General features: G+C 43.4%; 1 protein-coding gene across 1 annotated transcript; it reads right to left on the bottom strand.

The window, feature by feature from the left end:
• Positions 1–12268: 12268 nt before the first annotated feature.
• Positions 12269–38463, bottom strand: LOC147666759 (myosin-4-like). Its single transcript, XM_086948899.1, has 40 exons — positions 38389–38463; positions 32278–32496; positions 32048–32191; positions 30695–30851; positions 30570–30597; positions 30343–30463; positions 30145–30237; positions 29989–30052; positions 29721–29819; positions 28273–28376; positions 28029–28167; positions 26649–26767; positions 26385–26534; positions 26118–26288; positions 25727–26033; positions 25551–25633; positions 25311–25398; positions 25102–25219; positions 24742–24865; positions 23948–24084; positions 23604–23859; positions 23283–23525; positions 23002–23178; positions 22248–22393; positions 21594–21684; positions 21106–21495; positions 20893–21019; positions 19309–19427; positions 18022–18218; positions 17748–17931; positions 17498–17663; positions 17240–17364; positions 16834–17142; positions 16538–16741; positions 16320–16445; positions 15970–16140; positions 15777–15881; positions 15446–15541; positions 12839–12973; positions 12269–12395 (listed from the first exon to the last, which is right to left on the bottom strand). The coding sequence occupies exons 2-40, from the start codon at positions 32479–32481 to the stop codon at positions 12375–12377; spliced, it is 5838 nt and encodes a 1945-aa protein (XP_086805025.1). The 5' UTR covers positions 32482–32496; positions 38389–38463; the 3' UTR covers positions 12269–12374.
• Between the last annotated feature and the right edge of the window lie 31075 nt (positions 38464–69538).

Genomic DNA, 69538 nt, shown 5'->3' with positions numbered 1-69538 from the left:
AACAGCAGATCAGCACGGGAGAAGAGAACAGGGTTTTGGAGAAGGGGGCGGGGTGGAAGAGAGCAGCAGATCAGGATGGGAGAACAGAACAGGGAGTTAAAGAAGGAGGCGGGTGGAAGAGAGCAACAGATCAGCACAGGAGAAGAGAAGAGACAGGGAGTTAGAGAAGTAGACGGTGGAAGGGAACAGCAGATCAGCATGGGAGAAGAGAACAGGGTTTTGGAGAAGGGGGCGGGGTGGAAGAGAGCAGCAGATCAGGATGGGAGAACAGAACAGGTAGTTAAAGAAGGAGGCGGGTGGAAGAGAGCAGCAGATCAGCTCAGGTGAAGAGAACATGGAGTTAAATAAGGAAGCGGGTGGAACAGAGCAGCAGATCAGCACAGGAGAAGAGAACATGAAGTTAAAGAAGGAGGCAGGTTTTAGAGAGCAGCAGATCAGCATGGGAGAAGAGAAGAGAACAGGGAGTTAGAGAAGGAGGTGGGTGGAAGAGAGGAGCAAATCAGCACAGCAGAAGAGAACATGGAGCTAAAGAAGGAGGTGGGGTGGAAGAGAGCAGCAGATTAGCACAGGGGAAGAGAACAGTGAGTTAGAGAAGGATGCGATGTGGAAGAGAGCAGCAGGTCAGCAGAGGGCTAAAAGAAGAGAACAGGGAGTTAGAGAAGGAGGTGGGTGGAAGAGAGCAGCAGATCAGCACAGCAGAGGAGAACAGGGAGTTACAGAAGGAGGTGGGTGGAAGAGAGCATCAGATCAGCACAGCATAAGAGAACAGGGAAATACAGAAGGAGGTGGGTGGAAGAGAGCAGCAGATTAGCACAGGCGAAGAGAACATGGTGTTAAAGAAGGAGGTGGGGTGGAAGAGAGCAGCAGATCATCACAGCAGAAGAGAACAGGGAGTTAGAGAAGGAGGTGGGTGGAAGAGAGCAGCAGATCAGCACAGCAGAAGAGAACAGGGAGTTACAGAAGGAGGTGGGTGGAAGAGAGCAGCAGATTAGCACAGGCGAAGAGAACATGGAGATAAAGAAGGAGGTGTTGTTGAAGAGAGCAGCAGAACAGGACGGGAGAAGAGAACAGGGAGGTAGAGAAGGAGGCGGGTTGAAGAGAGCTACAGATCAGCTCTGGAGAAGAGAAGTGAACAGGGAGTTAGAGAAGTAGGAGGGTGGAAGAGAGCAGCAGATCGGCACAAGAGAAGAGAACAGGGAGTTAGTGAAAGAGGCGGGTGGAAGAGAACAGCAGATTAGCACAGGAGAAGAAAACAAGGAGTTAAAGAAGGAGGCGGGGTGGAAGAGAGCAGCAGTTCCGCACAGGAGAAGAGAAGATAACAGGGAGTTAGAGAAGGAGTTTGTTGGAAGAGAGGAACAGATCAGCACAGCAGAAGAGAACAGGGAGTTAAAGAAGGAGGTGGGGTGGAAGAGAGCAGCAGATCAGCACAGGAGAAGAAAATAGAATAGGGAGTTAGAGAAGGAGACGTGGTGAAAGAGAGCATCAGATCCGCAGAAGTTAACAGGGTGTTAAAATGCAATATGTTTCTTATTTGCAAAGTTTGAGCTATTGCTATTGTAAAAGACCATTTTTTAAAAATGTTTTGTTGTGGAAAATAGTGAAAATAATTGCTTTGTCATTTACAACGCTAATAGTTATAACTTTTGCAAATGTGACACCTATAGCATTTGTAATGCAATATGTGTTGTATTTATGTGACTTACATGAATTGATATTACAAACAACATTGGTTTGGATTTGGAGGGTGGAGTTGGATTTGGAGGGTGGAGTTGGAGTGGGAGGGTGGAGTTGGAGGGTGGAGTTGACTTTTGATTTGGAGGGTGGAGTTGGCTTTTGATTTGGAGGGTGGATTTGGAGGGTGGAGTTGGAGGGATGATTTGAAGGGTGGAGTTGGAGGGTGGATATGGGGGTGGAGTTGGATTTGGAGTGTGGATTTAGAGGGTAGAGTTGGATGGTGGATTTGGATTTGGATGTAGGATTTTGATTTGGATGGTGTAGTTGGATGGTGTAGTTGGAGGGTGGAGTTGGAGGGTGGAGTTGGCTTTTGATTTGGAGGGTGGAGTTGGCTTTTGATTTGGAGGGTGGAGTTGGAGGTTGGATTTGGAGGGTGGAGTTGGAGGGTGGATTTGGAGGGTGGAGTCGGAGGGCTGATTTGGAGGGTGGAGTTGGAGGGCTGATTTGGAGGGTAGAGTTGGAGGGATGATTTGGAGGGTAGAGTTGGAGGGATGATTTGGAGGGTGGAGTTGGGGGTTGGAGTTGGATTTGGATGGTAGAGTTGGATGGTGGAGTTGGAGGGTGGATTTGTACGGTGGAGTTGGAGGGTGGAGTTGGAGTTTGGATTTGGAGGGTGGAGTTGGAGGGTGGAGCTGGAGGGTGGAGTTGGATGGTGGATTTGGAGGGTGCAGTTGGAGGGTTGTTTTTGCAGGTGGAGTTGGAGTTGGAGGGTGGAGTTGGAGGGTTGTTTTTGCAGTTGGAGTTGGAGGGTGGAGTTGGAGGGTGGAGTTGGAGGGTGGAGGATGGAGTTGGATGGTGGAGTTGGATGGTGTAGTTGGAGGGTGGAGGTGGAGGGTGGAGTTGGATGGTGGAGTTGGAGGGTAGAGTTGAAGGGTGGATTTGTATTTGGATGTAGGATTTGGAGTTGGATGGTGTTTTTGGATGGTGGAGTTGTATGGTGGAGTTTGAGGGTGGATTTGGATTTGGAGGGTGGAGTTGGATTTTGAGGGTGTATTTGGATTCGGTATTTGAGGTTGGATTTGGATGGTGGAGTTTGAGGGTGGATTTGGAGGGTAGATTTGGAGGGTGGATTTGGAGGGTGGAGTTGGTGGCTGGAGTTGGAGGCTGGAGTTGGAGGCTGGAGTTGGATTTGGAGGGTGGAGTTGGATTTGAAGGGTGGATTTGGATATGGAGGGTAGAGTTGGATGGTGGATTTGGATGTAGGATTTGGATTTGGATTTGGATGGTGGAGTTGGATGGTGTAGTTGGAGGGTGGAGTTGGAGAGTGGCGTTGTAGGGTGGAGTTGGCTTTTGATTTGGATGGTGGAGTTGGAGGGTGGAGTTGGCTTTTGATTTGGAGGTTGGAGTTAGAGGGTGGAGTTGGAGGGTGGATTTGGAGGGTGGATTTGGTGGGATGATTTGGAGGGTGGAGTTGGAGGGATGATTTGGAGGGTGGAGTTAGAGGGATGATTTGGAGGGTGGAGTTGGAGGGTGGAGTTGGGGGGTGAAGTTGGATTTGGAGGGTGGATTTGGAGGGTAGAGTTGGATGGTGGATTTGGATGTAGGATTTTGATTTTGGAGTTGGAGGGTGGAGTTGGAGAGTGGAGTTGGAGGGTGGAGTTGCATTTTGAGTTTGAGGGTGGAGTTGGAGTTGGAGTGTGGAGTTGGAGGCTGGATTTGAAGGGTGGAGTTAGATGGTGGATTTGGAGGGTGGAGTTGCAGGGTGGAGTTGCATTTTGAGTTTGAGGCTTAAGTTGGAGTTGGAGGGTGGAGTTGGAGTTGGAGTGTGGAGTTGGAGGCTGGATTTGGATTTGGAGGGTGGAGTTGGATGGTGGATTCGGATGGTGGACTTGGAGGGTGGATTTGGAGGGTTGATTTTGCAGTTGGAGTTGGAGGGTGGAGTTGGAGGGTGGAGTTGGAGGGTTGATTTTGGAGGGTTGATTTTGCAGGTGGAGTTGGAGTTGTAGGGTGGAGTTGGAGGGTGGAGGATGGAGTTGGATGGTGGAGTTGGAGTTTGGAGGGTGGAGTTGGATGGTGGAGTTGGAGTTTGGAGGGTGGAGTTGGATGGTGGAGTTGGAGGGTAGAGTTGGATAGTGGATTTGTATTTGGATGTAGGATTTGGAGTTGCATGGTGTTTTTGGATGGTGGAGTTGGAGTGGGATGGTGGATTTGGAGGGTGGTGTTGTATGGTGAAGTTTGAGGTTGGATTTGGATTTGGAGGGTGGAGTTGGATTTTGAGGGTGTATTTGTAGTTGGAGGGTGGAGTTGGATTTAGAGGGTGGAGTTGGGAATGGATTTGGGGGGAGGATTTTGAGGGTGGATTTGGAGGGTGGATTTGCATGGAGTGTGGATTTTGAGGGTATAGTTAGAGTGTGGATTTTGAGGGTGGATTTAGAGGGTGGAGTTGGAGGGTGGAGTTGGAGGGTGGATTTGGATTTGGAGTTGGAGGATGGAGTTGGATTTGGAGGATGGAGTTGGATTTGGAGGGTGGAGTTGGAGTTGGAGGGTGGAGTTTGAGGCTGGAGTTGTAGTTGGAGGCTGGAGTTGGAGGGTGGAGTTGGAGGGTGGAGTTGGAGGGTGGAGTTGGAGGGTAGAGTGGGAGGGTGGAGTTGGAGGGTGGAGTGGGAGGGTGGAGTGGGAGTCTGTAGTTGTAGTTTGCAGGTGGATTTTGAGAGTGGATTTGTAAGGTGGATTTGGAGGCTGGAGTTGTAGTTGAAGGGTGGATTTGTAGGGTATATTTAGATGATGGAGTTGGAGGGTGGAGTTGGAGGGTGGAGTTGGATGGTGTTTTTGGAGGGTGGAGTTGGAGGGTGGATTTGGAGTGTTGAGTTGGAGGGTGTAGTTGGATGGTGGAGTTTGGGAGTGGAGTTGGATTTGGAGGGTGGATTAGGAAGGTAGAGTTGGATGGTGGATTTGTATTTGGATGTAAGATTTTGATTGTGGAGTTGGATGGTGGAGTTGGATGGTGGAGTTGGAGGGTGGAGTTGGAGGGTGGAGTTGGCAGGTGGATTTGTAGGGTGGAGTTTGAGAGTGAAGTTGTAGGGTGGATTTGGAGGGTGGAGTTGCATTTTGAGTTTGAGGGTGGAGTTGGAGGGTGGATTTGGATTTGAAGGGTGGAGTTGGATGGTGGATTTGGATGGTGGATTTGGAGGGTGGATTTGGAGGGTGGAGTTGGAGGGTGGAGTTGGAGGGTGGAGTTGGAGAGTGGATTTGGAGGGTGGGGTTGGAGGGTGGAGTTGGGGGGTGGATTTGGAGGGTTGTTTTTGCAGGTTGAGTTGGAGTTGGAGGGTGGAGTTGGAGGGTGGATTTGGAGGGTTGATTTTGCAGGTGGGGTTGGAGTTGGAGGGTGGAGTTGGAGGGTGGAGGATGGAGTTGGATGGTGGAGTTGGAGGGTGGAGTTGGAGGGTGGAGTTGGAGGGTGGAGTTGGATGGTAGAGTTGGAGGGTAGAGTTGGATGGTAGATTTGTATTTGGATGTAGGATTTGGAGTTGGATGGTGTTTTTGGATGGTGGAGTTTGATGGTGGAGTTGGAGTTGGATGGTGGATTTGGAGGGTGGAGTTGTATGGTGGAGTTTGAGGGTGGATTTGGATTTGGATGGTGGAGTTGGATTTTGAGGGTGGAGTTGGAGGCTGGAGTTGGATTTGGAGGGTGGAGTTGGGAATGGATTTGGAGGGTGGATTTGGAGGGTGGATTTGCATGGTGGAGTTAAAGTGTAGATTTTGCGGGTGGATTTTGAGGGTGTAGTTAGAGTATGGATTTTGAGGGTGGATTTAGAGGGTGGAGTTGGAGGGTGGAGTTGGAGGGTGGATTTGGATTTGGAGTTAGAGGGTGGAGTTGGAGGGTGGATTTGGATTTGGAGGGTGGTGTTGGATTTGGAGGGTGTAGTTGAAGTTGGAGGGTGGAGTTGGATTTGGAGGGTGGAGTTGGAGTTGGAGGGTGTAGTTTGAGGCTGGAGTTGTAGTTGGAGGGTGGAGTTGGAGGGTGGAGTTGGAGGGTGGAGTGGGAGGGTGGAGTTGGAGGGTGGCGTGTGAGGGTAGAGTGGGAGTCTGTAGTTGTAGTTTGCAGGTGGATTTTGAGGGTGGATTTGTAAGGTGGATTTGGAAGCTGGAGTTGTAGTTGGAGGGTGGATTTGTAGGGTATATTTGGATGTTGGAGTTGGAGGGTGGAGTTGGACGGTGGCGTTGGATTGTGGAGTTGGATGGTGTTTTTGGAGGGTGGTGTTGGAGGGTGGATTTGTAACTGGAGGGTGGAATTGGAGGGTTAATTTGGAGTGTTGAGTTGGAGGGTGTAGTTGGATGGTGGAGTTAGAGGGTGTAGTTGGAGGGTGGATTTGGAGGGTGTAGTAATAGTTGGATTTTGGATTTGGAGTGTGGATTTTGAGGGTGGAGTTGGAGTGTGGAGTTGGAGGGTCGTTTTGGAGGGTGGAGTTGGAGGGTGGAGTTGGAGGGTGGATTAGGAGGGATGGTTTGGAGGGTGAAGTTGTAGGGTGGTGTTGGAGGGTTGTTTGGAGTTGGAGGGTAGAGTTTGATAGAGTTGTGGCGGATCGAGTGGTGGCGGATCGAGTGGTGGCGGATCGAGTGGTGGTGGATCAAGTGGTGGCGGATCGATTGGTGGTGGATCGAGTGGTGGGCGGGTAGAGTGGTGGGCTGGTAGAGTGGTGGGTGGGTAGAGTGGTGGCGCTAGAGTGGTGGCACTAGAATGGTGGCACTAGAGTGTGGGCACTAGAGTGTGGGCACTAGAGTGTGGGCGCTAGAGTGGTGGTGCATAGAGTGGTGGTGCATAGGTTGGTGGCGGATAGAGTGGTGGCGGATAGAGTGGTAGAGTGTTGGTGGAGAGAGTGGTAGAGTGGTGGCGGTAGACGGCTGTACTGTGTGTGAGAGAGAGAGTGTGTGTGTGTGAGAGAGAGAGTGTGTGTGTGAGAGAGAGAGAGTGTGTGTGTGAGAGAGGGAGAATGTGTGTGTGTGAGAGAGAGTGTGTGTGTGAGAGAGAGAGTGTGTGTGTGTGAGAGAGAGAGTGTGTGTGTGTGTGTGTGTGTGTGTGTGTGTGTGTGTGTGTGAGAGAGGGTTTGTGTTACTATCCTTGTGGGGACTTGAGTATGATAACACACTCACGCTGTGGGGACTTGATTGCACTGTGGGGACCTGAACCCAAGTCCCCACACGGTAAAGTCTTCTAAATGATTGGAAATGACTTCAGAAACATCTGTGCCAATTTTTACAACTTTTTAAAAAACTGCCTTATGGGGACCTGTGTTTCACCATGTGTGTTTATTTTTTTGCTCGCTCTGCCCCCATAGACAGGCGGTGGTACTGCAGCCTTAAACACACTTAGCATATTAACACACTACAGTGATTGAATCCTATCTAGCAACAGAGGATAGTGATTTTGAAGGAGCACACCCATCAGAAAACATAATACCTGAATGCAATGGCCTTTTTAATTTCATGGAATCTTTTTTTAGAAGCAAAACATTGATCAAATGAGGCTACTGACTTTGCACTTTTATTTTTTAGTAGCTATTTTCTTTACATTTCCAACACATGACAGAGTCCCTATTTAAGAAATGGTGCACTTCATCATCTTATCAGTACTCATGGATGTGACAACAATACAAATATCATTTTTATAAAAGGCATATCAATGTCCAAAAATGTGGAAAAGTATGGTCATTTTCTTTAATCCTTAACCAGAATTCCCCTTTAATATATACTTTGGAATAAACTCATCAGTTTTTAAAAGTATATGTTAGACATTAGGATCCGTCTAAATTCCAAGCACCTTATTGAAATAATGACTGCGTTTACAACACAATATTTTAAACAGCCCCTGCTTTGCTGGTAGTGCATGTGATATAAAAATGAAAGCCCATTAAAATAAAAGAATGTTGTACCAAAATATGAAATCACGCAACACCCTGTTTGAATCACATTCGAATTTGCTGCAATGTGTTTTGCTGCAAGAAAAGAAAATCCCTTGTTGCATTACATCACTTAGAGATGTCAGAATCTGCCTTAAGAGGAAACTCAAAACAGAACTTTAGAATGGGCAGCCGCCAGAGGCGCAACTAAAGCCAAATTTCGGGGAGGGCTAAAAAAAATTTCGGGGGGGGCTGAACCTTTAATCAGTAGTCAGAGTGGAGTTACAGGGGCTCTTAAAAGGGGGTGAAACAACTGCAAGGCCTAATTAACATTCAAATGGTCTTTTAAAGACCTGTGAAACGTTCGGGTGCAGCTCTGTGTGTGCCCGGGATCTGTCTCATCCCGGGCTGCCGCACACGACGGGGGGGCTGAAGCCCGGTGAGTTCAATGGGTGTTGCGCGCCTGGCAGCCGCAGACATGTAAACGCACACTTGTACTTGACCAAAAACACATTAGCAGGGCTGCAGATCAGGGTGCTGAAAGCTCTTGGAGTTGATTAGTCTGTCTGAGTTGAGGGTGGGCGCTGCTGCCAATGCACCTTCAAACAGAGCTGTAGTTCAGCATGGGACTGACAGCAGCCACGAAGGGAGTCAGGTGCCCGAGCAAAAGCTGCTGCTGATTTCACGCCTGCTATTAAAATGCAAAATGCATCACTTTCGAGTCAAGATGATATAGCACACATCCTTGAAAAATTACTTTATAATTATGCAATGTATTCTTTGTAAGCAGTCTGCAGATTATCGAGTTTGAGCTCAATACAGAAATCGAGGCCTTCCAAGCTGAAATACTTGGGGTTAGTTTATTGTTTGTCCTTAACCTGTTAGTAGGCAGTGTACTGCACATTAAAAATGCCTAATGTGTTTCATACACAAGGGTTCCTTCAGGAAATAGCATCAGTAAACACTGTAGCAGGTAGGTGAATTATGTGGACTATTTCTTTCCTAAAGCAAAGTGCATATGGCTTCTTTCTGTAAACTTCCGAGTAGGCCTGGGTGAAATTTAAATTATAGGGGCGAACTTGTACAATTCTATGGTATAGAAATAAAAAGTAAATCTCTGAAACCAGATAATTACTACGACTGTGAAGCATAGAGATAGCAAACAGTATACATATCTGTTGTGAATAGATCTTTTTTTTTCAAATCAAAAAATATTTACTGAGCCAAGTTGTGTTTGTACTCAGTTAAGCTAAACCTTAAGCAGAATATTTCATTTTACATTTAAAAAAGAAATGCTTCAAATATCTAACTGCCAGACCTCTGAAAATGAAAACAATCTAATTGCATCCGTTCTAGCTTTATTTTATATTTTATCATCTAATGCCAACATGTACATTTGGCCATGTTGTTCGGTATACTTATTTCTTAAAACATTCACTATTTCATTTCTTAGATGTGCAGGAGGTTTAACTTAAAATTAACTGTTTCTTTAGAGTCTTGTTACAAGAAGGCAAGTATTCTCCGCAGTTTGTTTTCATGCAGAGAAGGAAAGGTAGCCAGGGCGTTGCCAAGGTCAGCCAAAGAAGTGCAAATGCACTTTCGTGCATAACAAAGGACCAGTTAACTAGCAGAGCTGAGAACACCTAATGTCAGTGACTGTTGCAGACTGGGGATGGGCACAGTTGCAACAGATTTCAAACACCATGTTAGGCGAGTAGAGACACCAGCAAAAAGCACTAGATTTGCTTGGCCTGAAACTTCAGCAGCACCACTCAAAATGAGGCTGAGCACCTGACACTTTTTATCTTTTTTTGCACTTCCAATAATAAAAAAATACAACGTAAAAAAGTGCCTTTCAAGAGAAACCCATGCAGTGGGACATTTATTCCTATGTATTACTGACAAATATTGTAAAGAAAAAAAGAGAAAGGCCAGGGCATCCGCAGTCATGCAGACTAAGCATAGATATCTATTCTAGCTGCACACCTAATTCACCTGCACAAATGTAGAAAGTTTAATGGCAACATTTCCAACTTTTAGATTTACATTTTGGGCGTCTCCATTTTAATTTTTCTTTGAATATTTCAAAATCATTTATATCACATTGTATCACATAATGTGGGTGGGTTGATGAGAAAAGACAAATTAAACAGCATAACACGGGCACACTTGCGATAGTATACTTCCTCATGTTGTCATGCTTTTCAAACAGGTTAACACTGTTTGGGAAAATATTTCATCTCATTAGTACCATTTAAACCCCAAATGCAGCAATATGCCACCAAAAAGAAGACCAGAGAACCTTTGCCAAGGGCATTCGACTGCTGGGCAAAGTGTGTCACTTCGGGTTTAGTCTTTTTTGTCCATTTAAAGTAGAAACATATTTTCTTGTTAAAATCTGCAGGTTATGCAGCACATGATCGATTATGTGGCAAAAGCATAACTATACTGAAAATGCCAGGGCTGTAAAATTACATAATTCAAGTGGCCCCACGCATAGAGAGCAAAAATAATGTGTCTTGGTGGCTTAAGACGTTCTCAGCAGCCAAATTAAGCAGGGCAGACAGGCTGACTATTTTGATTTTATGCCATCTACAACTAAAACAGCAGAATATGCTATGTTAGAAATGTAATGCACAATGTTGGAAATGGTACCAAACATATGAAAAGTGCATTAGAATTCACGTGGAATCCTCATACACCCATGATGAGCACAGCCTGTTGGTTTGTGATATATTAAGAGCTGCTCTTCGAATGAAAAGAAAAGGCTTAGGCTGAATTACTAGTTTGAAGCTACAGTTTTTACATTTGCAGTTTTGGTTTATTTTTTCTTTTTCTTGTAATATTTCAACAAAATAAGAAAGGGCACTACCTTATTTCTTAAGAAGAGAAGTATGGACCAGATTCACAAAATGACATGCATAGCAAAGCTGTGCTGCATTGAATGAATGGCAAAATAATATGCAGTACCATATGTGGAAGGAGTCAAACATTGACGTCCTCACGCATTTGTGATAAAAAGTCATTTTAGTCAGAGGCTAAACTTCATGCAATAGCACAAAAGTGAGGTAGGACTACCAATGAGTGAAACCATGACCCTGCTCCAGTGGGAAACGTCCAGCCGGAACTGCCCAGGCAGGTCCTCCCTAGTTTTACTGAAACCAAGCTATACCAGACTAAAGAGATCTAAAACCAGTCTTGGATTCCTTGTATTCCGGTTCAGGGAGGACCTGGTCTGGAAGTTCGGGCTGGACTGTTCCCGTTGGAGCAGGGTCAAGACTAAATTGCAAATGGCTGGGTCCAAATTGAGGTAGCATGGTATGCAAAATAGCAATGGGCTACGATGTGGCCAGAGTAATTACCAGTGGCTGGTATTAGTTCAAGCATTCTATCCATAATTTTTTTGTATACCTCAGTGTGATGTTGTAAAAGGAATGGATATGCTCAGAAGTGGCTCCTTGCCCACTGAGCCGCTGGAACCAAGTTATATCCAGTTGAGTCCTACTAGGGCAACACCCATATGGGACGTTGAGTATTTACCAGCTGCTAAGATTAATTAGAGTTTATCTTCCTTCACTTTGCTGTATACTTCAGTTTTTCTTGTTGTGAGCAAGCAATTTTAGATGGAAGCTCCCAGACAGAGCAAGCTGCCTGATTGCATAAGACCAAGCATCTCATTTACAAGAGGCATGCGCTGCGTCAATGTTATTGATGCTTTGTTGCCGCAGGCCTCTGAATCATATCCACAAGGCCACAGAAAGCTACCGTGCACAGCTTTTCATGGCCTTGTAGATACAGCGTTGCCTCACACTGCCTCGGGGAGACGTGCCATGTGTTTTGCTGTAGGTGTTCCGACTCAAAGCCCCTGGTTTTTGACACATTTCCAGATTTACAACAAAGCATAAATATGGGAGTGCATCAAATGTCCTGCACCTCCCCAGGGGTGGCATGAGGCTTGTTTCTGTGAAGAAAGGTTTCCCTTCCTCCACAAAAACAAGCTGATTTCTACGCAGACATCCTTGCACCATGGTGTAAGGGTGTCTGCATTGTCACATGGAAGCCATTTGTGTGCCACTGTTGTGAAAGAGGACAAGAATGCACCATATCTCAGAGATACTGTGATTGCCCAGAGGACTAAATGAACTTTATTTCCTGAACGGAATACACAGAAGACAGGGGGCCTGATGTGGCTGTTGCTGGGTTTCATATTGCTGTTTTAGATTTTCCGTTTTACTCATGGACTGTGAAAACTTTCCTTTGGGGACGCTTCAAGAAAAGAGTAATCTATGATCTGTAGAGTTCTATTTATGCCATCTGGGGCTGATTGTATTTTTTGTAATTTCCTGTTTTCTTTTAGTAAGGGTAATAGTAGCACACTCAGCAGGCTCATGCATACATCACAAGGGACTCCTGCAGGTATTCTTGCGGACAGGTCATGAGGATATGTTACTAAGACATTTAAGGGTCGGTTGACGCGTGGGAGCTTTGTCCCTACTCAATACACTTTTATGTGCCTTATTTTCTGCTCGTTTTTTTTAGTTTTCTCTTCTAGGGAGCATAACTGATTCAGATAACAACAAACTGATTTGTAGGTAGCATTTCAGTTGGGACCACCTTGTCATGACTTGCCCCCCAAAAAGTACTTGATGTGCAGATGAAATACAGAGAACAGCGAAAAACAGTCATTGAGACAATAATGTTGTAAAAATAGGTTTATTGTTACAGAGGTAAACAAAATATTACAGGGAAGTTTTCCATTCACATTTTGCAAATTTCGGAGTCCTCCCTGGAGCGTACTCTTGTTCATTCCTCACTTTCGGTTTTCTAGAGAAAGAAATAGGTTGTTTTAATTCAGAGAGAAGGATAACATTTCACCCCCCAACACCCCAGCGAACAGACAACTGGCTATGCGACCTAACAGTGCCTAGGTCGCCACCCATACTGCGTTTACATGCAGACACTAGCTGGCGTGCAAAGTGTACATCCCTAGATTGTGAGCAGGATTCATGGATTTGACCCCGCCCCCTTCTGGGAACATCTCCAGGCTTTTTACACAAGTGGTTCCAACTTATACAACAGGAACAATTGTTGGCGTTGCCACCTCTATACCTAGTGATACATTTGTGTGGCACTCATTATCACTCAGTTCTTAGGTGCCACACGTTTTATTGTGGAAATCTTGATCTGGATTAAATGTTAATGAGGAGAAGAGACAAATATGTGGACATGGATGGAAACCACGACCATTTCTAACGGATTTATCTCACCTTGCCTCCAACGTCACGGCTCTTGGTCCTGAGTTTATTCACTTGGGATTCAGCAATGTCGGCCCTTTCTTCGGCTTCCTCGAGCTCGTGCTGCACCTTCCTGAATCGAGTCAGATGCGCGTTTACTTGCTCTTCCTAAAGTTAGTGGGAAAACGTATTAGGATATTTTGAATGAACTGAAATAGCTAAAAAAAAAAAAATCTTCATTTTTTATATGTAAATCCTTGAAATGTGAACTGGATATTATTCAATTTTTTACTATTCTAGCATCGGGCGAATTAAAACAAACCGAGACATCTCCACCCACTGTCTAATAAAGGGGTTAGGAAAGCATGCAGAAAACCCTCCAGACCATTTTTTGCTTATTTTTTCAAGTTTGCCATTCAATGCAGCACTTGCAAATGCCACAGCGAGACACACTTTCACTGTCCACTTGTGCTGTCTTAAATATATCACTTTGGTCCACAATCTTTGGACGCCATCCAAGGTGAAGTACAGAGGTATAAACATGGCCTGGGTCAGACACTGACCTGTGATCTCTTGGTAGTCAACATCTGCACCATTACTAGCATTCATCCTCTCCCTGCCCCGGTTTGACAATTGCCGACAATCGCTGGGATCTGGGTTCCCTTTCCCCACTGCATTTACCTCGTTGCGCTACAGGTCTCCTTACTCATCACCGTGGTCTGGTTCTGATCACTCACGAGGGGCTATCATTGGATTTCTTAGTGAATGGAAATCTCTCCAAACTTAAAAGCAAATTGGTTGAATAGTTCTTCCATTTAACGTTTAGGGACTGACGTCTGCATAGGCCAGGGATGGGACTGATGTGCATCTAAAGTCCTACAGACAGGGGCATGCCTATGTACTTAAAAGCTATTACCAAGCAATCTCACCAGTTTGTTCTCACTAGGTTGAGATTAGGCATTGTTCACAATCTGGTGGCTTTCCCACAGATGAAAATTTATAGCCAAACCCCCTGCCCCTGTGATGGCCTAACCAAGCAAAGCACATTGCACTTTATGCTTATCTGCCCTTTTTATTTGCACCTTCGTCTCCACTACCTCAAACCTGTTTTTAAGAAATATTCTGTGTTTACTACTGCCCAAGCGCTGAAACTGTTATTTGCACTTGATACGTTGGACATCTGTTTTTTTACCGCTACCTTTTTACTAAAAGCTGTCTCTCATAGGAAAAGCCTGGTGTTTTAACCTTGTTACCAATTGAGCTGTTTCACCTACTGTAATATCTGTTGCATGTCTTGTATTTTATTTTGTATCTCAACACTGTATGCTTTTATGATTGTTTTTAATAATCAAATAAAGCTTTGAAATTGAATTGAATTGCATCTAAAGTCCTACAGACCATGTGTTTAGCCAAATGACTGAAATAGCTGTGGGCAAACACATGAGCAAATTCTCAGGTAGGTGGTTGGAGGCAGAGAGGGCTTCAAATGCAAACGTCCCTCACAGGAGAGATCATTACAATTTAAATGTGGTGTTGTTTTACGCATGTGTGGTTATCAATTAGTGACAGGATCTCCTCTTCTCGAAGTAGATTGATGCCATACACAAGACCGATTGATCTATTACTAATGCCAATAATTTACAACCGAGAATCACCAACCCTTCAGTCAATTGTTGAATGACCAATACCAGATAACTGTTGTTTTAACTATAACTCAAAATGTGGATAGAGTTGGGTCTTACTCTCCATGCCGTAGCACTCTCTCTGTATCACACTTTTGAGCAAATACACAGACAACACTATGATACTGCTCATTGTGTAAAGCACCCCCACCTACAGTTTTTGGTATTATTAAGGAAAGAGAGGATTAACTCTGTCTAGGTCTTATTCTATTGCGCAATTTTAGAAAATAACTTCCCCAACCTACACAAACGAAAATGCAGGACAACTTGCGAATGCCTTATATTCTATTTCAATACATCTGTGTAAAAATTTGCTCAATAATGGTTTGCCTAGGGTGCCTTTTGCAAAGGATGTTCTTGTTTCTCTATCCAGTGATGACATTAAGCAGAAACTTCTCTATTTGAAAGATTCTCAGAGGCATACCTCATGAGTTTCCGCCTGCAGGTACTACATTTTAGGGCAGCTGCCAGCTTTGTAAAACACGAGATTCAATTCCCTTGTGTTTCAGACATTAAAGGACCTGTGTTCAATTAGGCTTATTTAAGAGGTTGGAGCTAGGCCATTTCCTGCCAGATTCCAGAGTCCTTCAAGAATCACACCTGTGCCCCTTAAAATTTGTTGTATGCCGCCCTTCCTGAAGACATCAAATACTTGCCTGTCCATTAAAGAATAGTAGATGGGCCATGAGCTTTGAGGTCCTGGAGGCTCCAAAACATAAATACTGTAACTCAGCTCTAAAACCACTTGGATGTATTTTGTTTAAAGTCTCTTACATCAAAGGTATAGCAGGGTTTTTCTAATTGAATGTCTCTTAAAACTAAAAGAAAGGGTGCTGTAGTTTGGACAGTGTGTCACAAGATGCCTGTCTCATTGCGTTCTTTCAAACCTGGGCATAAATTCTACAGAATGTTCTCAATATAAAGATACATGTTAAGGAAAGTATTATGTGCTACTCACAGACTCTTCTGCCTGCCTCTTGTAGGCTTTAACCTTTAATTGCAGTTTGTCGGCCAGATCCTGAAGTCTCAGAACATTTTTCTTATCTTCTTCAGACTAAAAGTAAAAACACAGAAATATGAAAAAATACTTTTAAGATGCTATTGACATATTTACAAGCAAGTGTATACAAAATTGAAAAGTTTAGAAATATTTAATTTAGTCCACTGTATACCTTACACACACACACACACACACACACACACACACTCACACACCTCATTGTTTGCCTCTGTATGCTCCTGTTAATTGCTCAATAATCCATGCATACTATGTGAAATTAAACACATACCTGGTATGTTAGTTCCTTAACTCGCCTCTCGTACTTGCGGACGCCCTTAATGGCTTCTACCCCGCGTTTCTGTTCAGCTTCCAGCTCGTTCTCCAGTTCGTGGACCTGAAGGTGGAATTGATATGGTTATTTTATTCCCTCACTGACCCCTACCTCCAGACCCTAACAATTTGAGCTCAGCTGTGTAACTCACTCTGCTCTCCAGTTTCTGGAGCTGCTTCTTCCCACCCTTCATCGCGAGCTGCTCAGCCTCATCCAGGCGATGCTGCAGGTCCTTTACGGTCTGCTCCAGGTTCTTCTTCATCCTCTCAAGATGGGCGCTTGTGTCTTGCTCCTTCTTGAGCTCCTCGGCCATTAAAGCAGCCTACATGAAAGAATGCATTTTAAAGAATTGTTATCTCAAATGGCATGCGCTTACATTAAGTGTTAAAATGAAATATACGTTTTATACTTAATTTATATAAATGTCTCTTTTACATTTAATTAAGGGTACTTAAAATGCACTAAATATTTAGACTTCTGCAATTTTAACAAGAGCCTTACATCGGTGATGGCCTTCTTGGCTTTTTCCTCAGCATTCCTGGCTTCCTGGATGGCTTCCTCTACTTCGTTCTGAATTTGGGTGTTATCACTCTCAAGCTTCTTCTTGGTGTTGATTAGGCTTGTGTTCTTAAGTAGAGATAGAAATAGATTCTAGAATGTAACAAGTGCATTGTCTTGCATTCATATATAATGAATGAACTCCCAACAGATAATAGTACCTGAGAATGCAGAAGCTGCAGACGTTCGCTGGCATCAAGGAGTTCCTGTTCAGCAACTTTGCGAGATCTTTCAGTCTGTTCCAGTGCAGCCCTCATCTCTTCAATTTCCGCCTGCTGTAGGTTGTTTCTACGTTCAGTGACAGCCACCTGTTCTTTCAAGTCGTCCTGTCCTCTAGTAGCATCATCAAGATGAAGCTGGGCATCCTATTGGGCACATAGCATTTTTTGTGATACAATGTAAATGTTTTGTATAAAGAGACATAGAAGTGCAGTGGGGCTTTGGTTAAATATAATACCTTCAGTTGCGCTTGAACATTCCTCAGCTGCTTCTGTGCTTCTGCAGCCTGGCGGTTGGCGTGGCTGAGCTGAATCTCAATTTCATTCAGATCTCCTTCCATTTTCTTCTTCAGCCTCAGAGCATCATTCCTGCTTCTGATCTCAGAATCCAGTGTGCTTTGCAGAGAATCTACAGATCTCTGGTTGTTCCTCTTCAGCTGTTCAATCTCCTCATCTTTCTCTGCAATCTTCCTGTCGACCTCACCCTTGACCTGGTTGAGCTCAAGCTGGATGCGCAGGATCTTGGCCTCTTCATGTTCCAGAGATCCCTATTATAGCAGAAGGGTAACATCATAAACATTGTATTAAAACTAACCAAACGCAGTACCTCAGTGGAACATATTTAACATTGGCTTGTTTACATACTTCAGCTTCCTCCAAGGCAGCATGGAATTCGCTCTTTTCTTGCTCAACCTGCTTCTTAGCTTTTTCCAACTCATGGACGGCCTTTCCGGTTTCCCCAATCTGTTCAGTAAGATCTGAGATCTCCTCTGTTAAAGATATATAAATGATGGCATCAAATTTCTAAAATCTGACACTAGGTTGTGGCAATCATTCTATGTATATATTATGCTACATTAATATGGATACTCTTTGCATGAACTACCTTGGACAGACACTTACGTTGCAGGTTCTTGTTTTCACGTTTTAAGGTTTCAAGATGATCCAGAGATTCTTCGTAAGCGTTCTTCATCTTGAAGATTTCGGTGCTCATGGAGCGGGCATCCTTTTGAGATGCTTCTAATTCTGCCTGAGCTTCCTCAAACTTCTGTTTCCAGTCTGCCAGGACCTGTCAAAGAGAGTTATATTTTCAACATAAAACATAATTCCAGGAAACACGGGTAGTTTGGTAAGAAGATTTGTGTCAATTTACCTTATCAAAGTTCCTCTGTTTCTTGTCAAGGGATGCAGCAGCACCATTGGCTCTCTCCACATCAACCATGAGGTCCTCCACTTCAGACTGTAGTCTCTGCTTGGTCTTTTCCAGAGATGCACACTTGGAATTCACTGCTTCAACCTGTTCCTCAGCATCCTGAAGTCTCTGAGCCAGCTTCTTCCTGTAATTGGGTAAGAAAGCAGGAGTATTATGAATGAGAAAAATCCATAAATTTCACAACCCCAAGTACCTCTTGTCTAACACAACATACTTGGCCTCTTCCAGTTCTTCTGTGCGCTGGATGGCATCTGTTTCATATTTGGTCCTCCATTGGGCAACTTCCCCGTTGGCTTTGGACATTGCCCGCTGGAGCTCAGCCTTCGCTTCCTGTTCCTCCTCATATTGTTCACGGAGCAGGTCACAGTCATGTCGAGCAGATTGCAAGGCATGTGCCAGGGCATTCTTGGCCTGTAAGCAGATTAATTTTGTCAGTGCCTCATCATTATTTATTTTGTGTTTTATCAATAACTTCACTGAATAGGTACTCTGTGGTCAAACTGTGACTCGGTTAGTTTGTTACCATCCTTTAATGTTCAGTTAGATCAAGAGCCCCATGTGTGTTGTTGAACAAACATGAGTGAAACAGTTCTATGTTTAATATCCTGTCTAACCAATGAGGTAGTTGCTACCTAGAAAAGAAAGCGTAAGGCCTATACTGGGAGTCTATTGAGTTTATTTTTTACAAAATGCTATATAGAGGATCGAATAGAAAAGTTTTACAAATTTAGCAAATGAGGAAAACAATGAGTGGTGTAATAGGTACACGAGTTGGCAAGTTGGGCACTTTAGAATAATTCTTGTCTGTGTCTCGTTCACCTGTATAGTTTCACAGCAACTGGAAATGTAATTGTACCCTTTCAGTGAAGTAATAATCCGGAGGAAGTGACACAATGTCAAGGACTTTAAGAAAGCTTCAGACAAGTATTAAAGATGTGATCATTAAGATTCAATTAATCCACAAAGTTTTGCATTTGTATCTCCGAATTTGTGAGGGAAAGCATAGGGTGAAAGAGAGGTGTTTATTGTGACCAAGTGGAAAATAATTCTTTTGATCACTGATTTGTTGAAGAGTGTGACAAATTGACGTATATGTGTATGTAGGATGGACAGAGCTAGACTGAAGAGCAGATACTCTGTTGGAATGTATTCTACTGATCAATGTTGATCAATAAATTGCTTGGTATCTCTGATTTGACTTTGCTCAAGCTCCTGCATAATCGTCTTTCTTTGCAATATTGTTGAGTTACAAGTTAGAATTTTTATGGAACTGATCAATGTGCTGTGGTATAGCCTATTTGCATAACAGCTCATCTTGAAGCTGGTCAAGCAACTTTGAGGAACATATTATGTACTTTGCTTTCAGTCTTTATTTGTTGACAATCCCAGAATGTGGGATGCTACGGACACCTTTGGTATTCTGATACCACTCTCAGCCTTAGAACATGATGATTCACCCAGCAAAGTGCAGAGAACATTTCAATGTGACAACGCAAGATACCTTGGTTTCTTCTTCCAGCTGTCTCTTCAGTTCCTCAGTCTGTTGGGTGAAGGCTTGTTTGCCTCTTGTCAGTTGAGAAATCAAAGACTCTTTTTCTTCCAGCTGACGAGAGAGTTCACCTGATCGGAAACAAAGTGCAATGTTCTGTAACTGTCATGAACGTAGAATAATAGTGAGCCAAGGCTGTGAAATTATGAAGAATGTGAAGTGCATTTTGACACAGAAAGTGAAAATGCCATTGAAAGCGATGCATTTATTGTTTTCTTTTTTTTAAAAACAATAGTGTTAGTATTGGGTTAGTCTTGGTTTCGCATTTATTTGCTATTTATTGTATGAACAAGACAACACACAATTATGTGAGTTTGATTGCGTTTGTCTGGTAAACGCAGTTAGAAGGCTGGCTGAATGGGTCAGGCAGTCTTTATCTGCAGTGAAGTTCTGTATTTCATTGTTAAACAGCTAATTATGCTGTGGCTTTGATTGAAATGTGTATGATATGAAGGTGGACTTTCTGAATATTTTTTACATTTTGTCATAAATGTAGCTCATCACCATTTCATTGAATGTTCTCAGCATGACAAGAGCATGTTTATTATCTACAATTCTTCATTAAGGGCCATATGTACTAACATTAGTAATAGAGATCCCAAATAGCAATTTTTTTGCAAATCACTATAACTAAAGTACTAAAGTTATATCTGGCCCTTATTTCCTAAGTATTGACTCAGAGTGGGTCGCAAATAGACCTACTTCAGGAATATTAATGAGGTAGATCGCAATTAGTGACTCGCTAGGGTTTGCCCCCATCACAGGAATGGTGCCTGCTTGAGTCAGCAGACTACCATGTATGTGATTGCTTTTAAATCAAGCAATTTTTTTTATGCAGCCCATTTTCGTTAATGGAAAACAAGATGTGTTTAAAAAAATGTAAACCTTTCATGTTTTTTTTTTAACATTCTCAAAGGGGAAGTACTCCCAAGGGGATCCCTTCCCATTTGCGAATCGTTCACCACCAACCAGTTAGATTCCCTGTTTGGAAGGGTTGCCCCGAACACGCCCCTTCCAGACGTTGATTTTGTTTCTGGTTGCAAACCCAAACTGTGATTAGCTAAGCCTATTTTCACAGTTTGGTGTATATTTGAAGAACCAATTTTTCGGTTGTATACTGCCCTTTTCTGCAAATCAGGCCTGTTTGCGACCAAACAAATGATTTGTACATGTGGCACTTCGTCCATTAATTACCATTTAAAAGTCAATAAAACCATTTTTACCATTTTAAAGGAGTTAAACATGCACTGTGAGTAATTTATGATTACATCATGGGTATTGTCCATATATTTCGGGTCTCTTTTATTTTCTGATTAATTAACATAACTGAATGTATAATAAAATTGGATCAATACTTGTGTGAAAGTCTAATTTAAATTAAAGGAGACTTTTAAGAATCTAAATATAGGTGTTCATGAAAGTAACACTGTATTATGCAGAATTCTCATTCACATACTGTCTTTCTGTCTTTTTTTACTTTAAATGTTTCCAGAAATTGCAGCTTCCTCGTTCAAACTTTTCAAATGAAATTCATACCATTTTCTGTCTGGAAGCGTGCCTTCTGGGTAGTGAGGTCATTAATTATGCGCTGATGTTCATCATCTTTTGTTTTAACTTCGCTGAGTTGGTCTTCCAATAGGCGGCTCAACTTTTCAAGGTTTGCCTGGGGAAAAAAGATGCAATTAGTGGTAGAGTAGGTAATCAACTTGTTGCACTACATGTTGCGTCTTACTGACTTAAATAGGTTACCTTGGACTTGGAAACATTCTCCATGTTGCTGGCAAGGTCATCGACTTCCATCTTGTATTCACTCTTTTCTTTCTCCAGCTTTTGCTTGACCCGCTGCAGATTGTCGATCTGTTCCCCAAGTTCTGCAACACTGTCTGCATGCTTCTTACGAAGGGCAGCAGCAGTAGCTTCATGCTGTAGAGTGGACTCTTCCAGGTCTCGCCTCATTTTCTGGAACTCTGCTTCCCGCTTCTTGTTCATTTCAATCTGGGCTGAAGTGGCTCCACCAGCTTCTTCCAGTCTTTCACTGATTTCTTCAAGTTCCCTGGAGAGATCGGACCTCTGTTTCTCAACCTTTGCCCGAGCTGCCCGCTCTGCTTCAATTTCCTCCTCAAGTTCTTCAATACGAGCCTGCAAGTTCATATAGTTTCATTTGTTATTTGACATATTTAAACACAACTGGTCGCTGCAACAGCAAGTAAAATGCTACTTTCAACAAAAGTGTGTACCTGAAGCTCTTTGATTTTTTTCTGCAGCTGGGCACCCAAAGATTGTTCATCCTCAATCTTACCCAGCAGTTGGCTCAAATCGAAGTCTTTCCTATTGTTTTATAAAAATATGTTTAGTAGAATTTTTAGTGGGGTAATTCTTCTATCAGGTTAACATTTACAGCACATTTGTTTATCCTTCTGAGGTTAATATGCTATTCTAACACAACTAGGCACAGAAACAAATCAGCTGATCCATTATCTAAACTGTCGTTTTTCTTGTAAACCTTTTTACATACACTTAAATATAACACCATGCCTCTTTTTTTACACCATATTTCGTCAAATAGGTATCATAAATTCGAACTTCTTTAGTTTTTCTTTGCTTTGCTGTTTTATAAACACATGTTTATTAGGATTTCAAGCAGTGCAATTCCTTTGTCATGTTCACACTCATAGCCCATGTGATTAGCCTTCAGAGCTGAATATGATCTTTTAACAGAACAGAGCAGAGAAGCGAGTGAGCTTATACATTATTTACAGCTGTTTCTTTCCCCTTTAACATTTTCAAATGTACCTAAATATTACTCATAAAAAATATTATAGCTACATAGAGCATACACCATGCCTCCTTCTCTTTACATATTTCAGTAAATTGGTCTCCTAAATACCTACTTCTTCAGTTTTTCATCGCTTTGTTGTTTATCATTCTCAAGATCCATCACCGTTTCCTGGGACAGCTTCAGATCACCTTCAAGCTTCCTCTTGGCCCTCTCAAGGTCCATGCGAAGTTTCTTCTCTTGTTCCAAAGATCCTTCAAGCTGAGGATTTCAAAACAAAGGATATATCATACAATTTTGACGCACACTGACTAGGAAAATGTTCCCCAGATTACACAATCCACAGCAATAATAATTTATTGAGTGATGTTGTTTCACAGGAACCCTTATTTGAATGCATGTTTTTAACACTGCCTGTTTGTTAAGTGGATTCCACTTGAAATATGCAATTGTAATAGAAAGTCAGTGTTTTGCCAACTTCTTTGTGAAGCTGTGCCGTTTTAACATAAATCAGTGTCGGTTTCATGTAGCTTAGTCACAGCACACTAAAACTTAAGCTTGATCAGATTCTAACAATTCAGTATTTTGTAGGATCCCAAGAATTCGGCTTGACCATACTTTTAATTGCTAAACTAAGTCTGTATAGGTGTTTCTTCATGAATAATTAAATTGTTTGTGGAAAGCCAATATTTTAACCTTCCAGCGTTAAAAGGTAGAACTAACTCTATGGTTTTGTGAATTAGGTCTCTGATGTTCACTTTCTTTCTTAGTAATTTCACCAAAACCATTCATATAGTTTGGCGCTATGTAGCCAAGGATGAGTTACAATTTCCTCACAGACAAGCTCAATAATCTTTGTTAATACTTACATCATCCACTTGCTGTTCCAGCTTAGTTTTGGATTTGGTCAGTGAGCTGACTTTGTCTTCTTCTGCCTGTAGGTCATCCAGGGTCTGCTGATGGGCCTCCTGGAGTGCTTTCTTCTCCTTGGAAACCTTTGAGATGTTTTCATCAAGAGCTGCCATTTCCTCTGTGAGGTTTTTAACCTGGAAACAATTAGATAAATAGTTGTTATCAAGACGGACCTAAAATATTCTTCTGGATTTATACACTTGTAACATATATATTTCATTGAATTGTCACAAAGTACCTTATTCTCTGTAGCATGCTTTTCCTTCTCTACTTTGGCGAGAGTCAGCTCAAGGTCATCGATGTCTTTCTTCAGCTCAGAGCATTCGTCCTCCAGTTTCCTCTTCTTGGCGGTCAGCTCAGCATTACTTTCCTCCTCATCTTCAAGTCTTTCTGTCAGCTCTTTCACTTTAGCTTCCAGTTGGATTTTATTTTTAATCAGACCTTCGCATCTTTCCTCTGCATCGGCCATGTTTTCGCTTTCCTGAATATTTATGGAAAAGATTTAGTTTCATATATTGTGCTGAAATGTAAGGATTTGTAAGTATTGGATTTTACATACCGACTGAACTTGTAATGCCAGATCGTTCTTCTCCTGCAGAAGGGAAACCATTTTCTCCTCCAGTTCTTTCTTTCTTGCTTCAGATTTGACCAGAGCTTCTTTAGTCTTTTCAAACTCTTCTTTCATGTTGGCCATCTCCTTTTCAGTCTCAGCGCTCTGCAGAAGTGGCTTAATCTTAAAGTAAAGCTTCATCCATGGCCAGGTTTTGACATTCATGAATGATCGGACGTTGTATTGGATGATTATTATGGCTTCTCTGTTAGAGGCAAATAAATGATATTGTAAGGCACAGTGAAACTCACAAACCTGTCTTTTATTTATTCACAAAGACTATTTATTAATACCTTCTTTCCATCATTTTCTTGAATTCAACTCTCATGAGGTACCCTCTGCAGGCCGCCTGTGTTCGGGTGATGAGGTCGGCCAGCTTTTCATCTCTCATTTCCTCTAGGGTACCCAGGAGGCCGGCTTTGAAGAACACCTTAAAGTAACGAGTATTATTGACAACTGACCAATGGGAGAAAATGTTGTGATTTCTTTTCCAGCTGACTTGTTTAATGGAGATATCTAATCACTTATTGTACCATTTGGAAAGAACCCTTAAAGTTACATGATTATAGTAGGAGAATTGACATCCCTGGCGGGTGGTATTTTTTCAGTTATAAATCCCTGACAGAAGGCACATTCCATAAAATAAGAATGTCTTTCCTGTACAGATTCAAATTCTGGTCTTTCCCTCACCTGCAACTTGGGTGCCAGAAGAAATAGTCTCTCCTTGAGAAAGGAGACTCTCAATGTACACAACTCAAAAGCAGACCTTCAAAATGCTGTTCTAAGTCTGTGTTTTTGGCTCAATCCACCACTAGCTTGATAATACCAAGTTAGTTTGTTGGCTGTTGCCCCACCCAAATACAAAAAGTTCCAGCCGATCTGATGGAGCCAATTTTCATATCTGATAGGTTTTCAGCTGAATAAGATTACTCTTTTCCCCTGAGCACTGTAATGACTGATGTCTACTGCGTTATGCTAGTAACGCCTTCTCTCTGACAGCAGGCACCACCTACGTAATAAATATTAGCTCTTAAAGTATTTTGGAGTACGTTTTGCATTTTTATTTAATGAATAGATCATTTTGTACCTTGGTGTGTCCAAATCTGTACTGTGTATGGTCAATATCGATGGAACCCAACAGATTCTCACATCCCTTCTTGCTGTCAATAAATGCACCATCGGGAATAGCACTTGCATTGAGGACTTTGTACCTTAGAAAGAAAACAGTGAAGCTCAAGTATTTTATAGAGCATGCAATACTTCAAAGTAGCATTGAGAAAATAAATACCATTATTGTCTTGAGTAATCATTGGTCAGAATGAGATACAAAATTCCTCTAGCTAGCCTTGCAGATTTACATTGCTTGCACTTTCCAATTAGATAAAACCGCAGTTTGTGTACTTATATTTCATGGATGTGTTAACACTTATTGTAACATTCTAATTACCTCTGTTTGAAATCACCATAGAGGATTCTGCTTGGAAATCCCTTTCGGCAAATCCTAATACCTTCCAAGACACCGTTACATCTCAGCTGGTGGATTAGGAGATGGTTGTCCATAACACCTAGAGGGAAAGACTCAATACATTAGTTGATCAAGTTCTCACTAGATCAACAGATGTTCCTGAGTTCAATAATAATGTTGGAGCTTTGTACCTGGAGTTTTTGTTTCATTTGGAATCAGGCAACGCACAAAGTGTGGGTGAGTGCTTCTTAGGTTGGTCATCAGCTTGCCTAAATTCTCCTATTGTAGCAAAAATATAAATATCTTTTATATCATAGTTTACATAGGATTGAATACCTGAAAATATGGCGAATAACAATAGTGATGATGTGGGTTAATATAACATGAACACAATAAGTTTATATTTAAGTAGATTCATTATGCTCACTTACTCTGAACAAAGCAGACACTGTCTGGAAAGACCCTCCCTTCTTCTTCTTTCCACCCTTTCCACTAGCAGCAGCAGCTGCAGCTTCTAGGATTTGAAAAAAAAGAATCCATGAATCAGAAACACCTTAAGTTTTGTGGAATTGTTTACTATTTGCATGCATTGAAGCAGGATACTTACCAGCCTCTGCTGCAGTAGCGCTATAAAGCATGGACAGCACTTTAAGGGCAGACTTCTGGTACAGCTGGATAACAGATTCATTCAATGGATCCTTGTTCTTCTCCAGCCAGCCGCTAATGTTGTAATCCACAGTACCAGCATAATGCACCAGGGAGAAGTGAGCTTCAGCCTTTCCTTTGCCTGGCTTGGGTTTCTCGAAGTTCTTGCACTTGCCCAGATGCTGGTCGTACAGCTTGTTCTTGAAGGAGGTGTCTGTAGACTTGGGAAACATGCACTCCTCTTCAAGGATGGAGAAGATTCCCATGGGCTGAAAGAAACATATCTTTGTGAGACTTGGGAATATGTGTACGTTATTTTAATACACCCATATGCAGTTTGAACAGGCACCCACCTTCTCAATAAGCTCAATGCAGGTAGCCAAATCCATGCCGAAGTCAATGAACTCCCAGTCAATGCCTTCCTTCTTGTATTCCTCTTGTTCCAAGACGAACATGTGGTGGTTGAAGAACTGTTGCAGTTTCTCGTTGGTGAAGTTGATGCACAGCTGTTCCAAGGTGTTGAACTGAAAGATAACACATTTGGTTCTTGATTAGATTCTTATAATGAACTCAGTAGTGGGAGGCTTCTCTATATCTGCAGTAAAAGATCAGAAACTTACATCAAAAATCTCAAAGCCTGCAATATCCAGGACACCGATGTAGTACTGCCTGGCTTGCTTGGTGTCCAGCTGTTGGTTGATGCGGATCACCATCCACAAGAAGAGCTTCTCATAGACAGACTTGCAGAGTGCACCGATGGAGTTGTACACCTGGTGGATAAATAATGACATTTTTAAACTGAATGCAGCGTGTTTATTTTGTATGTTTTTTAATCAGCTGTAGTTTTCTTGAGAAAAGTATGACTAGTGACAACGTAGATTTACCTGGTTAACAGTTTGGCCTTTGGTGACAAATTCATTGCCGACCTTGACTCTTGGGTAGCACAGCGCCTTCAGCAAGTCTGCTGAGTTCAGACCCATCAGGTATGCAATCTTGTCAGCAACTATAAGTAGAAAAGCCGTTTATGATTGTGCCAACTATACATTTGTAATCTGATTATCAGTGACGGTGTAGTAGACTGAGCTTGTTTTATCTTTTCATAGACATAAAACCTAAAAGATGATATCTCTTTATTGCGTAAATGTGCATGTATTCCTTCTATACCGCTAACCTAGCCAAAAGGCAGTAGAGTGCAGTAGCTTTATCCTCATTTATCCACAGGGATGATAATGGATGGGGTAGCAATATGGTGCAGTTCTCTTCTTATTGCCCGTTTATTGTTTGTGTGGGTTATATTTGAATAGTTGATTTCGGTGTTACACACATGGAGTAGTTTGATCAGTATTAACAAAGCCTCTTTAATTCCCTTTGGCAAAGAGTTCTGTCCTACGTTTCTGTTGTTCAGTTGCTATGTTTAAGCTGCAACAGATTTTGAAAATGTACTCAACATCTTGTCGTATCATGCCCACATATTTCTCCTATCGCTCGCAGAATTATACCGTGAATCCCACGAGGGTGGTGTGTAATTGCTAGTCTTCCGATAAAAATGTATTGATCACTCACTGAATTAGATCAAACAGCTGAATAACACTAACACAGAAGTATCAAACATTTGGCATGTAAAGTTTGAAAACCATGAGTTTAAAAGGGAAATCTTTGGAAGAAAAACCAGCATGTTGGGAAAACTTTGCAAATGTTTACAGTGTGTTTAATTTATTCGGAAAAAGGATACATTTTGCGTTAGTGTGTATTTCAGGGATAGGATTCGGATTAGGGTAAGGTTATCTTTAGGATTGAGGCAAATATGAACCTTAGGATAACAAAGAGTAGGAAGATAGTAAGCGGTAATAAGGTTTAGGGCTTGTATTAGGGCATGAGAAAAGGTGAAGTTTAGGATTAGAGCTTGTGGTATGTTAGACTTATGGCTAGAGAATAGTGATGGTGTAAAGGGTGATTAGCTCTAGGGTTGGAACTGCACTGCACTGGATAAATGATCCTTCGTTTTAGTGTTAGGTGATGGTGGCGGGGGCCATGGGACTTTACGGGATCTTAAACAACCAAACTGTCAATCAAATTGCGACACTTTCAACCTTTTGGCCTTCAGACTAATTGATCCTCTCATAGACTACGTTTATTGTTCATTGCTCTCATCTTTGTGCAGTCATGGCAATCCTTCTCTGTCTACAAATTCTCTCCCTTTGAAATCCTATGTTTTGAATTTTGGAGTGAGCTTTTCAGGGAATGAAGTGCACCGCAGTCCTTACCATCTGTGCCATCGGGCTCGGCCTGCTCCTCACGCTGTTTCTGCTTGAACTTCATGTTTCCGTGGTGCATGACTGCTCCTGTCAGCTTGTAGATGGCGAGTTTCTCATCTTGGTTGAACCCCAGGATATCAATGGCACTCTGTCAAGAGAGGGGAAACGTATTCACGTTTAAGCCCAAATGAAAAGTGTTTTAAACTAAAGTGTATTCTGACTTTTTCAGGATAGTTGTTGAAGAAAGACTCACATCGGTGGCCAGCAGCTCCTCCACGTCATCAATGCTCTTCACCACAATCTCACCCTGGCTGATGGACGGGAAGTCGTAGGGGTTGGTGGTAATCAGGAGCATTTCTTCGAAACAAAACAGTTGAAGGTTAGAGGGGTCTCAGAATGCGATTGTAGGAATATGCTGAGATTGGCAGGCAAAGTCTTTTCTGTTCATAAAAGGATAAACGACGTGCGCATTCATAATACTTTGTTTTGAGGTGTTTTCCATCGATCTGTTCCATTTCAACATCAAATGGCTAAAATCCTTAGCACTGTGCTCTGGACATGAGAGACAGAGCTCAGATTGGTGTTGGGCAGCAATGCAAGTCTTTTTGCCATGCTGAGGTGTGCCAATTTGAAAGGGCAAGAATGCACCGTATTTACGAGATATGGTGCAATCCTGTCCTTTCGTCCTGCGCCCGTGCACAATTTTGTGCCCAGCATCAAAGCAGGCACCCTTGCACCATGGTGTAAGGGCGTGCGCTGTTGATGGGATTGTTTTTGTGCAATAAGTGGCACCATCCTGCACAAAAACAATCAATGGAGGCGTATACTCATTCTATGTGTGCTGCATTTTACACATTGAAGGTGGAAAAAACAAGGAGAAATGAAAACATTTCTCCTTCTTACTCTTGCTCTGGGAAGGCATAAGGTTTTTGTCACTGCCGCAGGTTTAAGTGATTTTGTAAATCTGGAGCAGCATCGAAGTCCATGGGTGTTGCATCAGGACACCAACCGCATCGCCCATGAAACGCCTCCTCGATGCAGAGTAAGGCAATGCAGAGCTTTGCGCTGTCTTGCCTTATTCCATATATATGAGGCCACGCATAGCCACGAAGGGTGGCTTTGCGGCGTCTTATAGATATGATTGAGAAGCTTGCACCACCGGAGCATCAAAAGAAGCTCAGGCCTCCTGTAAATAGGCCCCTAAGTATATTGAGATTCTTTCTCAGGCTGGTGCACTCCACTCAGAACTCTTTTATGAATTCCTCACTTACAGTATCCAAGTAACAAAAATAGGATGTCTTCAGAGGGACTAGCACAGAGTATGTGACATTCCAAAAGAATGAGAATATCAGTGAGCTATGGAGTGCCTCAACCTGTACGAAGACCGCCATTATGGCTCTCTGAGGACTTTTGTAAACATCACTCACTGAGTACCAGTTCCAATAATTGTTGCTGTTTTACCTCACTTCCTTCTGCACCTCATGTGCTTAGATCCTTCCTCCATACTATGATGGATGCACAGCGACAACCAACATGCAAATCCTGATCATGTAAAAGGACAATTGAAGTTTCTAGGATCCTAATCACGGCATTCCCACGACTCCTAGCATAAAGTTCCATTCTCATCTCACATCTAGGTCTAGTTTGAAACCAGTTCTGCTCTGCTGAGCAGAGAACTGCAAATAAATGATCAAAACTTACCGACAAGCTCTGGCTTCTTGTTGGTCATGATCTGGTAGAAGATGTGGTAACTCCTCTCAGCTGAGAGCTGGAATGTTACTCTGGACTTTTCCAGCAGGTCTGTAAAAGAGACAAAAGAAAAATTAGCATATATGTACAATGTATTGATGTTATTAGATTATTTAGGGCCCTATTCATGAATAAGGTAATTAATCTAAGAAAGAGTAAATGTGAGCCAGTCTCTCCAAAGCACACCAATATATCCAAAGGGTTTAAAGACAGGCCTTACATGTTTCAATATCTGCAGAAGCCAGTTTTCCTGTAGTTCCGAAATGGATTCTGATAAATTTACCCTAAACAAGAAAAAGACAGTTTAGATACTTAAGGCTTTCCCAAGGAAGCAATGGACAAGTGAACTGGAAAAAAAGAAATAAACTGTGCTTACAAAGCGAGATGAGTTGTCATTCCTCACGGTCTTGGCATTACCGAAGGCTTCCAGCAGCGGGTTAGCCTGGATGATTTGATCTTCCAGAGTTCCCTGTAAAAATCAAGGTTTCAATTGGAATAAGCTCCTCTGACAGATGATATATGTCACTAACTGCACCTTGCACAGGGTATGCAAAAACTAATTGAATCTACAAACCTGCATTTTATTGGCCATGCCAGGGGCGTCTTTTTTCTTGTCACCACCAGCAACAGCAATTGTCGCAAAGTACTGGATGACACGCTTGGTGTTCACGGTCTTTCCTGCACCAGATTCTCCACTATTGATAAAATCAGAACGATTATTGTAAGTGTACATCGATCACGCGGAACGTGTTATTTACTTCATGCATAATTATGATATTCTAGTGATGAGTTTTTACTTACGTAATCAGGACAGACTGGTTTTCACGATCTGTTGGTCGAATGTTTGAAGGAAATAGATAAATAAACATCATTGTACAGCAAAAGAAGATACATCCATGAACAAGAATAAAAGAATCAAACTTTACCTGTCAACATGAACTGATAGGCGTTATCAGAGATGGAGAAGATGTGGGGTGGTGCTTCCTGGCGCTTCTTGCCTCTGTAGGCATCTACAACCTCAGGGTTGTACACTGGCAGCCACTTGTAGGGGTTCACTGTGGCACAGAAGAGACCAGAGTAGGTCTGAAAGGAAAGGGCATGATTAGCAGACAAACTGCCTTGTGTTTAACATTTCTATCATGTGTTGCTCTCTATTGATTTTTCTTGGGCTTTGTATCCCTGTTTTGTGTTGTTCTAAGGTAAGCACATAATTCTGTGACTATTAATAATGTGCTGTGGAATTAGTCACAGTTTCTTGTCGAGGCTTAAAAACTGTAGTATGCCTTGGAAATGATTTTACTAGTGATCGTACTTGGGGCCTGATTCACAAAGGTAAACTTACACCTTTGTCTTTACATTTGTTGTGGAATTCACAAAAAGGTATTTTAATTCTAAGTTTATGAGTGCGGAGACACCGCTGTGGGGTGGAGAACTCTGCACATAAAAAGATAAAATATGCCTATCTTTTTATGTGCGGAGTTTTCTGCTGCGACTGCGGAGTGTCCGCACTCGTGAACATAAACAAACATAAACAAGAGTGTAAGTTTACCTCTGTGAAACAGGCTCTTAGTTTGCATTGATACCTTTTAGTTAAATCCAATAAAAGGGACGGAGTCTAACTGGTCAAGCTCCAATTTGATCAGTGTCGAAGATGGTAAATTCAAAATTCACTAAAATGTGTCGATATTTACCATTGGAAACAAGTGGCAGATTCCACTTATAATTCCATCACAAGCTTTTTAGACCTCTTGGGGTCCTCTGAAGATATAGTAACTCCTAGTGGCAGCGCGGTTATTGTCCTAAGCAACCCTGAACTGAAGAATGTCCTCCTGTGAGCCCCAGCACTGAAAAACGTCTTTCTACTATGAAGAAAGTAAAATATGTTTTCTGCTCACATGAGCCATGAAACCTTGCATGTTAAGAGCTTGTGTTAAGAGCTGCTGTTGGAGGAGAAAGGGTGGAGATGTGTGTGTGTGTGCATGTGGTAGTAGTGTCAAAGAGTTTGCTGTATGAACGAATCTCTAAAAAAACATTGGAAACAAAGTGGATGCCTTTTGTGATATTAGCAGAGAGTGTAGCTGCAGAGATGGGTGTGTCTTTAAGAGCTGTGGTCTAGCATGAGTCTTGAGAGTGAAAGAAAGCCTCTGTCCTTCTTATCCACTGTGGCCACTAGTGGCATTAGCAGTACATGCCACAGTACAGTTAGTGATTGCAGAATGGGTATCCCCAGGCTCTGACGCACCTCAGTGTCATGGGGGTCTCCTTTCTATGGTACTTACGTAGATCATCCAGGCTGCATACCGCTCGGCGAGGTTATACAGCACGGAGGCTTCGTTCAGATGGGTCATTATGACCATGTCTTCAATCTTGTCGTACTTGGGAGGATTCTGGGGGTAGACTTGAGTGTCTTTGACAGTCACAGTCTGCAGCAAAAGAGAAGGAGGAAGAGTTAATGCAAGAGACTGGCAGAAGCTGTGTGGCTGGAATCTATGACACTTATTGTTCTTACCCTTCCGTCGTCAGTCTTGACAGTGACTTTGCCACCCTCTCGGGCTGTGATGAAACCTTTGACGTAGAGCTCTTTTTCGTCATCTACGAAGCAGGTGTTCTTGGCATCGAATGGCTTGTTTTGGGCTGCAAGTCTTTCCTTTTCAGACTTCCGCAGGTATTGTGCGGCCTCCCCAAACACGGCCATTTCTGCATCCGAAGCCATGGCTGCAGACGGTTACTGGAAAGATAATGTTTGTAACATTAGGAACATGGCAGAGCGTGATTAAATGTGCACATTATTTATTGATGTGAATTCAATCTGTTTCAGCAAGTGGCCCTCGCAGGGGTAAGGAATGGCTGCCCTTCCTCACCAACCTTTCTTTGTCTTCCCAACAGAAACCTCCTTGGGGCTCCGGCAGCAGCTGAACCCTTCTGGTGCACAGTAAACACATAGGAGGGAGCAGGGTCGAGTGTCATTCGGGGACTGCACTGCTGGTTGCCTCTAATGTCTGGATCACCGTGGAGGAGAAATCTTCTTTACATCTATGGGGTCCCCTGGCAGTACCCTGCCCGTGCCCTGTGGCCCTCACTGCTACAACATCCAAAGGGGAGAAGGAACTCGCACACTGTGCGCATGCTCCATTCACCGGAGCCAAGACACCACCTGCAGGCTCCACATGGTCAGTCCCCAACATCTGTGCGGCAGCTGCAGAAACAGAGGAGCAACAGACCTGTAGCGCGCCTTCCACCGAGCCAGGTCCGGGATCTCTCAACCCTCTATTCGCAAAGTGCAGCTGCACACGCCGGGCTCGATGAACTAAAAGACTTTCATTTAAACCAACAGATTAATGCGCAAAATCCCCCGTCGCGGGGGGTGCGGAATGAGACGCTGGAAGGATATTAATTGGGCAGCGCACTGTTAGTGGTCCTCTGCGACTGGCTACAGAGAGGCGGGTGGTCGCCTCCAGGGAACACTTAGCCGGGGATTTTGTGAATCGCAGGTTTGCGAGCGCCAACATGTTTCGACATAGGCCCACTGTCCTGAACGAGGGCACAACTGTTGCTTATACAAGTTGAAAAGTTTCCCAGCTGGGCCTGCAGGGTCCCGCCTAATGCCGCTGGAAGGCGACAGCAGAATGGAGGTACCTGTTGTGTTAGGATAGCGACCTGTGTGTGGTTTCCTACCTGTTGTAAGCCGGAAAACATGCTAAGGTTGTAAAACGTCAGTAGTCTTACGTGCTTACGAATGTACACACTGCGCGTGCATTTTTAAATAAATCCTCTCCGTAGTACGCCCCCTCCCTCTGTAAAGGGGTCTTTGACGCCTACACTGTGTTGACTCATAAAAGTGGACTTATCCTAACAATTGCAGCTTCTGCCCTCCACTTCAGAACCAACGCTGGAGCAGACGAGTCAGTTCTCCCTTCAAAGGACTCTTTAACTGGCTAGTTTTGGCCAATGTGACTGGCTACTCTACCTACTCATTCATAGTTTGCTTTGCACTCACCCCACCCCCCGCTGCCCCCCCAATCATCATGCTGCAGCCATCCCCGGCTCACAACAGGCCAGGCTTGTTAATATGCCCGCCGTCTGTGTTACTATAGGCCCTGTCTTCACACAAAGGACCCACAAAGGAGTTCGTTTCTCTGTTTGTGCCCTTTACTTTTGTGATTCGAGAACATAACAAATAACTTTACTTTACCACTTGCAGTAAGTACCCTGACTGACAAGGGCGCCTGGCGTTTCGATGAGCAGAGCCAGGGAATTGAAGCCCTGGGCGATCTGAAGTGATCTGGAGGGTCTGATAAACCAGACAGAAGCTGTATTACTAGCAGAACAGGCCGTTTAATTTCAGAAACATCAGTCGCAGCCTGACAGCGCCTTGAAGCTTTTGGCTCCAGGGTTTGCCAATATTCCAAAAATAGCTCCACAAATGTCCTTGCTGATGACACGTCTTGCTTGTGTCCTGCTAGCCTGCCTCAGAGACACCGCCATTTGAATCTAGAAATGTTTTGTGTGTATGAACGAGTCATTTTGACAGTGCGTCCCTGTGCAGTCTGCTGCCTGCTGTGGCTGCGCTCTTCATTGCGGACAGACAGACAGATGCTTATTTGCGTCATCGGTGATAGCCAACACCGCAAGGCTGCCACGGTCCTCCCGGAAGCCGCGGCCAGCCGCCCTCGGATGTCTGCGGGGTTTCTTAGGGCCCCTTATGTTTCTAGTCCGGTGAAGCGGGCCCCTTGCATCGGCATGGCTCTCACTCTGTCTGGCTGTGTGATCCTTTCTTTAATCCTGAACTGACTGAAGTTTGAAGGCTTGGGCTTGGGAGGAGGGAATTTTCAGCTCAAACCCTCACTTCCCGTCCACATTTTACTTCCCCCTTCTTCGACCAGCCCCGTCCCAACTCCTATCACCGGAATCTATAACCATCTGCTGTTCTTTTTTATTTTAATAAACTGTGTTGTAAACTAAATTGTGCTATCAGCCCCATATCAGTTCAACGATGACATTAAAAAGGAAGCCTCTGCACTTGAGTTTTCTTCAAGTAGGATTACCGCAGCTAATCAGCTGAGCTGCAATACTTAAAAGATGTAATTATAGACCACCCTAGCTCCTTCCTTTCGACTGCTTCCTAATGCAGCCAGGCCAGGCCAGGCGCCATGACCTCCTTTCTGCTCCTGGGTGCACTCTCATCTCCCCACTGCATAGGACGGCAGCGCCTGGAGTCAGCACTTCGAGGCGACCTTCACCTGTTGGGCTGACTGTAGCCGATTGCGGGCTGACTGTCTCAGGGCCCACCCGCTGGACCCGTGTTGGCGTTTGTCAGGAATGAAGGTTGTTAATCACGCCTGGGCTCAGGATTGCTGCGGCCGAGGGGTCGCATGGAGCACTCTAAATGGAGCCCAGCAGGGCCTCTCTCTCCCGGACTCACTTCCCTCTAAGCCTCTGTCTTTCCAGCACTCCCACACTCTCTTTTAAACTACTGAGACTGTCAATGAACTGCGCTTCGCGCCTCACTGGCCCAGACAGCCCTCTCTCAGGCGCCTAGAAGGTCGGGATGTATCCGCTACTGGGCATTGTATTCATGGGTGTTAAGTTAGCAACACCTCTTTATCCAATCACAAACACATCTACCAGTGCGTTTCAAAGTAGTGGGTGCCACTCCCCCCCCCTCTAACTCCAGAACTACCTTGGGTTTACAGACAGCTCGCCTAGCGTTGTACCCCACAGCAGTGACCCCCAACCTGTGGCCCGGGGACCCCTGGGGTCATCAAGCCTGCTCAGGGAGTCTGCGGCTACTTAGAACATTAAATAATATTTAAGATTAATAAAGTGAATATAAAGAAGCTGTGGGGCAGATCTACAAGGAAGTGCTGCAGTGTGGCACCACAAGCCCTTTGGCTGCGGCACACTGCAGCATTTCCGAAGCACAGGGATGCAACATATTTACAAGAATGTCGCATCTCTCTGCTTCCCCCTGCGCTAGCGCACAAACTGCAGCCATGCGCCGGCACAGCCACCCTTGCACCATGGTGCAAGGATGCCTGCGTCGTGGGTAGATTGTTTTTGTGCAGGAAGGGGCACCTTCCTGCGCAAAAGCAATCACTACATGTTCCTCTTTCAATGCGAGCTGTAGATTTCAGCATGCATTGAAAGAGGAAAAAACGAGGATGCATTTTCCTCATTGCGCCTCGCTACGCCACCTCTAGGGTGACGTAGCATTCAGACGCATCTCCAGATTTACAATTTCTCAAGATGTGTCTTGTTCTAAAGGTGTTGTGTGGGAACACCCACAGCAACACCCATGGAACGCCCCTTCAACGAAAAGTGCTGCGTGTGAAGGGGCCGTATTTACAAGGAGAGGAAAAGTCACACTGGGTGGCTTTTCCTCTCCTTGTAAATATGAAAGAGCCCCCTGCGCCACCAGTACGTCACGAAAAGTGACTTATTGGTGGTGCAGGGTGCTTGTAAATCTGTCCCTAAATGTACATGTGAAACATACTGTAAATGTGAAGGAATTTGAAATTGGAGGCTAACAATTACATTAGTATCCTCAGATCGATTAGTGGGAGCAGTGCAGGTCCCAGTAATCATTAAGGGCCATATGTATCAACATTCCCTTTTGCGATTCCTTAATAGCGATTTTTAAGGAATCGCTATTTAGAAATCGCAAAATGGTATGTATGAAGAAAATCGCTATTTTTTAGCGATTCCTTAAAATTCCTTAATTGCGATGAGCAAATTGCTAATCGCAATTAAGGAATAATTTCCCATTCATTTCTATGGGCCAGGAGGCCCATAGGAATGAATAGGAAATTATTCTCAATTTGCGATTCGCAATTCGCTAATCGAGAATAATTTCAAGGGTGCAGGGGTGTCTCAAGAACACCCTGCTGCACCCCTGAAAATGACATGTGTGTGCATATGGCGCACATACATGCGCTAAGGGCATGTAGGAGCGTCACATGGCACCATAGGATTTTCAAAAAAATGCTTTTTTAAAAGAATTCACAACTTACCACCAACTAGAAGTTGGTGGTAATTTGCGATTCCTTAAGGGCATTTTGGATTTTTTTTCCTTGATACATTGGATTTAAGGAATCGCAAAATTTGCGATTCCTTACATGCAATCGCAAAATAAGGAATGGCAAATTTTGCAATTCCTTATTTTGCACCCAAATTGTTTGATACATACCATTTTGCGAAACTGGGTTCTCAAACGCCGAAATTCGTAGAATTTCGGCGTTTGCGAACCCATTTGGCCTTGATACATATGGGGTATAAGGTTGGGAACCACTGCCCCACAGCATCTTTACCCATACATTTTAGGTCGAGCATTCAAGACCTCTTGCATATACTTTAGTATATACTTCTATGTGTATGTACTTTGTGGGTCCTGGAGATCAGCCCTAGAAGTTCTCTCCTTCCGCCTAGGGACTTTTCTTTCTTTCTGTTCAACAGTCTGTATTCAACTGTCTTGATAAAAAACGAACAGTAGAGGTCAGTAAAATACCAGAATTGTTTTCTGTTTGTTCAACTGCCTCTATTTAACCGTCTTGATAGAAAACGACTAGTAGAGATCAGTAAAATACCAGAATTGGTTTCTGCTGAGGGATTTTCTTTTTTAAAGTTTTTCTGGTAACGGCCTCTATTTAACTGTCTTGATAGAAAACGACCAGCAGAGGTCAGTAAAATACCAGAATCACTTTAGCATTCTCTAGATTCCAGTCCATAGAAATTGTCTTCCACGAGCACCCGTAGACAATGATATTTTTTCAAATCTTGTATTTTCAGTAATATGACCACTGAAGACCCTGATTTTACATTAAATACAGAGCTTTGGACTATACCCTTTCCCGCTGTAAGGCAGTATTTCTCTCCATGTGTTCCCACCCCTGTGTGCCACCCACTTTGGTGCTTACTTTTATCTCCATGTTAAAGAACAGTAGATGCTTCAGCACCCAGGCTAATGTGCTGCACAGCTGAATACATATAAGGTCCCGAAGGCGAGACCGATTGCATTGCAAATGCTTGTTATTGTTGGGTTTCAAACATAGAGGTCAGTGTTGGGGTGTCAGGGGGCTCTGCTGAAGCCGAGCACTGGCGCTTAGGAGTACAAGGGCGGAGACATCATGATTACAACAGGCAGAGCTGGGTTTCGGGGACGTACTTGGAGCAGGCCAGACTTTGTAGAGTCGGTGAGAGCAGTGACCATTCAAGAAGGCCTTCAGCTGCATGTATAGCATCAGTGCAGGGTGAGAGGTCACGTGCTCTGTGCATTGAAGGCAGAGCTCTAGGCAGACCTGATATGCCTTTGGGACCCTGGCTTGCTATCCCAGCCTTGTGACTGTGCCTTTGGGCAGCGCCATCCCCTCATGCCCACGGTCATATCGCTCAGGCTAGTGCTGCTGGCAGCGGGATGTCTCATCCGCACAGTTCGTCTCAGTTTACCAATGCACACTAGCCAAGCATTTCAATGCTAATTATTACACAGAACGCAAACGCAGATATCTTCCAGATAGCGTAAAAGAAACAATACTTTATTGCCAGCCAATGCCTTTTTTATGCCAGTTACTATGTTCATTCCTTCCTCCTTGTTTTGACAGCAAAAAGAAAGAGCCGGCCTTACCTTTCGATGTTTCTGAAGAATATACGGCAGTCCCCTTGGCCGCTGGAAAGAGAAGAACATGATTTAGATAACTTTGCCTTTGTAAGGTTGCTATTAAGTATTGTCTTTCCATGCGGCTAATTCTAAGATCCATACCCCGTGCTCTGACAGGAAGAGTCTCAAAATAAAAGAACGAGGGTTTCTCGCGTTTAGGATTGGCACATTTTTACATTTAAATAAACAATTATGAATTTCCAACTAAGAGCAAATCTTAACAGACTTTTTAGTGTTATGTGTCCACTGATAATTAAAAATAACAACAGAGGACATTTCTTCTATCAGTCATACATGCACATAATGTTCTTAAGACGAGCAACAGAAAGCACCCGACAGATTCCACGTACCACAAACTGACTGACATCCATGGAAGAAAAAGTCCTGCTTATATTCAGAACTCTTTGCTCATTCAGCATTCTCCCCTCTCCTCTTATGGTTGGCGGAACAACTACAGAGCATGTGTAGTTGAAACTCAATCCTACTGTGTGTGTGTGCAGATAACACTAAAAATAACTGACATAGAAAAGAGCCTGGCTCGCTTTTCAAACAAGTTCACAAAGTTATATGTACACCCTTTTAAATGATAGAACACATGACGTGAACATTGAGCACAGCACTGACATGCAGCACTAAATTAAACAGTTAGAAGTCATAGTTAAGTAGACAATTGAAATTCAGATAATCTGTTCACAATTTTGAAAACTCGATAGGCCTGATTCATAGTCACCCAAATCCTATGACAAATAAAAAGTAACAAACATTGAAGCATGCAATACCATTGTGGATATTTTCACCTTACAGAGTAACATATATATAATTGTGGAGGATTGAAGGAGCCTAAACACGTGCTTTAAAATGTAGCATCACTAATGGAAAACCTGCCTTTGCCTAAGAAACGAAACACTGCGTTTGAAACGTGACACACAGTTTTTTTTAATTTCAAATGTTTTTATTAAAATATAAAATGTGCATATCAGAGGTTATATATACAGTACAGTATAGTAAACATAATAGAACTTGGGGTGTTCAGGTGTGCGTGACACACAGTTTTTAATGCCACCGAGTAAAAACATGAGCTCTTGAAATTCACAGACTTCAGCTAGACACTTTCACTAGCAATTTATGTAACCCATGTGCAAGTAATTTATAGTTGATTTAAATGTGTTTAGTTAGATGTTGTTCTCACTATGAAAATGTGACTCTAACTTGTAAAAACGGTTAAATGTGCATTAGTAGAAAATAACTCGTATTTGAATTAGCAGGACATTTTATAATGTAGAAAACAGAACCAGCTCATGAATCAGCTTGCTCTGTTAGTTTCTTTCGACCTTAAAGATAAGCAAAGGAATTTTTTTCTCTCCGTGTGAAGAGAACAGTGGCATAATTTACAGCTGTGACCTCCCTCTGAGCTTTATCTCTGTAGTTGCTGGAAATGTTGAACAAAGCCTAATTTAATTATTTTTCTTTATAATTTGTATTCGCAATTAAACAATAAACACGTAAATCATGAGTGTGAGATAACCAGGCATCAATACACATTAATAATCACCGATAGATAGAACAGGTCATGACTCCCCTCCTGAACAAGAACAGGGTTCCCCAACGTATGATTACATAGGTACATATACTGGAAGTCCCCTCAATAACATATCTATCAACAATGTAGGCAGTAAAACAGTCAAGGCGCAATTCCCGGTTCCCCTCCTGACAGGCTTGACCCTTCCTTTCCCAAATCAATCTCCAAGCCATAGTGCTATAGCCAGAGAGTCCATAATTTATGACATTTTCTAGGACATCCCCATGCTATATATGTAGTTTTCTCTGCCACCATATATAAATTTAAACAGTTCCTCCATTCCTCTATGGTAGGGATTTGGGAAATGCCCCAGTAGCGAGCAATGTCTGTTTTGGTAACTATCAATCCCAAATTGACCAATAGCAGCTTATACCATGGAAGATCCACTTCCGTGTTGATCCCAATAGTAAAGAGCGAGGTTCTACCTCTAGGTGAGCCCCCAATATAGTGCTCAATTCCCGCACCACTGTGGACCAGTACGTTTGTATCGTACACTCCCAGAGTGTGTGTATGAATGTCCCCCGTTTTTCGTGACATCGAAGGCACTCCGGGTTCTCTGCTCTGCCAATTGCGTGCAGTCGTGCCTTATAAAAATAAGCCCTATGGAGGATTTTATATTGTACAAGGCGCAGTCGCAGTCTGATCGCCACTTCACGGGGTTGCATAAGGGCGCCCTCCCAGTCAAGGTCTTCCAGCGGTCCGGTAGTACGTTCCCATCTAACCCTGAGAGGGCCTAGATTATCAGGAATATTATTAATTTGTGTTCTATAGGTCAGTGAGATAGCCTTGCAAGGAATCTCTTCCTGGAGGAGTTTTCCCTCTAAAGGGGCATATTCCGGGAGCGTCACCTCCGCTAGCCCTTCGGCTCGCCAGGCATGGCGAAACCAGAGATAAGCATAATGTTGGTTTGGGTGAAGTTGGTAAGTGGCCTGCAGGGTGGTGAAGTGCGCCAGTTTGCCTTTGTCCAGGACATCTACGACTTTGGAGATTCCTATAAAGTCCCAACCTCTCAGTTTCCTAATTTCCTTCAATCGGGCCCCTTCCCATAGTGGAGTCTTCCTAGTGGGTTTCTTATTCCATTGCATCTGCTTCTCTGCGCGTTTCCATGCCTCTACCGTCCTTTGCGTGGCTGGGAGGAGGCGGGCAGTACCCGGCCCACCATACAGGTAATGTAGATATGTATAATCTTGGAATTGTAGTCGCTCCAACCAGTAAGCGGGATGATCACCCGGAGCGTGGCCCCATTCATTGACTATAATAAGATGTGCTGCCCTATAGTAGGTCCTAATATCCGGTAGGGCCAGGCCCCCGTTATACGGATTCCATTGCAGCATTTGCAACGCTATACGTGGGTGGGCCCCATCCCAAAGGAGGGTACAGAGTTCCCGATTGAGGGATGCAAATATGGCATCTAGTATTTTGCAGTACATATTCTACAAAATGTATAACAACTGCGGAAGAGTGATCATTTTGTACATTGCCGCCCGCCCCTGATTGTCAGAGGGAGTCTCCTCCACTTCTTAACGTCTTCTTGATAGTTGGAAAGGATACAGAGAATATTGTGCTGTAAGCAAGACGAAGTATGAGTAGTGGCATACAGTCCCAGATATTGGAACCCATCTGGAGTCACCTTCAGACAGTTCGGATAGGACTGAGGTGTCGCCACCCCTGCCACTGGGTACAAGGTGGATTTATTTCAGTTGATCTTATATCCCTCATGACGACCATAATCTTCGAAGAGCCGATTAAGTTTAGGAAGAGTTTCAGCTGGGTCTGTCACATACAGCAGTATATCATCCGCATACAACTATATGCGTTCCTCTGGAAGGTGGCCGGAGTCGTCGAGAAAGTCCCCTAAACCCGAGGCAGATCGAACTAGACAGGCCAGGGGCTCCAGAATAAGTGCAAATAATAAGGGCGATAAGGAACAACCCTGCCTGGTACCGCGCTGAATAGACTATCTGGAAGACAATACCCCATTAACTCACACTCTAGCTTCAGGTGCATTATACAAGAGAGCCAGCCACTCCCTGAACACAGGGCCGAAACCGAACTTCTCCAAACAAAAACCACATAAAGGGCAAGTGAATGGTATCAAATGCCTTCTTGGCGTCTAAAGAAAGTAGTATATGTGGAGTCTCGCGTCCACCTTATTTAATTCTTTGCTTTAGTGAGAACAGAAAAACACGTATTTTAAAAGTGCATTACCAAGTTTAATGTTTCTTGCTTAATTGAAAAAAAGGTTCTTTTGCAGCTCATGTTATGTGTGTAGTTAGAAATAAAATGTCTCTTTTAAAAGGAAGGTTAGGAGATGAAATTGTATTAAATAAGATGCAGAATGTACTGTGGGAAGGATCTTTGCCTGTCTGAGGGATAACGTATGAAATCTGCAGATGGGTGGAGGCATCCTTTTGGAGAATGATGGATTCCAGTTGGAGGAAAAGAAAGTCATGCCACATGCTTTGTAACATTATTATTTGATTAACATATTCCTAGTTAGGAGTTTCAGAGAGAGGAGAGAGAAGAATAGGAGACAGGACGCTTTCCAGAAAACAGGCAGGAAGACTTTCAGAGCCCTTTGAGAGAGATTTAGAGATGCAAGCCTGCAGGGGAGTTTCAGACTCCAAGGCAGAAATGAAGGGAGGAGGGCAGAAGTGATTTGCAGATGCAGTGAAGGAGAGGGCAGACCTTTGATGGAGAGCAGAACATAGGCAGAGGTAGGCAGATTAGATGTAGTTTTAGTTCCATCTGATTTGCGCTTTGAATAATTGGCTTTGCCAAGGCATATTTGCTCTATTCTTTGTTTCCTTTCATGGGAGATTCTGCAATTGTTAATTATTAATTATTGATTGGCGTATGCTAACTCACTCTTGCTTCTGGAACTTTTCAGGAGTTTTGACTTACATCATTTTGAGCCCCATTGTCTTAGAATAGAATTTTTTTCCTTTATGGAACGCGCTGTTTGCAAATTATGCTGCTTTGTGCTAACTTAATTTTTCTGTTATCAATTCTGTAACCTGATTGATACCTGACTACTGAATGATGAGTCAGAGATTCCTACATTTTGATTGGAAAATAAATCCCTTTAAAACTACTCACAACTCTCATTATTAGCTAAAATGTTTATTTGCATTTTATGAATTGCTCATGTTTATGTGGAAGCTCCCTGGTCATAAACGGTGGCAAAGATCCATTGACCTTTAGCGGAAATCAGAGTAACGGTAATCAGAGGTAATAGTGCCACATTTCCTAGATTTTCCAAAGCGAGATTACTATGGGATTTAAGCGAGATTACCGTGGGATATCCGCTGCAACAGGATGGTAGCAGAGGTATGGTTAAACACCTTTACCAGAAGGAGCAGAGTTTAGGTTAATGCCCTGGAAGGAGCTACAAAAAAAATTGCCCAAGTTAGAATAAGGCCCAAGCCCCAAAAAGTTCTGATTCCTGATTCCAAAGCCCAGAACTTGAAGATTGGCAAAGCGGTATTAGAAGGCGGTCCAAGAAGGCGGTTACTGAAGAAGGTGTAAGTATTAATAGGGAGCAGCACATTTGCGGTAATTTCTGATTGCAATAAATTTTGATTGTGGTAATTGCATTTGCGTTACTTGCGTTGGATCAGATCACGGTATGCGGTAATGGCATTTGCCCTATTTGCATTGGATTAGATCATGGTATGCGGTAATGGTGTATAGTAATTCCAGTTGCGGTAACAGCAGTTGCTGTAATTGCATGGATTGTGTTAAATTGTGGTGATGATTTGATTGTGTGATGTCTTGCGGAGTTGGAATGAAAGTTGGGTGATTGTGGTTTCGAACTGTGAGCGCGCGCGGTCCATGTGATTTTAAAAATATTTTTAATAACAATTTTATTGAATTGAAAGCACAGAGTCATCATTGCGATATCATATTACATATCAAATATGGTGCATAACAATACATCCATAATCATGTGTTACATAGACTAGACAGTTGGGAGATTATTGTTCAGTTCATCTGCGCATCTCCATGTCTTCCGTTGGTGATGTACAAATCTCCCCCTGAAGGCGTTCCAACCCCCCCACTCCTCCCCTCTCATTTCTTGTCCCATTTCTTGGGGAAACCTCGTAATTTGTAGACCTCCTTCTCTGCTATCATGCATCGGTCCATCTCCGTCACCCATCCAATAGTTGAAGGTCATTTATCAGATCCCCAGAGCATTGCTATGGCCCTCTTCACTAACATGTACCCCAATGCCACCCATTGTTGCTCGATTTCCATCACATCGGTGGGTTCCCATGTATTCAATATTCCCAGCCATGGTGACAATTGGAGCTGTTTGCCCAGTGTGTCCTTCATTTTTTTTGTTGCGTTATTCCATAGAGGGCGTGTCTCATGACAATCCCACAAGACATGATAAAAGGTACTAATTTGACTGCATCGTCTAAGGCAGAGTGCATCCGCCCGGCTGCCTATCTTGTCCAGAAGCACACCTGAGAGATAGGTTCTGTGTAGGATATTTAGTTGGATAAGGCGAAAGCGATGATTTATCGCTGTTTCCCTGGGGGACATTAACACAGTTTGCCAGTCGTCTTCATCTATTGGCCCTCACATCTTTCTGCCACTGTTCCTGAAGTCTGGAAGGAGTCAGGTAGATTGTTACAGAGCTTTTGATATGTGCAAGAGACAGCCTTTGTTGGGAGCCGTTCTAAAAGTAATCAGTCCTCTAAAGGAGAAGAGTCTGGCAGAGAGGATACATCTGGAATGTTGGTGAGAAGGGCATGTCTAATTTTTAAATATCTAAAAACTTCACCCGGAGCAAAGGCGTGTTTGGTTTGCAGCTCTTTGAAGGTGATAAGTTTTCCCCTGTGTATTAAGTCCCCTATATTAGTAATACCAATAGTGTCCCATTTATCGAATCCTGTATGGTGACACAGCGTACCCAGTCACTGAGAGGACCAGAGCGGTGTGGCTTTTGTAAGGTTGTCCGCCCATCCCAAGCGTTTGGTGATTTGGTGCCAGATAGTTACGGTTTGCAACATAGGTCCCAAGTAACGGCCTTTTCGGGTCTTAATATAGAGGGTGCCTAGATAGCCCTCTCATCCATTGGTTAGTGGCTACTAGCTGTGTGGCCCAATAATATAGGCGTAAATCTGAAAGGGCAATTCCCCCATCGTACCACCCCTTTGTCAGTTTCCGGAGGGCAATGCGAGGCGTCCCTCCATCCCACAATAAAGTGCGGATCTCTCCCTTGATGGCGGTAAAATAGGTATTGGCAATTGGGAATGGACAGTTCTGGAGCACATATAAAAATCAAGGGAGTGCAAGCATTTTAAACAGGGCAGCCCTTCCCAGGAGGGACAAGGACAGTGACCTCCAGTGTTTGACATTGTCTTGTAGCCGTCAAGAGAGGGCCCAGAAGATTTCGATCATAAAATATTTTTGGGTCGGGTGTAATATAGATCCCTAAATATTTGAAACCTCCAGTGGCTACTTCAATCGTGTAATCACGAGGTAGTTTAGGCGGGGGGCCATATAAGACGTAGAGTACCGACATAGACCAGTTGATAGAGTATCCCGAATATTTACCAAAATTAGTAATGACGTTGAGCAGGCTGTTAAGTGATGCTCATGGGGACGCCAAATAGATCAGGATACCGTCAGCATATAATGAGATTTTATCTTCCTTGTCCTCACTCCATCGCAGTCCACGTATCGAGACATCATGCCTTATCCAGTGTGCTAGTGGCTTAAGAGTCAGCACGAATAGTAAAGGGGACAGGGGACATCCCTGTCTGGTACCTCCCTGCAAGGCAAATGGTGATTATTTACTCTGACTTGCCCCAACAGTGCAGTGTACAGCAGTGCCACCCACTTTTCAAATCAAGGACCGAGACCAAACCTTGCCAAGACCTCAAAGAGGTAGGGCCATTCTATCGAATCAAACGCTATGGCGGCATCTAATGACAATATAACCACGTCTTCTTGTAGATATGGTTGCCTGCCAAGGGCGTTGTGGACTCGACGGATATTTAAAGCGGTGTTACGGCCTGGTATGAACCCTGATTGGTCATCATGGACCAGTGAGGGGAGGACTGCGATAAGGCGGGACGCAAGAAGTTTGGCTAACACCTTGGCTTCTGAGGTTATTAGGGATATGGGCCTATATGAGCCACACTTGGTCCCTGGTTTGCTGGGCTTATGTATGAGAATAGATGCTAATCTTTGATCCAAGGGAAGAACACCTTGTTCCAGACTCTCCTCATACATGTTTTTGAGGTGTGGGGCCACTTTGAGGGCCATTCCCTTCAAAAATTCGGGATTCCATTGGGTCCCATTGCCTTCCCCGAATTAATAGCAAATATGGCTTTACAGATTTCATCTGCTGTTATGTCGGCATCTAGAGCTTCTCTGTCACTGTCTGAAAGTGTGGGTAGAGTCATTTCTTATAGGAGCTGATGTGAGTCGTCAGAGGAGGTGACCGTCTTGGAGGTATATACCGCCTCCAGGTGGTCCACAAATGTTTCTGCCACCTCTTGCGGGTCCGTTATCTGTTTCCCGTCCTCTAGTAGGAGTTCAGGGACCCATCTAGCCATCTGATCTCGCTGTTTTAGCCAAGCCAGCATTATCCCAGCTCCTTCCCCAAGCTCGTACACTCTATGGCGGGTGCGAAGGAGTCTTGCCCGAGATTTTTCACGTGCAAGGGCGTTATACTCTAGTTGTTTGTTTTGGAGATTGTGGGCTGTAATTTCTGAGGGGGAAGGGTTATGTTCTGTTTCCAGTTGGAGCAGATCACTTTCTAATTGAGTCAGCAGTATATTTTGGTTCCTAAGATACCCGCACTTAAATGCTAATGAGTGCCCCTTAATCACTGCCTTATAGGCCTCCCAGATACTGCTTTCTGAGTCAACAGAGCCGACATTTTCATTGAAGTAGTGGTCTGTGTGTTCTGCAAGGTCATCTTTGATGTCCGGGATCGTAAGGAGCCATGGGTTAATGACTATAGGGCCTCGGGTGCTGTGTCGATGAAAGGCAAGTTCCACCCTGAGAGGGGAGTGGTCCGATATACCTCTTGGGAATCCCCGGGGGTGTTGAAATTAGCCTATATCTGCAAGGGAAGTGAGAAAATAGTCAATGCGGGACATATTTTTGTACGCATTGGAGTAGTGCGTAAAATAGACTGTGGTGGGGTTTAGTGTGCGCCAAATGTCCGTGAGACCCATTGCTTGGGTAAAGTCGGGGTCCATGTGATTTTTGATGTCAGGCTCGATGAGTAGCCTAAGGTCCCGCAATAGAATCAAAGGATGTGATTGAAATAATGCAGAAATAAAACAGTTTAAAGATTTTAAGACACTTCTGAGAGATACATCGACAAATTTGATTTGGGTCGGTGACGAGACACCACCTAATGGAACGCCTGCACATTTTATGTTAACAAATTTAGGATTGTTTTCATGTTTGTGGATTCACCAATGGTGCAAGGCTACTGAGAAAGAGGGTCCTTTGAGTTTTCTAAAATGCGGTACTTTTGAACTGCAAATTATTGACAGATTAAGAGAAATGTTATCTGAAATAAAGTCACCATCTAGAGTCACACAATTTGAAGCCTTAAGCTTGTGCGAAAAGACAGCAAGAGACAAGGAAAGAGAGGACGAAAGGGTAAAGAATCAGATACAGGAGGAGGAAATTATAGATGATAAAAAGCCTCAAACCGATAGTGATTTAGGGGTTGGAATATTGGATGCATTTTAACTGAGTGTCCTCCACATAATGTGGTCCCCAGTACACATTCTGATAATAGTGTACCAGCAAGTACAACAGTGGCTACTGCTTCTGTTGAACCAAAGGAAATGCAGATTGATTGAACTCTACAGACGTTCCAGATTGCCCCACCACCCATGGATTCGATACCGACAGTGATACCTCCAGGTGTTAATGCTACAATTATGACTGATTCGGTACAAATATTACAAACTGTAGCTGCTCAAACAATGCATAGACAAATTTTGACTGTCCAAATTAACATGGTCTCAACTCAAGAAGCTCAAAGTACTGTAGAAGGAGTAATTACATCAGGGTTTATCTCAACATCTCAGAATTCACAAATTATAGAAAATAAACTGCCCCAGAGAGTTCAAGCATTGACAGATAGAGACAAGATTGTCTTTACAACACCAATAGCAAAGGGAAAAACAAAGTTAATTGAAGATGGGATTTTTCGACCACGGTTTGAGGAAGCAGCAGGGATTGAAAGGACAGAGAACATGGTAGAACAAATTGACCCAGAACCCACAACACAAAAGAGAGACCACTTAATGTTCCAAATTAAAAAATTTAACTTGGAGAAATTCTTAGGAAAGGTTTAGATCTTTGGAATTTGAACCAGTATCAGGAAAAAGACTTAATTTACCTGAGTAAGGAAATTACAAAATGTGCAGAAACGATATGTGACAGACTGACTGATTTGGCCCGAAAAGATGAAAATTATGTTTTAGGAAGTTTTCAATTTCAGAAAAGCTTCAGGGTACAGATGGATGATGAGGCAATTGAGACAACGCGTTCTTCAAGAATGCGATTACACATTACAGAATGGGTGAAATACATTTGTGAATGGAAGGGTTTTGATAAGTTAGGAGATACGTGGGCAAGGAAACATGAAAAGAAAAAGAAACTGCCAGACCTAGCAAGGAAATGGGAGAAGCAAAAGAAACCACCAGAACTAGCAAGGAAATGGGAGAAGAAAAAGAAACCACCAGACCTAGTTGAGGAAAACAATGAACAGGTTGATGGAGAAGCTTCAGCTTATCTATTGGGAGAAATAGTTGGAGAAGTGCATGTTAATGTACCACAGGACAAAGGTGAACTTGCAGCATTTGTGAACAAATTTCCAAAGTTGAGAGACAAACCTGTGCGTACCACACAAGTTGATGGATTTGTTGAAATCTCAAATGTGTTGTGGATTGATTTCAAAATGTTCTTTGACACTGCAGAGCCAATTAAATTGTGGTCTGAATTTAAAGTTGTTGAGCAAGAGCCAAGTGAGGAGACAATGAGAGAGTCTTGCACTAATGTACCATTTTCTGTTGTCATGGAGAAAAATGAAGCAGTGATTACTTTTCTGAAGGGCCGAGTGCCACTAAAAGGTCTTAACTGGGTAAAGATCAAGAGAACCTCACAAGAACTAAAATAATCAGTTCATGTATTTTGTGAAAGAGTGTGTCAGGATTTTCAACAGCACAACAAGAGAGAGTGTACTGATGTTAGTGGCATTAGATTCTTTGTGTCTCAATTTGTTATTGGATTAATGATCTTTGGTCAGAGCAGTGTGCATATTGAGCAAGGTGTGGTTGGTTGGCACAGAAAGTTGATAGGTGGGATTAAGAAGGATGAAGGTGAGATACAAGGTGTGGTTCCACAAGCAGGAGTACAAGGTGCTGAAGGAGTATTTGGTGTTTTACAGGACAGAGATAGAGGAGTTTTGGTTGGTATAAATTCAAGTATGGATGTCGCAACGTTGAAGAAAGTGACCTTTTGCCATCTTTGTAACAGATTTGAGCATTGGAAGAGGAATTGTAGACTTAAACCTGATGCAGTAAATGGAAATGCACAATTACAGGGAGAAATGCCGATGCAAATGATGCCAGTTCAGCAAAAGCAAATGGCAATTCAGAAACACGTGCCCATGACACAAGTTCTCGAAGCCCAGATGGTCCCAAAAAATATGGGAAACACTAAAATTAACTTAAATCAGTTGTCCAAAGCAAATTTGAATTTTTATTAGAACCAAAATCAGCACACGTTTCAACAGTCAGCTGTATTTAAAAGCGACAGTTTTGGCCCGAATATTTCTGAGATCATTAGATCCATTGTGAGAACAGTGGAAGTTCCATACTTTCCTTACTTAGGGAATAAGCCCAAGTTGTAGGAGTTCTAAACAGACAGATTGCAAACTCAGTTTTAGAGCAGGTTTTAGCAAAATTAGGATAATTTGAGGAAAGTTATCAAATTGTTATTTGTGACTCAAGCAATGTAGGCCTCTTAGGAAGACATTTGTGGTGCAAGTTAAACTGCACAATTTACTGTACACCGGATGATATTGAATATCAGACTACTGATGAGGATGTACAGTTTAGAATGGCCCAACAAGAGATAGCTGAAGGATTGGTTTCAGAAATGACAGTTGAAAAATTCCCCTCTGATTTGGAAGAAACAGTGAACCCAGTAGTATGGGAGTTCACAACGAAAGATTTCAAATTAATTAAAAGTGCAGAACCAGTCTTAGTCAAATTAGAATCAGATGCCATGTATTCAGCAACACCATCATACAATTCGACACGAGAGACAGTTGCAGGAATTTCACCCGTAATTGAAGATAAACTGAGCGAGGGACTTTTGGAGGAATTGATTGGAAGTTCAAGTAACTCCCTGAGTTTTACAGAAACCCAATGAGAAGTACAGATTAGTGCAGAAGATTAGCAGCATAGTTTATCTGTGTTGTCCTATGGAACTGAATCTAGCCAATATACCGTGTCAAATTGCATGTTCTGAAGAATGGTTTACCGTTATTGATTTTTGTCAGGTTTATAATGAGGATAGTCAGGAGTACTGCCAGAAAGGAGATCAATATCTGGGACACATATTTGAAAAAGGAGCTCGAAAGGTGTCACCAGAGAGAGTGGAAGCAATTCTCCAGGTGAATCCACCTCGAATTCAGAAAGAAGTCAGAATGCTGTTGGGAATGGTTGGCTACTGTAAACAGTCAACAGCAAACCTTTCCCTAGTGGCTAATCCTTTACTGAGGCTGACACAAGGATGTGTCAGATCCGTTTCCATTGGACAACAATTGCACAAAAGCATGCCTAGAGTCGAAAGAGAAAATGTGTTGTGACCCGGCACTAAGGATGCAAGTTTATTCAAAATAATATACATCAATTTGCAGTTAGAGGGAGGGCTGCACTCTCTCAGTGCCAGTTCAAAAACATAAAGATGTGCAAAAGTTTGTGACGTGTGTCCCAATGACATTTGACCCCATTGTCACAGAAATGCCCAGCTGCCCTAACTTAGTAGCTGTGGTTGATGTCAGTCACAACAAGAGTGAGAAAATAATGATGAAGTGTCCAGTAACTGAAATGGGTTCTTGTTTTGTGGAATTGTTACTTAAAAATCTTGTTATTGAAACATGTCAAAATTCAAATGTATTGAGTCTACTGCTAGTAAAGGAAATTGTTTGTAATGAATCTGAACCTGAATGTCTAGGTGTCATGAATCAATGCATGAAGCCAAGGTTTGGCACTTATAATGAACCCCTGATTGAGCCTGGTCATGTCTATTGTGTAGATGGCCAATGTTTACAAGGAGTTACCTCAGAACAAGATACAAAATTGAATGCCCTTACCATAGCATGCAGTTTAACTGCTCAAATGGGAGTAACAATTGTAATGGGAAAGATAGATGCTAATTCGGTTGCCCAATGTAGTCTCCTCCTAGCAAACACTTTTAATGGAAATTTCACATGTGGATCTGAAAAGGACACTGTTTATCCAATGTTGATGTCAATATTGAACACTTGTGAAGAGTTGAAGGGTGTACAAGAAATAGTTTCAGAGGAAGAACAACAAGGATGGATCAGAACAGATTTTGAGAAAAACGCAAATGACATCCAGGTATCAGCTGATGGGAGATCAATGTTGCCAGACAGTTTGTCGTTGCCAATGACACAAAACATGCATGGATGTACACACTTAGAAAGGGATTCAATGAATCGTCTCTTTAGAAAATATAGATACCAGCAAATGTTTAGGAAGCTCGTAGAAGAAGAGTGTCATCGAGATGTGACATGTCAACAAAGGAATGCAGGGAAAAGAACACATGCTACATTGAGACACATAGGGAGATCAGAAGGTCCCTTTAAAAGAATGCAATAGGACACTGACATCAAAATGCCTGATTCCTACCAACCAGAAGAGATGGCAATCCCATGGTAGCAAATGTGTTTTGCAAAAATCGATCTCCAGGTATAGATTGCCAGTTTCTCTAATATCAGATCAAAAGACCCACTCTATCAATGATGTCTACAAAACGATGTGTGCAGAACTACAGACTGAACAAGTATTGTACTGTAGCTATCGACCTGAAGTTTCAAGCATAATCAAGCAACAAAAAGACACTGATGAGTCTCGCTTTGCAAAAGACTGTGTCTCAACATCACTGGAGTGGCTTGATGAGGTACCAGTAAAAGCACTAGTGACAAATGCAGATGAGAAGATGAGCCATTGTTGTGAAGGATCGGCTGATGTGGCTCATACAGTTTCTCACCAAGTTGCAGTGGCTACACGAGATCTGCATAGTGAACGGTGCGACAACTTCGATCTGAGAGATGATGTTGTGATCGAGAATGACATTCATAAGACTTGGTTGAAACCAAAATGGAAAAGACTGTTCCAAATGATCCTGGTCACAACGAATGCTATGTGCATGTCTTCCATGCTCGTAGGGTCCTGTGTCCCATTGATGAAACAGCTCCTCTTCCAGAGAGATGCCAGCAGTGGTCGAAAGCCATGGGAGAGGGTCAGTCAAGCTGTAGGGGAACACACTGAGTCTGAAGCAGCACTAAAGCAAACCGAGGTGGGACTAGAAAAGCAAGAACTGGAAATTGGCTCGGATGAAACTGGTATCTAAGTGGTAAAAGAGCCGGGTCCAGCCTCTGATGAAAGAACTAGTGCTGTGGGCCCACGAGTGAGAGTGGAAGAAAGTTGGCTAAAGGGGTACACTAAAATTCTGCAGTTGTCCCCTGAAAAAACATTTGCACTCATAGCTGAAATGTCTGAATCAGAACAAAGTGAAGGCGATGGTGAAAGGCTTGGATTGAGAAAGTCCAAAAGTTTGATGGTGCTCTGTCGGAGATATCCAGCACCTGAATGGTCATGTTGCATGGACAAAGCACTGAACATCACAATGGATGAACTGTGTGATGCAGGATTTGAACCACATAAGCCACCCTGATTTCAAGCTTGAGGCAAAAAGAGAACTGAGCAAAGCTGAAACAATGACTGAGAACTGTCAAAAACTGAAAAGAAAACAATTATTGATGAAAAAAAAAGAACTGTTCTGTTAGACTTTATTATTTTAGTTAATTATTTTACAGAAGACTAACCTATGTCCGAGAAAAAGCTACAAGAAGAGTTAGGGGTAACATTCTTGGAAGAACATGGGGTAGGTTTATGGATTGTCTGTTTAGAAATTTGAACTGCTGAAAATTAACCGTTCTAAGAAGCTACTTACATAACTCTGCACTAAACCTTTGAGCTTGGTTATATGTGATCTGGTTGATCTCACGAGTGGAATGAACTTGGTGTGATGATTACAAATCCTCAGAGGTGTGATGATTTAACATCATCAGAGGAAGGACTGAAGGAGCCTAAACATGTGCTTTAAAATGTAGCATCATTAATGGAAAACCTGCCTTTGCTTCAGAAATGAAACACTGTGTGACACCCAGATTTTTGTGCCACAGAGTGAAAACATGAGCTCTTGAAATTCACAGACTTTAGCTAGACACTTTCATTTAGCAATTTATGTAACCCATGTGGAAGTAATTCATTGTTGATTTAAATGTGTTTAGTTAGATGTTGTTCTCATCATGAAAATGTGACTCTAACTTGTGAAAACTGTTACATGTGCATTAGTAGAAAATAACTTGTATTTGAATTAGCACATGTAGAAAACAGAACCAGCTTGTGATTCAGCTTGTTCTGTCAGTTTCTTTTGACCTTAAATATAAGCAAAGGAAAGTTTTTCTCTCATGAAGAGAACAGTGGCATAATTTACAGCTGTGACCTTGGTCTGAGCTTTATCTCTGTGGTTGCTGGAAATGTTGAACAAAGCCTCATTTAATTCTTTGCTTTAGTGAGAACAGAAAAACAGGTATTTTAAAAGTGCATTACATAGTTTAATGTTTCTTGCTTAATTAAAAAAATGTTATTTTGCAGCTTATGTTATGTGTGTAGCTAAAAATAAAATGTCTCTTTTAAAAGGAAGGTTAGGAGATGAAGATATATTAAATAAGATGCAGAATGTACAGTGGGAAGGATCTTTGCCTGTCTGAGAGATGAGGTATGAAATCTGCAGATGGGTGGAGGTATCCTTTTGGAGAATGCTGGATTCCAGTTGGAAGAAGAGAAAGACACGCCACATGCTTTGAAACATTATTATTTAGGGGGGCGTGGCTTGGACGGCAATGTGGACGGTCGTCTGAGTCCGTCAGCTCCGTATCCCTGAGGGAAAACGAACCAGCCAAACCAGCCAAATCCTATAGCAAAGCAGAGAAACAGGCAGGGGAAACTTCCAGGCAACAGGGAAGCTGACCGGAAGCAAGGGAAGCAACAACAGCACCGAGAAATCAGCTCGGAAAACTTTGCCGAGAGCAACAACAACGGGAAACACAAAATGGCGCCCTGAGCTTGCTGGAGTCAACAAGTGAAGCAGCAACAGAGCAACTAAAAGCAAGCGGAGAGGAGCGCAAAGAAAAGAAACACCACAACCACGAAAAGGCGGAAACGGAGAGGCACATCGCGCATTTTGTGGCTGAAGGTACTTACAGGAGAAGCGCCACGGCAGACACCCCCGCTTCCGCGCAAAAATAAGGCGAACACACAAGGCACAGCTGGCAGGTGAGGTAAGCCCGCTAGACCCTGCGACCCCTCAAGCGGAACGAAGAGATGCGTCAAATCAGGAAGATCAGAAACCGGAAGCGACAGGGGGAAAGGCGCCATTGCCGGAAGTCTTCCCCAACTCCAGGCGGGAGACAAAGACCGGAAGCGGAAGAGCGTCGAGCGACCATCGCCGGAAGGTCCTGCACGGACGAGGAAACTGCAGGGATTCACACCGGTAGGTCGCGCGCCAGCCCCCCCCTGCGCGGAACAGCTGGGGAGAGCACGAGCGTAGCCGGAGGGGGAACGCCAGACCCAGCGACGCGGAGGAGGCGGGATCACTGCCGGTGGAGAGGCACGAGAGCCAAAACGGAGCGGAGAAAGGAAAACGGACGCGAGACAGCACCAAGGGAGGAGGAGTGTTCAAGGAGAGGCCGGCATACCTACCGAAGGGCATGCAGTGAAACGCAGCCACACGACAAGCACTGCACAGCAGCGGTCAGGACACAGGAAGGCAGCAAGGCAGAGTACGCCAAAGATTACGCCAGAGCAAAGGGCAAGACCCCTAAAAGGCACACGCAACGAACGAGCTAGACCGGCAGTAAGGACACAGCAAGGCAGAAAGGCAGCAAGCCAAAGGCGAGAAGGGGGCAAAGGGGGGCCAAAGATTACGCCAGAGCAAAGGGCAAGACCCCTAAAGGCACACATAGCGAGTACACAAGACCAGGGCATGAGCCAGTGCCAAAACCACAATACTGGAGCTAGGTGGTCTTAAGGCAACGGGTCCAGGAAGCGGAACCGCCCTCAGCGAGACAGGAGTCAGCGGGCGGCGAGCGGGCAAGGCCAGATAAGAAAAACAACCACAACACACCAGCCTACTCCCCTGAACGCCAGACGCAAGGAGCGGCTCCAACGCATCAAGGAGCAAAGCGGTTTGGATAAAACGCGAACGAGACAAGGCACACGCTGGCAGGACTTAAGGCAAAGACCAGAACGAGGCACATCCGAGAGCCTAGTAGATACAGACTGCAAGGCATTTTTGCGCCAACGTCAAAGGCAACAGACCTACCCAAGACGATCCTAGCGGAAGGGCGGCTAGGCAACATCCTATCAAGGAGAGGCATTGGAACAATGGCAGGCAACGATGGGAAGGCAGTTGGAGACCAAAAAAAGCCAAAGATAGACAACCAAGGGTCGCCTCTGAAAAACAATAAGAGTGAAACAGTCACCCTAGAAACGATCCTGCGGAGAGTAAACGAAGGGAACGAAGTGGGAAAAGAGACAAAGCTCAAAGTGGAGAACATGCAGCTTGAGATGGCGGCTATAAGAGCGGACCTCCACAAAACAAACACAAGAATTGAAGCGACAGAAGGCAGAATAAGTTCAGTGGAAGACGAAACAAGGGATAACACCAAAGCCATAGCTGATCTGCAGAAAGTCACGAAAGCCATGCAAAAACAGCTAGCGGAGAAGGACGACAGGGCAAGAAGAGGCAAAGTAAGGATCTTGGGAGTGCCGGAGGGGACAGAAGACAAGGCGGGTTTATGCGCAGCAATGCTAGAGGAGATGATCCCCAAACTCACCGGCATCACATTTGACAGAAGGTTCGAGGTGCAAAAGGCATACAAAATACCAGCAGGAAAACCAACAACAGGCAAGGGGCCGAGGGCAATAATATGCAACCCGCTTAGACTAAGCCAAACAGACGCCATCTTCGCCTTTGCCAGAAAAAATCAGAACCTGATGTGGGGAGGAAGCAAGATTGTACTAACCCAAGACTACTCCAAACCAACGGTAGAGTCAAGAAAAGGCTTCCTGGCCCTCAGAGAGACACTGCGCAGAAGAGGCGCCACCTTCGGCTTCGTCGGCCCTGCCAGATTCAAAGTAACAGATAAGTGGAAAACAATGATTTTTGAATGCCCGGATGAACTAAGGAGATACCTGCAAGGCCCAACCGTGGAGGAGATGGAGGATAACAGGAGCCCAGGAGCGGCGAAAAGAAGTGCCTCACCAGACGAGAACGCACACTCTGAATAAGACACAATATATAGCCAAAGCAAAAAAGGAAAAGAAACAAAAACACCCAAAAACACAAGAAAACATATCTACCTCATTATACCTAGGACGGAAAAATAAAAAGAACTATAACTAGACTGAAGAGCCCGACTGCAGATCAAGGACTACGGATCAAGGTCTCCCAGCAGCTAGCAGTCGGCAGCGAGAACAAGGAACCCAAGGGTAACTAAGGCACAATCTGAACGAGACAATCATGATGCGGCGGTAGACGGTGCCTTTGCTCTGTCCTTGGTCTCGTTTTCTCCTCACATCAAAGCTACACCAAGAAAGGAAACTAACTCTACCTCAGGGAAAGACGCGGAGCGAAGGAACTTTGTCGTCGCACACCCACTCAGCAAGTATGGGAAGGGGGGAGGCGGGAGGGACGGGTGGGGGAGAGGGTGCGAAGGAAGCGGGGGGAGCGGGGAGCACATACATGGGCCTACTTACTATCATCTACTTTCTCTCTACTTTCTCTTTCTCTATACACTCACATGGAGGAGCAGTACACGCAGGAGTAAGGGGATGGACTCACACACAACTCTGAGACCAATAAGACGCAGAGGAAGGCCACTGGTAATGCGAAAAACAGAGCAGTATAAATGACAAGCACCAACCAGAGTAGCATAGCGTCTGACATTAAAATAGTGTCCCTAAACGTCAAGGGTCTGAATAGCCCGGTGAAAAGGAGGAAGGTGCTCGAACACCTCAGGAAACTCAAAAGCGACATATATGTGCTCCAAGAAACGAGATTACAAGCAGAGGACATCAGACGCATAGGGGCCAGTTGGATAGGCGAGGTGCAGGGCTCACCAGCACAGAATAAGAAGAATGGGGTAGTAACAATCGTAAGCAAAAACTCCAAAATAGAAGTTGTAAACTCTCAAGCAGACACCCAAGGAAGAACGCTTATAACGACGCTCAGAAGGGCGGGGGAGACATTCCATGTAGCAAACATATATGGCCCCAACAGTGATGACAGATCATTCTGGGAGGGGGTGGGTGCACAACTATATACACTACCTCTAGGAGATCTGCTGATCCTCGCAGGAGATATGAACCAAGTCCTTGACCCAGCAATTGACAAGCATCCATACAGACCAAGCCAATCAACAAGCAATCCCTACATCCTTAAGAACCTCTGCTCCAAACTAAGACTAAGAGACCCATGGCGCATGAGCAACCCAGATGCCAGAGAGTACACATTCTACTCCAACCCACACAACTCATATCGCCGAATAGATTACATCCTAATGTCAGAAACACATACCCACCTCATAGACCACACAGAGATAGGACCCAGAACAGTATCAGACCACTCGCACATAAGCCTAACACTATCGGGCAAGCACAACGAAAAGCCAACCCGCAGATGGCGATTCGATGACAGCCTGCTCCAACACACCTCAGCGAAAACAAAGATAGAGGAGGCGATAAAAGAATACTTACTAATGAACGACACACCAGACACAAGCAGGGTAGTACTATGGGACGCCCTGAAGGCCACCATCCGGGGAACAGTCATGACACTCAAGGGCAGGATGAACAAAGACAGGAACAAGAGAATTGCAGATCTAGAGAAAGAGATTAAAAAACTTGAGAACAGCCACATAGCCAGAATAGAAGACAAGAACACACTCACAAACCTGACCAAACTAAAGTACGAACTCAACAGAATACTGAGCGAAAGAGCAGGCACTTGGATTAATAAATACAAATCTATTAACCTATGCACTGCAAACAAAGCGGGCAAAAACCTGGCATCCTACCTGAGAGGGAAACAGAAACACCACACGATAGGAGCCATCAAAGACAAACACAGCATATCCCAGACCTCAAACAGAGACATCCTAGAGGTCTTCAGGGACTTCTATGAGGGACTGTACACCAAAGATGAAACACTAAAGAAGGACGGGGGAAAAGAGTTACTAGAGAACATAACCACACCCACACTATCAGACCAAGAACGAGACATCCTGGAAATGACCATAACGGAGGATGAGATAGAGAAAGCCACGCAAAGCCTCAAAGACAATAAAGCACTGGGGCCAGATGGTTTCACAGCTGGCTTCTATAAGCAGTACCTAAACACACTCAAACCCACAATGAAGGAGGTATTCACAGTATGTGCCCAGAGCGGACACATGACACCCTCAATGGCTGAGGCAAACATAATTGTTATACCAAAAGAAGGGAAGGACACAACAGAGGCGAAGAACTTCAGACCGATCTCCCTCATAAATGTGGACTGCAAGATCTACGCTAAAATATTGGCCAACAGACTCAACGCATACCTACCGAAACTCATACACAACTCTCAAGTAGGCTACCTTAAAAACCGCATGTCACACGATAACACGAGACTTCTATGCCACATAGTTAACCACTCCTCCCGAAGCGACAACGCAGCAGTCATGATAGCCCTGGACGCTGAGAAAGCCTTCGATAGAGTTTCATGGCCCTTCTTAGACCGATGTATGGGGAAATTCGGGCTAGGTCCAAACTATAGGAAGATGGTGATGGCCCTATACGAGGACCCCAAAGCAAGGGTGGTGGTCAACGGAGGCACATCAAACATACTCAACCTGGGAAGGGGAACTAGACAAGGATGCCCTCTGTCACCAGCCCTATTCCTACTAGCCATAGAACCGCTCCTCACGATGATCAGAACTAATGTGGATATTGTAGGGATACCAATAGGGGGAGAAACTTTTAAGCTAGTGGCATACGCGGACGACGTACTAATAGTCACAGAAGACCCAGAAAGATCCATCAAAGCACTGACTAACACCATTGACAAATACGCCCAGGTCTCGGGGTACAAACTCAACAAAGACAAATCGGAGTGCAAACCTTTAAACATTCACACAACAAGAACAGTATTAGGAACGTCAGGACTAACATGGCAACCGAAACCCATAAAATATCTAGGTATCCTCTTTGAGAGAGACCTAAGAAGGACACTGGAACACAACGAACACGCAACAATACAGAAAATTAAGGACAGAGTAGAAGGGTGGTCCCCCAAATTCACAACATGGTGGGGAAGGATAGAAGCAATAAAAATGATGCTAACACCGATGGTCAACTATATGCTAACCATGCTCCCACTGACTAACACAGAGGGCTTCCACAAGAAACTAGACAAGATATTGAACAACTTCCTGTGGAGGGTGAAAAAACCCAGAATAAGCCTACACAAGCTAAGGCTATCAAAAGATCAGGGCGGCCTGAACATAACGAACTTCAAACGATTCCAGATAGCATGTATAGCTAGACAGGGGCTGTTGGGTAAGTATCAGGGACCCCCTGTTAGGATCTAGCTCCTGGGTCAGGGAAACAATAATTTTTGAAAAGGTATATGCCCAGGCAGACTTATACTACAAGGAGCTGGCTAAATCTTAACACAACATGATCATAACAGATGATAACCACATGAATGATAAAAAACAATTAATACAACAGACTGCTAAGATATAAAAAATATATTTTTAATCTCGATACGTTTTTTTAAAAGAAAAACATAGTAAAACGATTCAGAAAATGTTGCTATGTAAATATAATGAATTTGATACAATGATTATGAAATAACAAATCCGATACATTTTTTTTTTTAAAAAAAGGACGAACAAATATAAAAATCTAATTTCCAGGGTATTCCTTCAGATATTGTTAGACTTGGGCTGTGTCAACGCGTTTCGACAATCTTTTGTCTTCATCAGGACTTAAAATATGCAGCCACTTTTTTTCTAAAACAAGGGGTTTAGTAGTATCCTTCCACTGTGCTCTATTGTAGAAAGCTGTACAAAAAGGGTTTTGGGGGACTGTGCGACACCTTTTCTGTATTGATTGTGTAATATTTAATATCTGTAGAAGTAGTAGTAAATGAGCACTTGTTAATCCTGCCCTTGTGGTCTTCTCAGCACTCTTTTATCATAGAGTATAGTCAACAGATGGTTACATTTGGGCAAAAGATGCAGAGCGGTCCGTTAAAATATTTCTAGGTAGCACGCTCCTTAATCTAAGCGCATAAATGCCCAGAACTAGATCGAGCACGATGAAGAGGCCAGCAGAAAGATGTATGCTGTCGTCTTTAAGATATGTTTTTCAGATGCCACCGCTCCCTCTATTTTCACGAGTGACCGTGGTTAAAACTTGAATTGATAATGAAATTTAAAAATAGATCACATCCTTTCGGAATTCAAACAGGAGACTCGCTTGTCCAGCTTTAGATTTTCGGGCGGGTCAATCAAAACCGGATCCTTCGTGTGGATACCGATAGCTCAGGCCGGGGTAATCAAATCGGCGCAACAGAGACTCAGAGTCGTTTACTGTGCGCAGCAGCGTCGTACGTCTCCTTCCGTCGGGGTTCCAAGTAGGAAAATGGACGATCTGTCCATTTTCCTACTTGGAACCCCGACGGCCTGAGCTATCGGTATCCACACGAAGGATACGAAGGAAAAGACGACAGCATACATCTTTCTGCTGGCCTCTTCATCGTGCTCGATCTAGTTCTGGGCATTTATGCGCTTAGATTAAGGAGCGTGCTACCTAGAAATATTTTAACGGACCGCTCTGCATCTTTTGCCCAAATGTAACCATCTGTTGACTATACTCTATGATAAAAGAGTGCTGAGAAGACCACAAGGGCAGGATTAACAAGTGCTCATTTACTACTACTTCTACAGATATTAAATATTACACAATCAATACAGAAAAGGTGTCGCACAGTCCCCCAAAACCCTTTTTGTACAGCTTTCTACAATAGAGCACAGTGGAAGGATACTACTAAACCCCTTGTTTTAGAAAAAAAGTGGCTGCATATTTTAAGTCCTGATGAAGACAAAAGATTGTCGAAACGCGTTGACACAGCCCAAGTCTAACAATATCTGAAGGAATACCCTGGAAATTAGATTTTTATATTTGTTCGTCCTTTTTTTAAAAAAATAAAAAAAAAAATGTATCGGATTTGTTATTTCATAATCATTGTATCAAATTCATTATATTTACATAGCAACATTTTCTGAATCGTTTTACTATGTTTTTCTTTTAAAAAAACGTATCGAGATTAAAAATATATTTTTTATATCTTAGCAGTCTGTTGTATTAATTGTTTTTTATCATTCATGTGGTTATCATCTGTTATGATCATGTTGTGTTAAGATTTAGCCAGCTCCTTGTAGTATAAGTCTGCCTGGGCATATACCTTTTCAAAAATAGCTAGACAGGGGCTACACTGGCTAGACCCAAGACAGGAATACACCCCAGCATGGCTAACATTTGAGCGGGGACTATTAAAAGGCATGAACCCCATCACCCTCCTGACAGCCACACGACACCCGGCAGTGAAGGACAACCCCGTCCTCAAGAACACAAAGACAGCTCTTCTGAGCGTCGACAAACTACTGACAACAAGCATCAGGGGAGGCCAATTTGAATCCCTCTGGCACAACCCCATTTTAAGATACAGGGGTAAGGTTCTAGACATGCATGAATGGTACAGACATGGCATATCCACGGCCCAAGACCTTCAGAGACAGGGCGCGAACACAACTTTCGACACACTCAAGGAAAAGCACAACCTGCAAAACATAGAACTCTACAACTTCCTGAAAATCAAAGTAGCAATTAGGAAGGCAAACTTAAACAGCCGGACACCATCAATCATACAACTTGCAGCCAGTCTCAACACACTAGGACACCAAGTAGCTCACCTATATAAAGCCCTACGCCCCAAAAACACCAAACTCAATGATAAGGTCACAAACTTCTGGGGGACGTTAGCAGGGAAGGAACTGAGCGAGACCGAGAAGGCAGAATTATGGAGATCGACCACTAGGAAAAAGATAACTGCTTCGCTAAATCAGACCAAATACTGGTTAGTGCATAAGGCATACTGGACACCGGCCCGCCTATCCACCCTGGGGATCCGAGAGAGTGACACATGCTGGAATTGTGACAAAGGAAGGGGAGACTTAGAACATCTCCTGCTCAGCTGTCCTCAGATCAGGGAATTCTGGGATCGAATTGGGAGGCTTATCAATGAAATCACTGGGGTAACAATACACATAGATTTCCCAAGTCTAGTCCTGGGCTTTGCATCCCCAGCCATCACAACAACAGAAGACCGTGACCTCATTGACCTACTGCTGACGGCTGCAGTCAAAATAATCCTAAGCAACTGGAAAGACACCACAAAAGCTACACCACAGGCGTGGCTCAACTGGGTCACATTCCTGAGAGGGGCAGATAACATTACAGCGAAACACTCACCGAAAACACACAAGCAGTCAAACATATGGGGGCTCCTAGACCTCTACCTCTCATCACATAAACCCCCCTAGGCGCAGAATCTAGACATCCAGCAAGGGACACACTATGGGGGCCCACGCTCTAACAAAAGGAACCAGCAAGGAAGAATCCTCTCCTATCTCTTCTCCGACCTCTATCCTTCTCTATCCTCTCTATCGTCCGGGGCGATATACCCACCAGGCAGCGCAAAGGGGGAGACAGAAGACAACGCAAAGCAAGACTCGGAAAACTGACTTATCTTGAACTATTCGAACTATCCGACTTTTCATACCATTGCAAAGATCGAACTATTGCAGGACAATATTGCTATACCCCCCCCCCCGTGGCGCCTTCTTTCTCATTCCTTTCTTCTTTTCACTCTCTCCTCTCTCTTTCCTCCACCCATGTATGCTCCATGTAAATATATATTTTTTTATACACAATAAAAAATTACAGAAATCAAAAAAAAAAAAAGAAACATTATTATTTGATAAATGCGTTCCTAGTTAGGAGTTTCAGAGAGAGAGGAGAAGAACAGGAGACAGGAAGCATTCCAGAACACAGGCAAGAAGACTTTCAGAGCCCTTTGATAGAGACAGACAGACCGAGATTTAGAGACGCAAGCCTGCAGGGGAGTTTCAGACCAACGCAGAAATGAAGGGAGGAGGGCAGAAGGGATTTGCAGATGCAGTGAAGGAGAAGGCAGACCTTTGATGGAGAGCAGAACGTAGGCAGACGTAGGCAGTTTAGATGTAGTTTTAGTTCCATTCTGATTTGTGCTTTCACTAATTGGCTTTGCCAAGGCATATTTGCTCTATTCTTTGTTTCCCTTCATGGGAGATTCTGCAATTATTAATTATTGATTGGCTTATGCTAACTGACTCTTGCTTCAGGGAATTTTCAGGAGTTCGGACTGACATCATTTTGAGCCCCATTGTCTTGGAATAGAATTTCTTTCCTTTATGGAACGCGCTGTTTGTAAATTATGCTGCTTTGTGCTAACTTAATTTTTCTTTTATCAATTCTGTAACCTGATTGATACCTGACTACTGAATGATGAGTCAGAGATTCTTACATTTTGATTGGAAAATAAATCCCTTTAAAACTACTCACAACTCTCACTATTGGCTAAAATGTTTATTTGCATTTTATGAATTGCTCATGTTTATGTGGAAGCTCCCTGGTCATAAACGGTGGCAAAGATCCATTGACCTTTAGCGGAAATCAGGGTAATGGTAATCAGAGGTAATGTTGCCACATTTCCAAGATTTTCCAAAGCGAGAATACCGTGGGATTTAAGCGAGATTACCGTGGGATTTCCGCTGCAACCGGATGGACCTTGTAATGCTTTGCATGCTTAAAAGCAGGTGCATAGAATGCCTCAGTTACTCACTGGTAATCTTCATTACTCCTGGTCCTAATCTTCCTCACCGCAGTAACAACATGATGAGCGTTAGTCTTCCTACAGAGGCTTCCAAGAAAAAATTACCACACTAGTTCCCCATTCCTCCAATATGGGCGACTTCCTCTCCCTCCATACACTATCAAAACGAAGTGCACCCAGAGCTCCACCGGTAAACAAAGCAAACCACCCCATAAAGCTATACATAACCGAGAAGAGAAGGATGGGAAACTATACTGTGACGAGGAAGACTAGGACTCGGGGTAATGAAGATTAACAGTAAGTAACCAGGGCATTACCTCCTCGTCCGTCTTCTTCACCACAGTAATAACACAGCGAGCTGATACCAAAGCAAGAATCGGCTTCATGATAACATGCAAAGAAAACACACAACAAAGTATGAAATGCGAAACATGTTTAATCCAAAAATAGATGTACTCATACACGTACACTAATCCACACTGGAACGTAGTACAGAAGAGCAAAAGAAAACAAGGCACCACCCCAACCTTCAGTCCATAATGAGTCATAAAGGTATGAGGAGTATCCCACATTGCAGCCCTACAGATACATGGACCCATCCTTAAAAGAAGCCCAAGAAGCAGCCACCGACCTCGTAGAGCGACCCTGAACAGGGTCCTCCAACCCTCTGTCCTGAGACTCATGCCAACAAAATCCCCTGCTTGATCGACCAACTAAGGGTAGAATATTAAGGTTTCAACCTATTACGGACAGGTCCAAATGTGAAAAGAGACTGTCCACCTTACAGAAATGTTCAGTTCTGTTGAACTATATCAACAATGCTGTCTTCTCATCCAAGAGACGTAACAGGAACTCTTCCCCGGTCTGCAGATTAGGAAACAACACAGGCAGTACCACACCACCCGACCTGTGGAAAAATGAAGCAACCTTAAGGACAAAGGTAGGATGAGCCCTCAGAATCACTGCATCATGGGGAACCCTAAAAAAAGGAGCCATTCTCAAAAAAGAATCCAATTCACCAATACATCTGGGGGAAGCGATGCCGACCAAAAACACCACCTTGAACATCAGGATCTTCAATTCCACAAACTTGAGAGGCTCAAACTGACTTTCCTGCAAGGCCCGCAAAACCAAGGGCAAGTCACATGGAAGAGTACACCACATAGGTTTCGGACACCAAAGTATCAAGCACTTCAACAATCTAGACACCAAAGATTTAATCAGATCAAACAGAGGACTTTTAAAGGCCCTAAGTGCCCCCCATTGACCCCGTAGTGTAGAATGGGCCAAACCCAAGGCAAATCCATTGGATAAAAAATTCAGGACCCTAATGGGGTCAAAGTCATCACTACATAAAGTCTTATGCAAATGCCAGGCAGGAAAATTAGACTAATGCTTGGCACAAGAACGCAAAGTAGATGGGCGCCAGGATTGCTGAATCAAGTCGGCCACCACTGGGGAACATCCCCTACTCATCAGATCCCCTCCATTCAATAACCAAACCTGAAGGTGCATGGATTGTAACGTCTTGAGAGGAAGGTGGGGCACCCTCAATGGTAGGGAGGACACGGAATTACCCAGCTTGGCTGAATCGCCGAAACCAACAGGAGTGGAAACCATGGGAGCCGCTGCCACACGGGCAACACCAGAATCACCAAGGCCTTGTCCAATCTCTATCTCCTTCTTCATGCTGTGCATGATCAGGAAGATAGCACAGTTTTTTCCTTCCAGTTTATTGTCCACCATGATCTTTTGCCTTGTAATCTCCAGGATTGACTATTGCAACGGCCTCCATGTTAACCTTCCTAAGGCTCAGCACAACATTCAGCAGTTATACTGCTGATGAAACTTCCAAGATTACAGTCGACTCCACATGCTCTGGTTAGGTGGCATTGGTTGCCTGTTCAGCAAAGAATTCTATTTAAAGAGCTTTGTATAACCTATAAAGCACTTCAGGGTCAAGGACTAGTCTTCCTGCGGTTGTAAATCAGCAGACATGTGCCCAACAGGACCATTAGATCTAATTTAACAATGAATGTGGTGGTGCCTCCCTATAGGCTCTCCTCCTGGGGTGGCAAGAGTTTTCTGGTCTGCACAACCCAAAACTGGAACAAGCTTCCTTTGGCAAATAAATCAGCCCCCTCTCTCCGGAGTTTCTGCAAGCTTCTTATGACCTGGCTTTTTACTAAAATGTCATCTTATTCCCTCTGTCCTCCCTTCTTCAGCTCCAATACACTTCTGGGCATTTGTTGCACTTTGTGAGAGGCTGGCATATTATATGATGCACACTTATGTAAATGGGCACCTTGCACTAATCCAGAAAATCCTTATGGTGATTTTAGTGGTCTTAGACAACCTTAGAAAAGCTGTGGTAGCTGTGGAGAGCAGCCTTCAGCCTTAGTCCAGAAGGGGTGTAAAATCAAACAATTACTTTGAGGTAATTCGTTAAGTTGATAACAATGATAAAGACATTTAATTACCTACTTTGTCTTTCAACTTCCAAATGTATGCAGACGCAAATGGAGTATGATTGTGCCATTAAGTTGCTACCAGACACTTAGATGCCTTATTGGAGGATTTATCCTTTTCATTTAAAGAACATGAAATCTTAAAAAAAACAGTTGAAGTAAAATCTGATGAGGGGTTTATCAGACATTCTTCACCAATAAAAGCTCCTAACTTATTTTTGTGCACAAAGCAAATGGGGAGCTTAGACCCTGTGGGCCTACAGAGAAGTGAATGTTGTTACAGTAAGGAATCATTATCCACTACCTAATTTCTATATTGTTGTATCAAATCAAATCAGTGAAATCTTTTACCAAGTTAGATTTGCGTGGTGTTTAAAAGTGAGGCCAGTTTTAAGGTGTGAGACAAAAGGAAAACAATCTATATCTTTATTATGAGTGTATCTGCTGATACCGTCTGGATTGTGTAACGCCCTGGAGGCATTTCAACAATTCATTCATTCATTAAATCTTTCAGGATATCTTATACACATATATCTAGAACTTCTGAGACTACCAGCAGTGCATTAACATTACTCGCAGTCAGAAAGACAGCGCGTGCCAGCTAAGCGCTTGTTTTTTCTTTTAAGGCATAATCTTTTTTAAAGTTTTAAGAATTTAAAAATAATTGCTGCTAATTTGGGGATAAAGAAAGGTAAATACCTACCTCGCATTCGCACTCGCACTTTCCCTTGGACAAGGTGTGCTGGTGTACTTCTGCCTGTTAGAGCGGGTCACCATGACGACCCATCTTGGTCAGCGCACTAGTCTTTCTCTGATCAACCCACACCTCCATATTTAGGAAGGGTGATGCAAGTGCTCAGATTCTAGAACATCTGAGACTACAGGCAGTGCATTAACGCTACTCACAGTCGGAAAGACAGCATGTGCCAGCTAAGCGTTTGTTTTTCTTTTAAGGCATAATCTTTTTTAAAGTTTTAAGGCATAATCTTTTTTAAAGTTTTAAGAATTTTAAAATAATTGCTGCTAATTTGGGGATCAAGAAAGGTAAATACCTACCTCGCATTCGCACTCCCACTTTCCGTTGGCCAAAGTGTGCTGGTGTACTTCGCCCTGTTAGAGCAGGTCGCCGTGACGACGCCATCTTGGTCAGCGCACTAGTCTTTCTCTGAACAGCACACACCTCCCTATTTAGGAAGGGTGATGCAAGAGCGCAGCGGGCGTGCCAATGGCGCCCTGGAGGCACGCCAGAGGCAAGCCCGTCTGCGCTCGTCCGCGCACTGTCCACGCACTGCGCTAGCCATGCTGCTAGTTTTATCCCAGGGGAGGCTAGACTCTGCTACTCAAAAGAACAACTTATACACATAGGTGAAAGGGATGCCAGGGGGACACAAGAGGATGTGGTGAACAAAGGCATCACCATCACAGATGACCACATCTCTGAGAGACTGAAATGTGACTTGATTAACACTAGAACCTTAGTCAAGCATTTCCAGGAGGTGTACACCATGCTGGAGTGCCTGGACCTGGATGTGTTATTCATGACTGAAACCTGGACACGAGTCGACTCTATAGTTGAATTAGGGCTAGCCTGTCCGGCAGGGTATAAAATCTTTCACAAACCTAGGCCAGTAGGGAGATGCGGAGGGGTTGGAGTGATATTGAAAGATAAGTGGGGCTTCCTGCCCCTACACATCGACGATGTCGAGGGCACAGAATTATTAGGCTTCACACTGAATGAGGCAAGAGGACAAATGTTGTTCAGGATAGTGTACTATAGGCCTCCCGGAGGTCAAAACCCCCATATTCAGACTTTGATTGATACGTTTTTTAATATGTCACTGACCCACTCAAGGCTGATTATCATGGGTGACTTTAATCTCTTGGACAATAGGAGTTCTAGCCCAGCTTTCAAAGATCTAACACAAGCATGTGAGAGCATCAATCTGCAGCAATTGGTACTCCAATCGACTCACCAAGGAGGCCATACCTTAGACTTAATTTTTGCCAACCAAGTGGAGGCAAAGTAGGTCGAAGTATTGCCCCAATGCTGGACCGATCACTCTCTAATTAATTTTTGGATAGCCTTGCCCAGCACAAACAACAAGCTGATTCAGCCTGCAAACTTCCATCAAGGAGGGGAATGGGCCAAATTACTGAAAAACAGATAGGTGCTGCTATTATCAGAACAGAATATGTATGCACCCAGTAAGTCGGTGGAAGAAAACTATCAGACTTTCTGTGATCAAATAAATCATACTCTGGATCAGATCATTCCGGTTAAGAGGCTGGTACAGTGAAGAATTGAAACAGATGCAAAAAAAATGTAAACAGGCAGAAAAGAAATGGAGAAAGCTCTATGATGATTCAGATAAAATAACTTTAAAACAATTAAAGACTTTATACAAGGAAATGATCGCTACATCCAAAGCTGAATATTATGCTAAAACCATCCTGCTGGCACCTAACAGAAAAAAACTCTTTTCAATATAATGAAGGACCTGTCCAACCCGGCCTGTGTGAGCAACAAGATTAAAGCGTCACGAAAGCTTTGCGCTGACATTGCCATCCACTTTGATGAGAAGATCAATTTAAATGATAAAACCAATCTAGATGTGGAACAAGATCTATCTACAATAGTGGTGATGGAACAACAGGAAGAGGTAACTGACAGTTATCAACAGGCAGTGTTAGAGTCTTTTCAAATTCCCAGTGAGGA

This window comes from Lissotriton vulgaris, unplaced genomic scaffold (genome assembly GCF_964263255.1).
Source record: "Lissotriton vulgaris unplaced genomic scaffold, aLisVul1.2 SCAFFOLD_1309, whole genome shotgun sequence".
Lineage (NCBI taxonomy): Eukaryota > Metazoa > Chordata > Amphibia > Caudata > Salamandridae > Lissotriton > Lissotriton vulgaris.
This window is presented reverse-complemented; position numbering and strand designations above follow the sequence as displayed.

Bases quoted from the DNA above. Each gene is read 5' to 3' on its own strand.
- LOC147666759 (XM_086948899.1), bottom strand. From the start codon at position 32,481: ATGGCTTCGGATGCAGAAATGGCCGTGTTTGGGGAGGCCGCACAATAC. The intron at 24,866-25,101 runs GTAATTAGAATG...TTTCTTTCTAAG, and splicing joins TATGGTGATTTCAAACAGAG to GTACAAAGTCCTCAATGCAA. The intron at 17,365-17,497 runs GTAAGTGTCTGT...TATCTTTAACAG, and splicing joins TGAAAACAAGAACCTGCAAC to AGGAGATCTCAGATCTTACT.